This window comes from Notamacropus eugenii, chromosome 5 (genome assembly GCF_028372415.1).
Source record: "Notamacropus eugenii isolate mMacEug1 chromosome 5, mMacEug1.pri_v2, whole genome shotgun sequence".
NCBI classification, from domain to species: Eukaryota; Metazoa; Chordata; class Mammalia; order Diprotodontia; family Macropodidae; genus Notamacropus; species Notamacropus eugenii.
Window position 1 is genome coordinate 257,867,521 of NC_092876.1, and position 72,089 is coordinate 257,939,609.

Consider the following 72,089-nt stretch of genomic DNA (forward strand, 5'->3'; position numbering starts at 1 on the left):
CAATTGTCTCACAGAACAGTTTGGTGACATGTAAAATAGATTTTAAGAACGTTTAAAAAATGTTTCAGTGACATAATTGTTTAAACACAGCCACCTAAGCAACAGCCTACCCACACATTTTGTGTTAAACAGTCCAGTTCATTAACCACAATGAGCCTTTGTGAGGCATCTTGTGTAAGCAACATTACATTAGAAGGGTTTGGTTCTGCTGAATAATTGCATACCTCAGTGGTGGTGTAAGAAATGGGACCAAGAGCTTCAACCACCTGTGAAGGGTGGAGGTGGCGATCTTTATTTCAAAAGGTCATTTATGCCTTCCACTATTATCAGTAAGGTCCCTTATTAAGACTATTTATCCGTGGCTTTTTGTAGGGGTGTGGGGGTGATCCGTAAATGAGTCATAATGGAAGAATGAAAATAACGGCCCCCCACCTTCAGCCCAAGCAAACACATAATACATCAACACGCATATAAAATCACATGTTTTATTTTAATTATCCAACTTTTCATAGTAATCAAAGTAAATTTGTTCAAGTAAAGGTAACAATAAAAAATGCTCTCTGAAAGAATGTTAAAAATTTTTTTTGTTACTTCAGAGCTTCAAAAGCGTAAACCTTGTCATAATAGTTATCCATTTAACGAGCCCCCCAGAAACTAAAGGGCTTTCTCTCTACCCTCTCAAACCCATTCCTCTGTCCTTTCCCAAAGTCTCAGGTGATGTTATGGGAATAAATCGATTGAGGGAAGGTGAGATGAGGAGGGTCCTTATGTGGTACTATTCCAGATATTACCAATGACTATAATATAGTCCAATTATTTAGACTAGTCACAGTACCCTGAGTATTCTGAATTGCACCATGTACTCCCATCAAGGTGTTTGTTCATGATTGTTTCAAGCAAAGGAGACAATTACAACATCTTACCAGAAAATACATTTGTAAAAAAGATCATCTGGTCTTATCTTGTGTCTAAAACTAAGGCAATGACTCCAATGGTTCCGTGCCTATGCACACTGACAAATGGTCATTGAAACAGATTGTATTGATTATGTCAGAAGAAAAAAATACTTGCTTTGGTTTAAGTGGCTACCACAGAAAAGAGTGAATTGAGTGTGCTTGACATGAGCTAATTTACCTAATTACAAGTTATCTGATGACTTACATGAAATGATGCAAAATGAAACGAACCGAACCAGAAAAACATTTTACACAGTAACAGCAATACTGTATGATGATCTACTATGTATAACTTAGCTATTCTCAGAAATACAATGATCCAAGATAATTCTGAAGGATTCATGATGAAAAATGTTATCCACCTTCAAGGAAAGAACTGGTGAAGTCTGAATGCAGATCGAAGCATACTTTTTCTTTATTTTTCTGTCTTTTTTTTGGGGGGGGGGGGTCTGTTTTCTTTCACAACATGACTAACATGAAGATATGTTTTACATGATCGCACATGTATGACCTATATAAAATTGCTTGTCTTCTCAATAAGAGGAGAGGGGAAGGAGGGAGGGGGAAATTTTGGAACTCAACATTTTACAAAATAAACATTAAAAATTGTTTTTACATGTCATTGAAGGGAAAATAAAATATTAAATCATCAAAAAAATAACAAAAGTTTTGTAGAAAGCAATAATCAATTTTGCTGAAGAAATACCATTTAAAAATTCATTTCTGCATTAGTTCCCCATTCTGGGTCCTATGCCATTAACCACAAGAGTAAAATTCTACCCTGACTTGGCTCAGTGATGCAACACAGCTTTAATTTTCCCTACCACACTCCTGCTTTTTGTCCTTCCTTCCTGAGGAAATGATACCTTAAGAATGCTTAAGAAAGTAATTGTGAATTTTAGATCAGAAAGTCTAGGACAAATGCTGAAAGAGAATTAATGTATTTGAGTGCTATTGGACCATTACCCTGTGGACAATTTTTTTCAGTTACAGCATTCTTCTCCTTCCTATAAAAACATTGTCATTTATTTTCCTCCCCCTCTGATTTAATGTCATAAAATCAAAAACAAAGGTCTTTTCCCACAGATCCATGAGGTGCTACTACAAAAATAGGATGTGGCAAGGAACAGACAGACCTGTGACTTCATTGGCACAGGGAACTCCCACGTGAAGAAGCTTCCTCTATCGAGGCAGATTGGCACCTTCAGTCTCAGTGAGTTCCCTGGGGCCCTGAGGTTATGTCACATGGCAAGGGTCACACAGCCAGCATGTGCAAAAGGTGGGATTGACCTCGGACCTTCTTGAATTCCAGGCTACTTCTCTACCCACTCTACCACTCTTCTTCAAAAAAAAAAATCCTTAATAAATGATTTGAATATTGGAAGGTAAACATACTCAAACATTATTTAATCATTATCATTCAAGTAAAATATAAAAAGTAACCTTGATGTCATGAAATTATATTCCATGAAAATATCATCAAAATCTAAAAAATAAATAGGAAAATGTGTTTCCCTTTTTCAAAGTTATCGATGTTTATCCCACACAAACAAACAACCAAACAAACCAAAATATCAAATAAGGAATAGCGTATAAAGCTCATCTGTCACGTTATCAATGGTCCCTTCCTCTAGTTGAGACCTGAGAATCATTGGAAGAAGAAGACAGCCTCTTTCACTGTGAGGATCAAGAGGAAAATTTAATGCAACAATGAAAAGGCACCTCTTCATGCTGGCTGACCTCCTGAGGAACAGAAAGAAAGTCTCCCATTGTTCCCGGGAAGACTTTCCATTCTCGGAAACTCAGAAGGAATCTTTCAAAGAATCTTGGTTGTCACCTACAGCAGGAGAGGCAGCAGAACTTGCCAGCAAGGATGACTTCCAGGCACAAAAGATATTTATAATGTCTAATTTCCCTTTCTCTTGGGACCCATCTGTGGCCTCGGTTTCCCTATGATAGTTCCTCCTCCCTTTGATACACCCCTGGAATTTCAATTACTTCCTCTTCCTGAGGGGAATCATCTTGTACACTGGGCTCTTGGGAACCTCCAGAGCTAAAGAGCTGCTCTTCCAAGAACCAGCCTCCGATTCCATACTGTTCTTCATGGGCTCTGACTTCTTCAGGTGACAAGTGACTCGCTCCCAAAACAAACTCTGCAAACCTACCAAAAAAAAATTTTTTTAAACAAGGTTTAACATTTGCACAGCAAGTTTTACTCAGCAGACAATGTGTTTTTCTGAATATTCTGACAATCTTTTAATTGAATTTGCCTTTGTGTCAATCTAGAGTGGCAATTAAAGAGCATTCGTGGTGGGAGTAAAAAACTGTAGATGTTGATGTGACTGATGGACAAACGCATTCTGGGAAGCATCAGAAAACATTAATATGCAAGACGGTCAAATGTACTAGCTTCATTCTATTTTCTTTTTTCTTTTTTGAAAAATAAAAAGTAAATTAACAACACACAGTGGATAGAGAGATGGCCTTAAAGTGATAGCGACCTGACCTCTGACATACTGGACATGTGAACCGAGGCAAGTGATTTGATTTCAGGGACCTCAGGAAAATCTCCAAGAGCAGGTGCCAGTCTGCATTAGGACTTTTTCTATTGGGGAAGTTCCTAATGCCAATGAAATTTCAGTCCATATTTTTATTTAATTTTAATGTCTTGACATTCAGTGTGAACCAAAGAGGTAAAGGAAAGTTGGGGGAAGGGAGAGAAGGGGAAAGAATGATTCACTGTGAATTCAGAGATAATTTCCAATATTTCAGGAAGGTAGCAGTCTTTAAATCCCACAAACTTTACTTCTTCTCACTTGAAAGTTGTTTTTTAAAATCTTGCCTATAAAGCAGATCAAACCAATATTTAACCTGCCGGGGGCCATTCTGTCAAGTAAGTTAAGGAATGTAAGGAAGAATGAATCTGTTCTCTTCTCCTTTAAATGGAAAGCAAAATACTGGGCATGCTAATAATCTAGTCTACATCTTCTATCTGAAATGGCTATATTCCACAAACCATAATGTTCACAGAAGTCTAACCAATCCAATGAGAATCGTAGGCTCAAGAGTCAGAGGAGAACCTTGAGGGACCCTCGAAGGCAATCCTAGCAGTTATGCAACAAAGAAAACTATTAAGACGGAGAGAATTTTCTTTTACTTTTTCGGGGACTGGAGTCTGGATACAGTTAGCCACGATGGGAAGTCTTTGCTGTGGCAAAACTCACGCAACCTTTGCAACGCTCTGGCCGTCTCGATTTCTGCTTGTTCTCTGAATTCTTCTTCAGTAATGTGCTTAATCACAAGCTTTTTTGATTTAAAATATTCCTTGATTTTTCTAAAATGACAAAAACAAGCCATATATTTTAAATAGAAAGTGTAATTTATATATAATTTCTTCTACTATTTTTAATGACCCGTATGGATGGCATTTTGGGCATAATATAAAGTGCTGGAAATAGAATCAAAAAAACTTAGGTTTGACTCTTGACCCTACCTATGAGTTAGTTGATGAGTTGCCTCTGAGTTTCCTCATCTGTAAAATGAGAATATTGGCAGCTAGAGGGCGCCGTGGAGAGAGTGTTGACCTGGAGTCAAGAAGAGTCCTCTTCCTGAATTCAAATTTGACCTCAGACAGTTACTAGCTGTGTGATCCTGGGCAAGTCATTTAACTCTATTTGCCGCAGTTTTCTCATCTATAAAATGAGCTAGAGAGCGAAATGGCAAACCACTCCAGTATCTTTGCCAGAAAATCCCAAACAGGTGCAAGAAGAGTCAGACATGACTGAAAAAGATTGAAAAACTGAGAAAAATACCTGTCCTGCGTTCCTCACAGAGGCTCAAACACCATAGAAGACTTCGTCAGCTTTACAATGTTATATCAAGAAAAGTCAGCTCTTATTCCAAAGACTTGTTTGAATAGTTAGGATCAGTCTTCTGAAGTTCAAGAAAATGCATTTGTCAGTTCTGCCAACTCTGCCTTAACTACCTTTATATATTTGCAATCTTTTTTTGTGTATCATTGGCTCCTTTAGCTGTCCAGTGAAACCCATGGACCTTTTTCCATAAAGTTTCTAAATGCACAGGGAGTTCCAAAAGTCTTCATGCTTAAAATTTCAATGAGACTTTTGGGACACCCTGTCAAAAAAAAAAATACATAGCAGATTACAAAGAAAATCAATTATATTGAAATACAGTTGTCAAAATATTAAAATATTAAAAAAAAGTTCACAGACTCAAGGTTAAGAACCCCCGTTTTCCTCTATCTATAGTTTTCATTTTTTGTGTGTATGTATGAGTGTATCATCTTAAGATTTTCAGAGTCTCAGACCAGATAGAGAATTTGGATCCTACTTATATTTTTGTCTCTACCACCACCACCGTAGCCTAACCTATAAACAAATGAGGTCTTGAAGGTTTTCATTTTATTCTTTAAGCACAGATTCTGAAAATATAGAATTTCCTTCCTCTAGGATTTTTCTCATCATCATAAATTTAAAATAAGGGTTTTTCTACTATATACTATCTGATTCTTTCCTGTAGTATTAAAGAAATAGGCCAGCAGCACCAGAGAAATGGGACACTCAGGAAATCTTTATTCAGGAAACAAGTAGGTAGTAGGAAAAAATATTCCACCGTTAAGTTCTTCGGCACAGACCTAGAGAATGTTGTGGGGTAGAGCCTCCACCTAGTGGTAGTGAGCCTGTGTAATGCCAGCAGAGGGGAGAAGGGGATAGATGTTTGTGTGTCCTCCACATCCAACAGGCATAAGGCCACAATCTAGTTTGCTTGAAGGGGACACTGAAAATTAGCAATGATCGGGTTTAGAAGTTATCAATTACAAGAGTCAATAAGTTTTTTAAAATGTTCTTATTGTTTCCGTCAGGCTTGACAAAGACTAATTTATCTTTTCTTCCTTTTTGTAAGTACATGATAATCATTTGTTAAAAAAAAAAAATAGCCTATAGTTGGTAGGGGAAATGGGAAGGGGAAAAAGTTCCTTGATAATGCTTATAATAGATAGAACTTTAAAAAAAAACCCTCTATTTCAAAACAACCTTTAAATAGAACGTGGCAAGCCACAAGATTCATCCTATAGGTTCTCATGTTTTCACCTGGGCTTTCCAGAAGTTGTTGTTCAGTTGTTTCAGTCATGTCTAACTCTTCATGACCCCCATCTGAGATTTTCTTGGCAAAGATACTGGAGTGGTTTGCTATTTCCTTCTCCAGCTCATTTTACAGATGAGAAAACTCAGGCAAACAGGATTAAGTGACTTGCCCAGGGTCACACAGCTAGTAAGTATCTGAGACTGTATTTGAATTTGGGTCTTCCCAAATCCAGGACCAACACTATCCACTAAGCCACCTAGCGGCTCACATAAAATTAGTGAAATGAAAAACTGAATAAACATGATGATCAAAACCATACCTAAATAAGTAATGGGATGGTGAGGCAAACTACTGTAATGCCAAAAGCACTAACAGTCCTGTATTTTAATATTACACATTTCACAAATTGGAACAATCCTAGTGAGGAATAATTTGTCAGGTCAGCATTTTCATAGCTGTGTTTACATAAGATATTGCAACAATGTATTTACTCAGTTACATTTTTTTTTGGTGCTGACTGACTTGAAGTTCCTATGAAAGAGCTATATACAGACATATGTGTGCATGTTTATAGACTAGAGAATGGACCCTGTGATGTCACTGGTATAGGGAATTCTTACATGGAGGAAATGCTCTCCAACAATATAGCCGCTACCATCTCTACAACCTGCAGTCTTAGGGGAACTGCTCAGAGAAATGAGAAGTGACTTGTCAACACTGGTGTGTCTATGCAGTGTACGTGTGAAGAAACATGACTGGCATAGGATTGTTCTGGCTCTGAGGCTGTGTGTGTGTGTGTGTGTGTGTGTGTATGTGTGTGCGTGTGTTTTCACCAATCAGTAGCTATATCCATCCATTCATCATTTATTTGGCTATACATCTATCTGCCTACTTATCATATCTGTCTATCTATCAATTCTATCTATTTATCTACCTACCCACCTACCTGGAGGGAGAGAAATAAGAAAAAGGAGAGAAGCGAGAAAGCAGGAGAATCAGTGTGTTATCATGGCTAGAGATGGCTTTGGAACCCAGAAGACCTAGGAGTTCAGATCGTGCCTATGATACATAAAAGCAGTTTTCTTACTTGGAGTCCCCTATAGCAATGAAATCCGAAGTCAGGACACACACACACACACACACACACACACACACACACACACACACACACACACACCCCCACCCACACCCCCCCCCCCCCACACACACACCCCCTTTCAGTATCTCCCCGCCCACTGTGTCTATCTTTCCCCTACATGACCTAGCCCAGTGCTTCTTGGGTCTCAGGACCATGTTGCACTCTTAAAAATGATTGAAGGCCTCCCAAACAGCTTTTCTGTATGTATGTTATATCTATTACAAGACATCTCAGTGTAATTATGAAAATAGTTTGGACCTTGGATTTTGGGGACCCACCAGGGGCCCTTAATTCATACTTTGAGGACTGCTGCCCTAGATTAAGGATACAGCTGTTCGTGTTCTTTTGATCCCATGGGGATATGGAAGCTTTCAGCAGGGGATGCACTAGCCCCCTTGTCTTTCTTTGCCTGAATCACTGATTCATTTAATTTTAGAACTGAAACGGAGCATGGCTGTGTTATTCAGTTGTGTCTGATTCTTCATGCCCCCATTTGGAGTTTTCTAGGCAAAGATACTGGAGCGGTTTGCCATTTCCTTCTCCAGCTCATTTGACAGATGAGGAAACTGAAACAAACAGGGTAAAGTGACTTGTCTAGGGTCACACAGCTAGGAAGCGTATGAAGTCGAATTTCAAGTCAGGAACATGAATCTTCTTGATTCCAAACCCAGTGCTCTATCTACTATGTCACTTAGCTGCCATAAAGACCATCTAATCCAATTTCGTTTTATAAATGAGGAAATGGAGGGCCAGAGAAATCCCCAGATTTGTCCAAGGTCATGAGTCAGAATGGCAGAGTCAGCGCTGGAACCTAATTCTTCTCAGTGTACATTCTATGTTCTTTTAATCACAACCAAGTGATTAAAGGTCAAACCTAAAATTCAAAGGGAAGGAATTATTAAATGTTCAATTACTTGTAACATGAATCTCCCCCTATTAGTTTCTCCTTCAGAAGGACACATGTTGATCTCAAAGCACTCATCAGTTTTAAGCAAAAAGGAGCTGCTGAAGGAAAGATTTCAGATAACTTTGTCCCAGCATTCTGGATGAGACTAAATTCCTTAGTAAACAGAGAAACACACTGAATAAAAAGGTGAGCAGTGGACAGAACCAAATTCTGCATTTCCTCCCCTACTTCCTGCAGTTTTAGAGTGACAATATCAAGGTAAGAGAAGGGAGGGAGGATAATTATGCTGATGAATAGGTTCTTTGTCCCCTCCCCCCACATACGTGTGCAAATATGTCAGTGTGTATACGGTGGCAAAGTGGGGAGAACTCTGGGCCTGAGGTCAGGAAGACTCATCTTCCTGAGTTCAAATGCCTCAGACATTACCAGTGTGACCCTGGGCAAGTCACTTAAGCCTGTCTGCCTCAATTTCCTCATCCGTAAAATGAACAGAAGAAAACACCAAACCACTTCAGTCTCTTTGCCAAGAAAACCCCAAATGGGGTCATGAAGAGTCAGACGTGACTGAAAAACAAATATGTATGTATATATGTGTGTGCTTACACACATATATACATACATGACAAAGCAGTATAATATATCACATATATGCATATTTTCAAACTATTTATGGTTTACAATTATGGTTCACATTCACTGGAGTGATAAACTAACCTGCCCACACTGCAGAAAGCTCTGAATGGATATTGTAGACCCTGAGAGGAAATCAGGAGAACCATCACTGCATAGGCCACCTGGGCTGTGGTGACTCCAAAGTAAATCATGACCAAGGATAAAAACCGCAATGTCCACAGCAAGAGATTTATGCTCCTTTCTTTGACGAGAGGACCATGTCTATAACAGGTAGCAAAGCTGACAGATCCCATGATCAGAATGTAGCCTGGGAAAACATGAAAGGGTAGACAAATCAGCACAAGGATAGGAACCTGGAAAATGATGGGAAAAACTCAACCCCAGGTACTACATTTAAAGGACACATGTTTGAGATGGCACCATACACATGAGCATAACAGTAGGAAATCCGTGTTTTTACTTTCCTTTGTCACTGTCAGGTGAAACGAATCATGAAGGTAGAAAGTGCATTACTGGCTCTCTGTTCTGAGAGGCACAGCTAAATTTTAGCAATCATTTCAGAAGTTTTCTGGGCCAGAAGACATCTTAGTCTATTTCTCAGGCCAAGAAACTTGTTAATCTGAAGGTTCTGGGGAACAACCCCTTGTGATCCCCAAGTTTTTTTTTTTTCCATTAATATGAAGGTGAAATTGCTCTTCAGAGTTGTGGGTTAATAGTAAGAGAACCGGGTGTGTCAAGTGACATGAAAATATTATTAAATTTTACTTTGAAATAAAAATGTTTATCCTCTCTCTTATTTTCTGTGCTTTATGGATTAAAAAACAATTCACCACATCCATGGATGCAGCTTGGTCCTTCTGAAGTATTCTTAAATTCTCATATAAGAAGTTAAGTGCTTAAAGTATTCAAAAGTTTAAAAACTGAACCCAACAAATGAACCTTCTTTTTTGTGTGAATGCCCAAAACTATCCCCCCACCCCACCCCCATTCTGGACTGTGCTCGTTACTCATATCAGTACTTTGGATTTCATTAGTGTAGGAAAATTCTCCCACTCCCAGTGCAAACTGCAATCTATGCCTTGGGTGGAACTGTCTTCTTGAGTTGCTTTGGTCAAAAAAATGTCATTACTTGGTGACCAACCTCATGGTGACGAGCTTCTCTAAATAGTTAGGATGGTCCTTAGACAACAGATATACACTTGGGAGGCAGTGTAGTGTGATGGAAGGAACACTAGTCATAGAATCAGAGTATCTGGTCAAATCTCAGCTTTGCCACCATGGGCAAGTCATTTATTCCCTCTGATCTTTACTTTCCTCAACTGTAAAATGAGTGAGATGACCTCAAAGGTCTTCTTTCATTTCTATATCCATGATCCTGTGATATGGCCTATCCCATGGGTCATATCTGAAGTTTTTCTAGATTGATAAGAATTTCCAGAAGTTGTGTCAGCTGGCAAAGGCTGCCATCCTATTAGAATGTAAGTTCCTTGAGAACAGGAACTGTTTTTGTTTTTATTACTTTGTACTTCTTATACTCAATATACAGTAAGTGCTTAATAATTGCTTCCAGCCTGATAGTCTTCAAGAGCTCAGGGCTACCAACCCAAGAGATAAGGTACTTAACAGATTCCTTCAGGGAAGACTCTGAATGAGGTGTTTCACTTGGAACATTTCTCAGGGAGCCGGATAAGTGGCAAGCATCTAAGCAGCTTCTCATTTTTTTAAGAAGTAAAATTTAATTTAATTTTCATTATCAGAAGAGGATGTCAACAAAACTGCATAAGTGTGAGCTATGATTTCATACTAGGTCAACTGGAAAAAAGTCACACTACAAGGAGCATTTTGAACTACAACAAGGACTGAGGTTGGAGCTCAGCTCTAATATGGCAGGCAGAAAGTTTAGCGTTTTAGTTAATTGTACTCAAACGCTGAAAAAAACAAACAAACCTGCTTTCTGGTAGAAGATATGTATAGGAAAATAGCCTCTGACTTTGGGAACACATGCATACAAATCTGGCAGGACTCTTAAAGACCCTTCCACTCCAATGCATCAACATGGAATCAACACTGGCATAAAAGAAGGCCTAGATTCTCAAAGATTATGTCAAGTACTGGCAAGTCCTACCCACTTTGAAAAGGAAAAGCTTCTTGCATTGGCTTGTTAATAGACTCTGTGTGGGGGGTGTGGAGGGGTGTTGGGGGGTGTGTGGGTGTGGGTGTATGGTCTGAAGACCAGACTAAGTTCTAGGAGAGGTTCATCCCCAGGATGACTGCAGAGCCACAGCAACTCTTGCAGACAGCTTCCTAAATTTAAGGCTGTGGCTTGTGCTAGCAAAGGGAGTTCCTCCCCTCGGTTTCTCCCCTCTCCACGAGACTTTAGCTCCTTGAAGTATCAAAGGCTCTCAAAAACTCGCCTCCTTCTAATGTTCAGAACTGTCACTAGGATGACCCCTCTGCATGCTCTTCAGTCTCACAAATGTAAGGGTCTATATGTTTCTTTCAATTTACCTACCTAATATATACGTTATGTTTTCATACCACAGCCACTTTATTTCTTCCATTAACTGGCATACGAGGTAAAATGAAGCAAACCAGCAACCAATCATGAGGGCCCCAAAGGTGCTATACTGTGTGTGGAAGGAAAGAGATAACAAAGGTTCCAATTTACTCATCCTTAAATGACAACCACCGTCCATTAGACTGCATTACAACGGATGGGAAGACATATAAAGGTCACAATGTACCCATTGTTCATGGATGCTAAGAATGTATTTTGATGGAACAAAGCCATGAAGACTCTCTTCCCAAAAGATGTCCTCTAGGTCTACATCAGACTAATATGATATTCTACAAAGAATGTAGTTAAAGAGTTCTTTGGTGGACAACCCTCTAATAATTCATATTAAAAGGGGCATTAAGAAATAAAAACGTTTGCAAAAGGAATTGGTTATCACCATGAAAGATGTCCAAGATGGAGTCTAAATGGAAGAGGGGTTCCCTAGAGAGTAAGTTCCTCAAAGGGCTACTTTTGGATGATATTGTGCTTACTGTATCAAGCTCCACTGCAAAGCATCCTATATGATATTCATAATCACTAAACAGAATTTGTCCTTACTGTCCATAGTCTTCTATTGATGAGGAATATCTATTCTCCAGGCTACGCTACATAAAACTGGTTGAGGATGGTGAATCACCATTGCATAATGCTGATCCAATGACTAGCTCCATTTCTTTGACTTTGCATTGGCTACCTCCCAGGCCTGGAATGCTCTGTCCCCTCATCTCTTCCTCTTACGATTTCCCTTGTTTCCTTAAATTCCATTTTCTACAAGAAGCCTTTCCTGGTCTCCCCAGTTGCTAGGTTTTCTTCCTTTCAGATTTCTTTCAAGTAATCTGTAGCTATCTTGCATATACCTAGACAGTAACATGTCTCTACCATTAGAATGTGAGTTCCTTGAGGGATAGGAACTGATTTTTTTTTTTTTACTTTCCTCATGTCCCCAGCATTTAGCACAGTGCTGGCACATAGTTTAACAAATGTTTGTTGACTGAGTCACTGACTAGTCTAACAGTGATATCCTGGGGATATACCATAAATGGACAATGAAATGGGCCCAGACTGAAGAAGAAAAGAAGCATGGTCAATTACAAAGGGATTTTAATGACTTCAAGCTTCTTTTGTTTAACTTGTTCAAACAATATTCTTCAGGTTGTACTATATGGTTGTGAGTCATGGAATATTACAATCTCCAAAACCAAAGGGCAACAGATGGTACCCAGTGGGCACAAGCAGGCTACAAAACACATGAACCATGAAGAATTAAATGGCAGAAATTGCATAAAAGATGTCATCAGAGAAACGTATGTAATCATACAGGGACAACAAAGGATAACTGAAAGACAGCCCAGGTACGGCATTAGTATCTAGAGGAATACCACCAGCACGTTGGGAGGATGACCCATGTTGCAGAACTTATGGATGAGATTAGCCCTGGATGAGAAAGCAAAAATGGCTTGTGGTCTGCATTGCTGGAGGAATGCCTACAATAATGAGTTTACAGGATCCCCTGATGTCTCAATCTAAACTAGGACAGAGACAAAGTTTTATCAGCTTTAATGAGACAAATGCTGTCTCTTAGGGCCTTGACTGAACTAACTACAAAATGGCCACAGAAGCTCAGACTCAGACTGATCTCAGACCTTAGAAATTGCCTAATCCCTGGATACTTCACCTGGGGTCTGGAAACTTGTTTGGTTTTTTTTCTTTAAATATTTGGATAACTATATTTCAATATAATTGTGTTGCAATCAATATAATTGTCATCTTATGTAATTTATTTTATGCAATTAAAACATTATCCTGAAAAGGAATCATAGATTTCATCAGACTGCCAAAAGGATCCATGACACAGAAAAAGTTAACAACCCCTGATCTCATCCAACGCCAAATTTTACAGATGAGGACTGTACAGCCCAGACAAGTGGAGTGACTCATCCAATGTCAAACGGGATTAAGTGGAAGAACCTGGATTTGAACTCAGTTTCTTTGATATCAAATCCTTCCCCCTCCCCTCAAACAATGAAGACACGGTGACTGCTAAATAAACCCATACCAAGATGGTATGAAAATGTGCTGTGAGATGATACCAAGGAAAACACGGCCTGGTGTGGGAAATCTGTAATTGAAAACCTTAAAGTGACGATGCTGTGCTTTGCCCCGCACTTTTCAATATGGGGAAGAACTGTAATATATAATTTAATTTTTATCTGAAGAGAAAAGAAAAGGATTACCTGTAAGATAAGAGTATCAAAAAGGATACCAAAACTATAAACTTATTTCAGCTGCTAAAAAATAATGAGATTTTCTACCATATATGTTGAAAATCCACACACATTTTAAAGAGTTTCTAGAATGAGGCAACACAGTACAAAATTACAAACTGATAAGATCAAATAAATGAAATAACCTTTCCCCATATAGGTCCTGATGCTCAGCACATCAAGATTTCCATTTTTAGTTTTATAAATAGCACACCTACCTTGGGAATGTATTTTCTCATGAACAGCAGGAAAAAGACGAAGGTCATAAGAATGCCCAGCATGGTTCCAGCAGAATAATAGAAAATAGTACTCCTGTCAAGGACGAACAGTCAGATACTATTTACTTGATAACTGTTATTTTCAAGCATAAAACACAGACATTTGAACCATATTCAGGTAGTCAAAAAGAAAATGCTAAAAAAAGAAAAAGCTACACCCTTGGGTGGTGGATCGTACTAAATATGTCTCTCTTTGTTTAATAGGAATATGACCAGTGACTGAAATTTATTATTTGCTTGCCTCTGCATAAGCCCTGTGATTTTATATGTTAAATAGAAATATATTATTGATGCATAATACAGCACATATTTAAAATGAAATATGAGACAGAGTTAAAGTTCATAATTGATTAACATATTAACGAGGATGGGCATCTAAGAACTAAAATATTAGCACGGCAAGTTCTCTCACTAGAAGAAGTGGCTGAGGATTGAGATCATAATGTAACTACATCCAATTATTCAGAGCTCAGGTTTCAGGCAAACTCAGTCATCTATTACATACACCCCAAACCCAAAAGCAAAAAGATCTTTTAGTAGTGACGGGGAAAAGAATGGTAGTTATCACACAGTTTATATTCTTATTCCATAGGATAGATGGGCATAGAATCCACCTCAACTCTACTGATTCAAGACTTAAGAACTCTATATGAAATAGGCATCAGATAGAAGCCATAAGGATATGCTGACAGGAAGTGATACCCAACTATGGAGGGAGAAGACAGAAGAATTATAAAAAATACACAAAATAATTATAAAAGCATAGCACCATGGAACCATTTTGATAGGGTCCAAAAACTCTAAAAGAATGAATAGATTGTGAAAATATACTATGAAATAATTGATTCCCTTGACAGTTTGGTAAAACAGGAAAATAAGCAATCATTTGACAAAGACTTACCTCCAAAATGGTTAAATTTTTGAAAACTGGTCTTTTAAGACCAATTATTTATACAATATATTTAAGTGGAACAGCTCATTTCCTGATAGGCAAGATAAAGAGTAAAGGAATAGGAGTGGTGAAGAAATTTTCATCCTTTACCCAAATAAGTGTTGGCTCATTGTTAACACACACACACACACACACACACACACACACACACACACACACACACACACGTTTTGAACTTGGATTCAAAAAGAATTGAGTTCAAGACACCATTCTGACAATATCCTTATGATCATGGGCAAGAAAATTTACCTCTCTGGAAGTGAATGAATGAGTACTAAGGAAGATTTGCAAATGAGGAAAAATAGGCAACACAGCTCCCTAAAGCACACAGAAGCAATCGCAAAGTCACTGTGAGGCTCTGGATGTGACAAAATATATCCACACCTAGTACAGTGATACCACCGTATACAGTTGGCACTTAAAAGTCTGCTGAATTTAAATGAATTTTGGAAAATGTGAAATTGATGAAATAAAGACTACTGATATTTTTTAAAGTTCCAAATTAAGCTCATTGACAAAGATAGTCAAGAAACTTGACTTACCTACTCAGGGTCTTTGCTTTAAAGAACAGGAATATTCCTGTCACAAACACAAGAAAGAGTTTTGTATCCACCACTAAAAAAACAAAACAAAACAAGAACACATTTAGATTTGGGGCAAAATGTATTCAAATATTACCTCCTAAGTGTTTAATATAGACAATTAATTATGATAAAATGATGGAATAAATATTACCATTATCATGTATGTTAGTTTTTAAAAAATTCAACTTACTATTTCGATTCACCCTCAATGTATAGACAAATACGTTTTTGGCAGACTTCACATAGAAACACATGGACTTCTCATATGGATTAATATTAATGGTTATATCATTAGATTCCGTTGGTTTCCAAAAGGTATATATTGTACACTTGATAAAAGCAAGGATAGTTTCTGGATATTGACAATCATGTTCTTCCACGGGAAAGACAATGCTGAGCATGTCTGAGCTGGTAATTTTCACCTATCAAAAAAGAGAGAGAGAGAAAGAGAAAGAAAAAGAGAAAGAGAGAGAGAGAGAGAGCGCTGTCAGTTTCTTTAAAACAGAAGCCAATAACGCTGAAGCTAATGGAACATTACAAAGAGAATCCAGGATCAAATGATTAGGAAGAAAATAAATATGGTAACATAACACTGAAATTCTGGGAATTTTTCAAGGGCATATGCTTAATAAGAGGACATACACTGCAGGCAAGAATTCCCTTTTATGATAATTTAGCTAATCAATATAGCACCAGGTAATAAAAGATGGGAGGCACTGTTAGGTCTGTAAAAGAGCAGGATTGATGGTTTTTATAATGTAAAAAGTAGAAATTGCATCATTTTTTAAGTGAAGAAAAAAATACCAGTTCTCCCTTCCTTCCCATGCCTACTAGAAAGGGACCAGTATCAAAATCTCAGATTCTTCCTGACTCATCTGTTATAGAGCAAGGCAGATGGTGATGGACAGCTCCGTAAGAATGAACTCATGATAATTCTGCTGCTACCAATGTATGCTGTATTCTCTGTTTGCTACTCTTTAGCACTGGGAGTAAGGCAGACCCAGTATGAGAAAAGTGTCAGCAGCAAAATACTAAAGTTTGTTCGCAAACTTGGCAATACATCTTCAACACCAAAAAGTGGTCCTTTTACAAAATTCATTTCCTGGTTTTTGGGGGTTTTTTTTGGTATTTCATCTCTCTGCATTTATGATGTAAAGGTAGAGCCTTACCTGGATGGTTGACCAAATGTACTTCCACTTCCATTCCATTTCGGCAAGTCGGTTGTAGCAGTAACAGACTGATCGAGAACTCTTAATTATATCCATTTCCTTCAGAACTTTACATGGTGCTGGGGAGGAGGAAGAGAGATAAACCAGGAACTGAAACAAAATCAAATTCAAATGTTTAAGAAATGTTCCATTTTATTCCCTTGACTTTGGGAACCACACCATTTCACAGACCTTTTAACCGACCTGGTCCACCTCACTCTTCACTCTCTCCTCTATGGGTTTCATGACAATGCTCTCTTGTTCTCCTTCCACCTTGCCTAACTGCTCCTCCTCAGGCTCCTTTGTTGGTTCATCACCCAAGCCATGCTCTCAAACTGTGTGTATTATCCAAAGCTTTTTCTTCTCTAGGCTCTCAGTGACTTCATTAGCTCCCATAGGTAAAACGATCATTTCTATGCTGATGACTCCCAGTTTTTTTTAATATATGCAGACCTAGTCTCTCTCCTTACCTTCAATTCTTCATCCTATTTCTTGCACAAAGCACTCCATCTGTCCTCCATACCTGGAATGTACTTCCCTTCTCATCTCAAACTCAAAAAAGTCTTCTTTTCATTAAAAATGCAAGTCAGGTATCATCTTCTACATGAAACTTTTCCTCAATCTCTGAACTCAAGTTACCTTGTATTTAATTATGTTAATTTGCTTTGTATTTGTTCTATTTATATACTTCCTAATATCTTTCCCCATTCAAATGTAAGATTCTTGACATTAAGGATGGTCTCACTTATTGTATCTGAATCCTCAACAAGTAGCCAGGGTTTAAAAAAAACTTGTTAACTGACTGACCACAAATCCCTGTGCTTGTAAAATACATCAATCTTTCCTAAGCATACCACGTTGTCCCTATTTTGTTGTGAAAAATGATGGTTAAGATTAATGACAGGAAAAAAATCTTTTTTGGTTCATAGGGGTTGTCCAGACGCATTTGTCTACCATCACTATTCATTCATGTTAATAAAGCCTTATTATTCACATTACTCAATTTATTGTCATAATAACAACACCATGTTTTTCAAATATGAAATATGTCACAAGCACAGCTAATTATGAAAATTGCTACCATAATGATTAGCCAACTATATCTACTTTCCATTTCTTCTTTCTAGAAGCCTGTGGTAACACAACATATTTTTAATCTATACTTATATCTTATTTTTGAAAATGTACCAAAATTGATGTTTCCTTTCTAAATCAAGGGATTTCCTTAACTGGTCAGTACTATTCAGAAGTATGTGACTACTATTTCTTATAAGATATCTGCATGATTGAAATATGGTGAGTAGACTATCTATAGAGGCTTATGGAAAGCCACCAACAAAAACGGTACAAGGGAGGAGGTCTGTGGATGTGCTGTAGACTATACTCACAAAAACAGTGTCTAAATTCATGAGATCAAACCAATACCTTCCTAACAGGAAGGCAGTCTCCATGGAAATGATAATAGTTCCACAGAAAGCTTGGTGGAACTCAAAGGAGCCACATCATCACTAAAACATTTGTAGGTGAAACTCCTGGTCAAAGGACAACAAACAGAAAATGGAACTAATTTATTTTCATTTCGACATCAATTTATTTCCATCACTGTAACAGGATTTGCCAAATTTGGACTCAAATCGGACCCTGAAGTGCTATTTGAAGAATCAGAAGGGGCTGGAAGACAGTTCGTCAATAAACACCTATTACGTGCCATGCGGGCTAAGTAGATGGGATAAAAAAGGAGGCAAAAGACTGCCAATATCCTCAAAGAACTCAATCTAACGGGGGAAGTAACAAGCAAACAAATATATACAAATAAGCTATATGCAGGAAAAATAAAAAATAACTGACAGAGGGAAGACAATTGAATTAAAGGTGCTGGGAAAGGCTTCCTGTAAAAGATTTTATTTGGGACTTAAATGAAACCAGTAGACACAGATGAGGAAGGAGAACATTCTAGGCAGGGGTAACAGTCAAAGAAGATACTCAGAGCCAAGAGATGGAATATTTTGTTCCTAGAACAGCAAGGCGATCCAGTGTCACTGAATCAAAGAGTACACGGTGGGGAGTAAGGTGTAAAATGCCTGGAATGGTCGAAGGGGACTAGGTTATGAAAGGCTTTGAATGCCAAACTCCCCAGCACTATGTATTTAATCTTGGAAGAAATCAAGCTTATTAAGTAGAGGAGTGACACAGTCAGACGGATACTTTAGGAAATCACTTTGATGGCTGATGACGGTTGGATGTGGGAGACACTTCAGGCAGACCCACCAGCAGCCCACTGCATTGAGGTGATGAGAGTCTGCACCAGAGTAGACAGAGGAGTCAGAGAAGAAAAAAGGCTTATTGGAGAGATGGTTTAAAAGTGAAACTGACAGATCTCGGCAACAGATTGGATAGGAAGGATGGTAGATAAGGGGGAGTCAAGGATGACACCTATGTTTTGAGCCTAAGAGATTGGGATGATGGTTTTGCCCTCAACAATAATGAGGGGGGAGAGGAGAAAGGGTTTTGGGGAAAAGCTATGAGTTCTGTTTTGGACCTGTTTAATTTAAGATGTCTGCTGAACATCCCATTCGAGACTACTGAAAGGCAATTGTAAATGGGAAATTGGAGGTCAGCAGAGAGCTTGGGGCAGGATAGCAGACTTGAGAATCTTCAGAACAGAGAAGGTAATTAAGGCCATGGGAACTAAAGAGATCACCAAGTGAAGGAGTATAGAGGAAAAGAAGAGGGCCCAGGACAGAGCCCTGTAGAACACTTAAAGCTACAGGGGATGAGCTGGAAGAAGATACAGCAAAGTAAATTGAGGAGGGGTCTGATAGGTGGGAGAACAGACTGAAAAAAAGAAGGAAATATCAAGGAGCAAAGAGTGATCAAGAGTGTCAAAGACTGTAGAGAGGTCAAGGAGAATGAAGAATGACATAAGGCCACAGGATTTGGCAATTTAACTTTGGAGACCACAATTTAGGTGGAATGATGAGATCAGAAGCCAGACTGTAAGAGAGTGAGAGGAGAGAAAGTGGAGACACCTATATTAAGTCAGGCTTTTTTTCAGAATTGGGGAGACATGGGTTTGCAGGCAGGGGAGAAAGAGCCAGTAGACAGGAAGAGATTGAAAGTAAGTGACAGAGTGGGATAACAGAGAGGGTAATCTGTTGGAGGTGAGGGGATGGAACAGGATCACTTGAGCAGGTAAAGGGGTTAGCCTTGGTAAGGAATCAGGCTGTGTTATCTTGTGAGACAAGGACAAAGGAGAAGACAGGCATGTGAGTCACAGGAAATGAAGAAGAAAGTAAAAGAGGGGAGCTTACAGTGAAGAGCCTCCTTTTTTCTGTAAAATATGAAGCAAGGTTCTCAGCTAAGAGCCATTACATGGGGAAGTGAAGGAAGAGAGGAAAATAATTGTGAAGACAAGGATGCTAGGTCCTAGGGAATGCAGAGCAGAGTGGCTTATGGGCTCTAGTGGCATAGGTTAGAGGTCAGGGTAACAAAAGCAGGAGAATCCTACTGGGTTTATTATTTGTTAATTCCTCCTGATCTCCTAAAAGGTATTGATTCACAGAGCAATATACAGCCGTAAAGGTTTTGCCTCTCTCCTAAGGAGTCTTTCATGCATGTCATACAACATTCTTTATTATGTGAAACCAGAGATAACTGCTCAATTACCCTCTGATTACTATCAAGTGAGATAGTGTAATGTATATAGCATTTTTCTGACACTGTTGATGGAAGGCCTTCATAGCCTTCAAAGCCACAAATGAAAGAGGGATTCCCTATAGATGAAAAAGACTTAAAGATGCTCCTATTTGCAGAAGACATTGAGCTAATTACATCAAGCCTCAGAATATTACAGCATCTCCTCAACGAGGTCCATGATTATTCAAGAGACTGACCTAAAATTCATACAGGAATCAAATGGATGAAAAATGTCTACTGTCCAGATTGCAATATGCAGTTGAATGGTCAGTCTGCTGAATTAATGTACCAGTATACACACACACACACACACAAATATAGATGCCAATACATATAGTAGTAAACCAATACATACATATTTTCTAAAGAGAGATGATAGGGAACTTGGAATTGTGATATAAGAAAGAGGATAGGATGGACGGTATTTGGGAAATCACGCAGTGCTTTTAACTATCCAAAGTTGTTCTCTCAAGCAAAGATTCTCACTTTTTAATACCAATGTTTTCCCAATAATAGTCTATGATTCTAAGTCTTAGAACATCAGTCTTAGAGAAAATAGTAAGTCCTACTCTTGAGAGGTGACCTATAGGTGTAATAGGTGTCCTACTGCTTGCCTTCTCAATGAATGGAGGACGGGCTGGAGGGAAGCAGAGGACTTGGAACTGAAATATAAAAATGAAAGAAAAAAAAGAAGTGTCTGATTAGACAAGGAATTGGGCCAGTTGTTTGTACAAGTGAGGGATAACAGATAAGACAGTCTAGTTGCTCCCTTAGTATTCACAAAATGTCCAAGGATCTATAGGAAGGCCAACAGTATACTGGGTGGATTCTTTGTAGAAAAATGTAGAAGAATTACAAAAGTGAGAAAATTAAATTAATTCTGTATCATTTTGTAATTGATTCTATTGTATAATTAATCCTATTCTGTAATGCTGTACCATTTTGTGTGATTTTTCAAAGCCACATTTCTTTGTCTCTTTGCCTAACAGCTAAGTTTAGAGGTTCAGTTCTCTGGATAATCACTGTTCTAGTCTTGCCTCAAGGAAATCTTCTGTCCTTAAGGGATGCAAGTGGACATTAGGGAGTCTGGTTCCCTATCTGTAACCTTGCAAGTGCACTTAAACAGGGAGCATTTCTTAGTAAAAGGAATTTAGCCACTTCTCTGTGTTAGTTAAAAGAAAACTTGCTATTCCTCAAAACTTCACCATGACATGTGTTTGCTATCTTTGAAGGCCTACAAGCTAACCTGGTACATCCTTGCCTATCCTTCCCCAATTAAAGAGAGCCTTATCTCCTGCCATCTTTGGTCCACTATCGATGGCCTCAGGATGCAGATGGGTCCCATGAATAAATAAAGCATTCCTCTAAGAAAGAGCAGGGATTGCAAGCCCCACATAAGTGTTGGTCCACTCTTCTTATGTAACCAATCATGTTGTATTCAACCCCTTGATGCTTCCAACCCTATAAACAACTGTATTATTTTCCTCAACTACCCTATTCTGTTCTTTGTTCTGTGTTTATAACAAGAATCCTTCTCTGGATCTTTTGGCCTGGGGTAGCTATTTGATCCACTTTATTAACAGGTTTGTGTCCTGCTAATAAATTGGTAAAAGTTGGAACTCTGTATCTCAATTTACCTTTATTAATTTTATTGAAGCAACTGGTAGCAGCAGTGGGATCAAAGGAAAGAGGCTAATGCCCCGTAAGTCCTCTGGGGAGCCCTCTCCTCAACCTTTTATTTTAGCACTCCTTGGGTGTGTTCAGTGTGCTAATGTGGAAGTAACTGGCCATATAAAGACCTGAAAAAACCCTTTAGGTACTTCCTTGGAGAAGTTTTTTTTTGGTTCTTCATGGAGATCCCCTAGGTCTAACTACAGGAAGATCTAAGACCTTGGTTTTTCAAGGCTTAAAATTCAGAGTTTTGTTTTAAAGTTTTGGAGAAGTTTTTTTGTTCCTCAAAGAAGCCTTGAGGAAGGACTAAAGTTTTGAAGAATTCAATCCTGGGAGAATTTTCATTCTCCTAGGAGAGCCCCTGGATACCGAGGGGAAGGTTCTCTTTCTTCAAAGGAGAGCCCTCAGCTTACATCACGGGAAACTGGGGGAAAAGGGTAAATACAATACACAGAGAAAAATCCCAGAATCATCCTCACAAGGGATCTTCTACACACATTAATTTCTTAGGAGCCCCATGTCTTTGCATCTGTGTGTCTCTCTGTATCTACAGCATGATATTTTGGAGACATCTAGTAAACCAACTGAGAACAGGAACCTGTTTGATGTTAGCCCTCTTTTTAGTATGTACTTCTGGGTGGCTTTCAAATATGGGCTTTGAGCCAGAAGGACAGTGTTTTAAAACAGCTTGACCAGAAGATTAACCTTCATAAATCTCTAGTGAAGGATAGACTGTGACAGTAAGCACTTCTGTGTCTCTTTTGAAATATTATCTATGTTTAAAAGTCAAACTAGCTTTTTTCCTGAAGAGCAAGAGTAAAGTGAAAAAAATAAAGAGTAAAGTGAAACTTTTCCTTGGGGAAAAAAAATTCTCCATCTCTTAACTCTGGCCACGTTAGAAGGGAGACAAGAAACACAGAAAAGAAAAGTAGGATCTTTCTCCCAATTTATAGGAATGACAGCATAAATTTGTAAGAAACTGAGTTTGTAACTAAAATGTAAGTTCTCTATTGTGAATTTCCAAAATGTGGTTTGAATGTTTTTTATAAATGCTAAACTTTTCTAGCAAGTTTCGAGTTAACATTTTGTTTTAAGGAAATTTAAGAACATAATTGTGAAAGTTAAATGGACATTTTAATCACTCTTCCCCTGAAGATTTATTGTCTTTATTTTTTTGTCAGAGTTATTGTCTTACAGCTAAGAGAGGACAGTCATTTCGCTAATTAGAAAGAAGGAGGTTTGGAAACAGTATCATTGAAGTTTAAAAGTGAAAAAATAGGTTGCAGCTTACATTTTAAATAGATATGGCACTCAGGAACTACCTATTTACTCTTTCCTGGTTCTGCCCTAGGTGGTACAAGAAGGGTGGATGAATTTAGGAGGATCACCATAGATGTATATGAGAGTTAGTCAACATCATATGGCTGGAGGTCAAAGAAGGGGAAGTCAGTTTGGCCTAAATGTCAAACCAAGTTTTTGAATTTTTAAGAACTATCTTGTTTCTTGCCCACAAAAAAAGAGAAGCTTATTTAAGGGGACAACTTGGATGAAAATGAAATTTAATTTAGGAAAAAACTTAGTGTTACTTCTGTGGATAATATAACAGAACCTAATTGTTATTTGGAAAGATCAGGCTTTTGCAAGCTATTAAAGGTTTTAATTGCTAAAAACATCTCCCCCCCCCCCTTTTTTTTTTTGCTAAGAACATCTTAATGAAAATTTGCAGCCAGGATTAGGACTAGGATTGTGCAGTACATTCCTCTTTTCCCTTCTGGGACACTGAAAAAAACATGAGGTGCCTTCACCTCCTATAGACTAACAGAATTGCCACTAATTAGCAATAATTCAACAGAGTTTAATTGTTATAGGTAAACCAATGGTAAAGCTGCCTAAGTTGAAATAAACCATGCAACTTAGGGAATAAAAGTTTTAGTAAATCACTGGTTTTGTTTAACAATGTGTGCTAAAATTATAAAAGGGAAATTCAGTGGCATAGAGATTAATCTATAGATAGTCTGAGACAATATTAAAATATACAGAGTTTAGGAGTTGAGCAAGTAAAAGACAGTTTAGGAGAAAAATGTGAAGGAAATAAGAAAGATTTGGTTTTCAAAACCACTGGAGAGGTATGTAAGAAAAAGAAGGAAGAAAGTTTAAGCATGTTGGAAAGAAAAGCTTGAGAGAGGTTTCTGGTTTCTTTGAAATAAGATGAGAAACTTAATGTATTTATTCTTTATGAAATGAAACCACAGAAATATATTTGCAACTTGAATTATTTGAAGATAGCATATCAAAATCCTGTCCTTGAAAGAACATTAGAAGGGTATAGTTCAGTTGTTATGAGAAGAATATAAAATCCTCATGGACCTGAAAACAGGGAGGTTAGAATACAAGACTGCCACTTTTAAATCTTTGGCCTACCTGAAAGTAGCAGACTTTATAATGCTCAATACTTAGAGCACTATAGAGCCACTAGTGGTATTGCTGGATTAAAGGATACACACAGTTTGGTTGCCCTTGGGGCATAGTTCCAAATTGCTTTCCAGAATGGCTGGATCAGTTCACAACGCCACTAATCAGTGTCTCAATTTTCCCATATCCTCTCCAACATTTATCATTTTCCTTTTCTGTCATATTGGCCAATCTGATAAATGTGAGGTGGTACCTCAGAGTTGTTTTAATTTGCATTTTTTTAATCAAAAGTGATTTAAAACTCTTCTTCTTATGCCTATAGATAGCTTTGATTCCTTCATCTGAAAACTGCCTGTTCATATCCTTTGACCATTTATCAATTGGGGAATAGCTCATAAATTTGACTCAGTTCTCTATATATTTGTGAAATGAGGCCTTTACCAGAGATAACTTGCTGTAAAGATTGTTTCCCAGCTTTCTGTTTTAATTTGAATCTTGGTTGCACTGGTTTTATTTGTGCATAAGCTTTTAAATTTAATCAAAATTATCTATTTTACCTGTAATGTTCTCTAATTCTTGTTTGGTCATGAATCTATAACTACTTAACTTCTTTAAGAATCTGGATGCCATACCACTTGGTGCATATGTGTTTAATATTGATATTACTTCATTGTCTATTCTACCTTTTAGCAAGATGTAATATCTGTCAGTTTTATCTTTGATATTTATATCTGTTTTAATTAGGTCTATTTTTGCTTTTACTTTGTCTGAGATCAAGATTGCTACCTCTTTTTTTTTACTTCAGCTGAAGCATAATAGATTCTGCTCCAGACCCTACCTTTACTGTGTATGTGCTTCAAGTGTGTTTGTTGTAATCAAGATACTGTAGGATTCTGGTTTTTGATCCACTCTGCTATCTGCTTCCATTTTATGGGTGAGTTCATCCCATTCACATTCACAGTTATGATTACTAACTCTGTATTTCCCTCCATCCTGTTTTACCTCCTTTTTGTCCTCTCTCTCCTTTCACCCTTTTCCTCCTCAACAATTTGCTTCTGTCTACTGCCCCGGTCTGCTCTCTCTTCTGTCAGTTCCCCCCACCCCTTTATTTAATCTTCTCCCCCGTCAGGTAAGATAGACTTCTATATTCAACTAATTGTGTATATTATTATCTTTGATATTATTACCAATACTGATGAGAATTTCAAGCAATGTCCATCACCCATCCTCCCATCTTCCCCTCCACTATAATAGGTTTTTCATGATTCTTCATGTGAAATAATTTACTCCATTCTACCTTTCCCTTCTTTCTATACTCAGTATACTCCTTCTTTCTCATTTCTTAATTATTTTTATGTTATTCCCTCAAATTCACTTCATACCTATACCTTCTACGTATACTCCTTCTCGCTATACTAAGAGTGGTACAATTTTTAAGAATTAAAAGTATCATTTTCCCATCTAGGGATGTAAACAGTTCAGCTCCATTGAATCTCTTATGTTTTCTTTTCCCTTTTTAGGCTTCTCCTGAGTTTTGATATTAGAGATCAAATTTTTTGTTCAGTTCAGGTCTTCTCCTTACGAAAGTTTGAAATCCTATTTCATTGAATGATCACTTTTTCCCTTGAAGTATTATGTTTAATTTTGCTGGGTAGATGATTCTTGGTTGTAGTCCTAGCTCCTTTGCCTTCTGGAATATCATGTTCCATTACCTTCAGTCCTTTAATGTTGCATCTGCCAAGTCATATGTAATCCTGATTGTGGCTCCCTGTATTTGAACTGTTTCTTTCTGGCCACCTGCAGTACTTTTTTCCTTGACCTGACAGTTCTTCAATTTGGCTATAATGTTCCTTGGATTTTTTATTCTGGGATCCCTTTCCTGAGGTGATCATTGCATTCTTTCAATGCCTATTTTGCTCTCTGATTCCAAGATAACAGGGCAGTTTTCCTTGACAATTTCTTGAAAGATGCTGTCCAGGTTCTCCTTTTGATTACAGTTTTCCAGTAGTCCAACAGTTCTGACACCGTCTCTCTTAGATCTATTTTCCAGGTCAGCTGTTTTTTCAATAAGGCATTTTACATTTTCTTCTACTTTTTCATTCTTCTGAATTCGTTTGATTGATTCTTGATGTCTCACAGTCATTTTCTTCCACTTGCCCAATTCTAACTTTTAAGGAGCTGCTCTTCTCAGTTAGCTTTTGCTACCTCCTTTTCCATTTGGCCAATTGTACTTTTTAAGAAGTTTTCTTCAGTGGATTTTTGTATCTCCTTTCCCATTTGGTCAATTTTACTTTTTAAGCAGTTTTCTTCCGAGCTGCTGACTGTTTTTTTCATAATGCTCTTCCATCACTCTCATTTCTTTTCCCAATTTTTCTCCTACCTTTTTTATTTGATGTTTCAGCTCCTTTATGAGCTCTTCCATGAGTTCTTTCTGGGCTTGAGATCACTTTCTATTTTTCTTTGTGGTTTTGCCCATAGGTGTTTTGACACTGTTGTCCTCTTCTGAGTTTGTGTCTTGATCTTCTGTGTCACTATAATAACTTTCTATGGTCAGATTCTTTTTTGCTTATCTTTTTTTGGCCTTTTTCCTTTCTTTTAAATTTGAATTATACTCCTGGGGTGGAAGGGGCACTGTCTCAGGCTTCTCGTACCAGGGGCTGCAAGCCTTGGCTGTTTACCTGGTACTGCACTGATGTTACTCTGAGGCCCATGGGGGAACCCTCATGTCTGGTGCTGCACTGAAGGGCGAGGGTGGGGGTAGCTGGCACTGCTGGGAGAAGTAGGGAATCTGGGTTCTAAGCTTGGGTCCTAGTGCTAGTGTCTGGTATGTACTGAGGTGGGTGGTGTGTTTCTGCATTTCCCTAGAGCTACACTGAAGCACGTGGAGGTCTGGCTGCTGAAGGCCGCCTGTTTGCCTAGGGTTATGCCGAAGTACATGGTGATGCTCAAGTTGGTATCTATCTATGCTGAGGCATGTGAGACTCCCCACATGGTGTTGGTGCTTGCCTGCTGCACCACACTGGGGTTCAGGATCTCCCACTGGTTTACTGAGGTGGAGCTTGTTGCTAGCTTCCCGGGACACTTCTGGTTCTGGACAATTCCCATTTTACCTGAGACCTTTCCTGCTAATTTTCCAAGTTTCTTGAGCTCAAAGATTGTTTCACTCCATCTTTCTGCTAAATTTGCTGTTCCAGGATTTGTTTGGGGGTACTATTTTATGGTTGTTTAGAGGTAAACATAGGAAAGTTATAGCAATTCACTGCTTACTTTGCCCTCTTAGCTTCCAGAAGTCTCTATAAGATTTTATAAATAAATTTACATTTATTTATTTGGCTAGCATTTATACAGCACTTTAAAGTTTGCAAAGCATTTTATAAGTATTACCTATGTCAGGCCTACATAACATTGGGCCTGTGTGCCGCCTGCAGCCCACTAAAGGATTTCATGTGGTCCATGAAAAATGTAGAGAATGTAAAGCAGGCCTCCACAACATACTGCCTAGCCTGACCTATGTTAATATTTGTAATATTTATTGTTCGGTTGTGTTTGACTCTTCATGACTCTATCTGAAATTTTCTTGGCAAAGACACTTTAGTGGTTTGCCATTTCCCTCTCCAGCTCATTTGACAGATGGGGAAACTGAGGCAAACATGGTTAAGCAACTGGCCCAGGGTCACACACAGGTAGTAAGTGTCTGAGATTGAATTTAAATTCAGGAAGATGAGTCTTCCTAATTCTAGACCTGGTATTCTATCTACTGCGCTAATTAGATGCCCAGTTTTAACATTATCAACATCACAAATTACTTGTAATATTATTACAAAGTATTATAAATATTTTATCCTCATAACAACCCTGGGTGGTAGGTGCTCTTATTATATCCATTTTACAGATGAAAAAATTGAAGCCAACAGAGAATGAGGGATTTCTTCAGTCACACAGTTAAATAAGAGTGTTTATCATGAAGCTGGATTTGAACTCAGATCTTCCTGACTCTAGCAGTATACTCACTTGTACCATTTAGCAGCATCTAAGGGTGAGTCTCACCCACAAGTGCATATATTTCTTCAAAAGTATATCTTCTTAGCATGTAATACTATGCCACTGCTTCTTTTATGTATTCAGTTCCCCTTCTGGAGTGTGAGTGTACGTGACTGTGTGTGTGTTTTATAAGCTTTTATAGCCTTTGCCTACCCAATCCATTTACCTAAGAGAGAACTCAGATGTTTGCCTACTGAAGGACTTTCTTGGTTCTTTTCCAAGGAAAGGAAAAACAAAATATGCACTCAGTAGGTCTGCATTCTCTGTTACCTATTATCATCCCATCTACCTCTTCTTACACCTAATATGGCTTTAAAAAAAAAGCCCTTGATATTGTCTGTAACATTTATAGTCTCAGTACTCCTGAATGCTCTGAAAAGATGCTGCTACTTGATGGTATCAATCCTCCATTGCCTGTTTTTGTTTCTACCTTCTACACACATTTTTTAAAAATTGAAGTTGGTCAATAAATTTCCTATGTATGCTTATTAATGTTGAGATATCGCTCCACTTCCTTCTTAACTGGAATAATTTGTGTCATCAGAAGTTCATTCTAAATGGCTTCCATTCCTTTCAGATAATTTAGTAGTAATTTTAAGCTATATTCTTCTTTGAAATCTTTTAATCTATTCTCTCAAAATACAGAAAGCTTTTCAGCCTGGGGCCAGACTGTCTTTGCTCCTCAACCACAAACTCTAAGATGGAAGAGCTGTTCCTTCCAAGGTTCCCACCATTTGGATATTATCATTTCTTCACTAACCTTCAGTTAACAAAATCTTTGGGATGATTTATCCCTCTAATTCTTGAACTCCTCAAAAGCATATCTTCCTATATAATACTAAGCCAATGCTTCTTTTATCAGTTTTACTTCTTCGGAATAATCTTTTCTATAGTGATATTTCAGTCATGAGTCTCATACTAGAGACAGCAGCAGAGTGAATAGAGCTAGAATTGGAATCATGAAACCTTGGATTCAAAAACTGCTTCTTCTGGCACTTACCAGCTATGTGACTCTGGCATGTTATTTAAATTAAGCCTCAGTTTCCTCAACTGTAAAATGAGAGGATGGGAGAGGGGAGACAGGACTAGATAGCCTTTATGGTTCCAGCTCTAAATCTATGATCCTATCAAGTATCTAACCATGATGTAAAATTTGCCTCCTTTCATTAAGATCTCTGGTTCATTTCTCTTGTAATTACTGATCCTCTCTATCCATTTTCTCTTGTACTATAATATTTATTCTCTGATAAGTAGATATACACACACATACATACAAACATTTAGAACAGTTTTCTCCCTCTTCCTCCCCTTTACAATTTAAATGTCTCTTGATTAATTTGCCATATTTTCCCATTCAAACATTTGTATTTTGTCCTCATTAGACAGACTCCATCCTTTCATAAGAGCCAATCATTTCTTCTATCCAAAAATCCCATTCTCTGGTTCCATTTTTTTACTGTGCTACTGATATGTCAAATGTACCCTTTGTTTCTAAAGCCTGGTCTTTTAATAAGATGCAGTGATGACAATGACGTCTGTACTCCTAAGGTCTGCAGCTACTTGCTTAGGACTTCACAATTCCTAGCACTGATTTTGAGATCACTTCTAGTGATACCATTTGTTCCTGCAGGAATCATCAGAAGGGGGTACTAATTGTAATATCTACCCAAACCTGGGGAGTTTTCCCTCAAAAGCTCTCTGAGTCCCAGTTTCTTCATCTGTACAATGATTTAAAGTACATGGCCTCTAAAGTCTCTTTTAGTTCTAAACCTATGATTCTATATTCCAAATAAATGTTTTGGCAAGATCGCATGCCTGCCTATCATTTAGGTCAGTTCAATGTTACGGCTGTTTTAATAGCCCTCGGCAGAAAGTTGCCAATCACAACACCTTGTCTCTCTTTCTTCTGACTAGTATTAGATACTTTTCTCCTCTCTTCAAAGCATCTGAACCTACATCATTAGAGAAGAAGATGCTGCTGCCTCTTCAAATAGTCCATCTCTAACCTCGATGAGAAGAACCTTATACTTATAACGCTTCAAAGGAACTCCTTCCATCATATTCTCCTCCCTAACCTGCTCCAAATAGAGATGAAGATTCCCTTTTACCTCTTCAGCTGTTTTACCTTTGAAATCATTTTTCCATTATTTTAAGGAGTTGGACCACCTTTAACCTAAATTCCTCACACTTACTCAATAACGTCTTTTATACTATTTTTCCCAAAAAGTCATTGTTAGTAACATGCTGCAGCCTTCTCACTCCCACTACGTGTATTTCTATTGACCTTTGGGTTAATTATAATTTCAATTCTTCTGAGAATTTACTGTTCCATGATTTGGAGCTATATGTTACCACTGGGGCAGACTGGTGCTAACGAGATGAGCTTTTGCAGCCGCCAGCAGTCTGAAATCACTGACAGTATCACACAAATTCTCAAATGAGTTTTAAACTGATCTCTTTTTCCTACTCGTTTCTGGGCCCAGCGTACTGCTTATTTCAAGCACCAAGCCAAGATATACATTTTTTGCCCATTATTAACTTTCATTTATCTCCCTTTAAAAAAATAATAAAATTATTTCTTGATAGGCTTCCCCATGAACATGGGCAAAGCATTTAACTTCCTTGGGCCTGTTTCCTTATCTACAAAATGAGATTGCTGGACTAGATGGTCTCTAAGGTCTCTGCCAGCTCTAGATCTAAGATCCTATGATAAATTTAAAAACAAAAAGAAAATCAAATACTTCACTGCAAGGAAAACTTACAAGAAAACCACTCAGAACTTCTGAACATAAATAACAAAGCATGGAATGAGAGAATCTATAGTGAGCTGCCAGGAAAGACAAAAACCAAAAAAATCACACTTTAAACTCCTTGATATTTAGTGGTTAAAAATTTCAATGATAAACAAATTTTGCAAGTGGCCAGGAGAAAGATCTTCAATTACAACGGGAAAAAAAATCTCAAATAACACAAGATTATTCTGCCTTCATCTTGGAAAGGAATGGAATCGTATAGACTGAAAGGCAAAGAAACCTAAGACACAATCTAAAATGATGTTCCCTGTAAACTTGAACCTAATAAATAATGAAAAAAGATGGAAATTCAACAAAAGGAATTCAACAAAATACATCTGACGTATTCCTATAAATAAATAAAATAAGCAAACAGATGTAACCAAAGTATTTGATTTACAAACAGTCTAAACAAGAACACAAGAAAGGTAAACAAGTACAACTATCATGAGAAGAATTAGTAATGAAATGAATAATTTCATGATTAGAGGTCATTGTTTTAAAAAGCACTCTATAGTAAAAGAACAAGAAAGGAGTGATCACAAGAAAGAACATAAGAATTAGAAGAAATGCAGATGGAAGGACTGATGCATCATGGAATAAAACCCTTGAAAGATATTAAATAAATTCAAGAACAGAAATTACTTGAAGAAGCATTCTCTATTTAAAAAGAATTTATGAAACTGGAAAGCAGTTTGGCAGAAACCAGGTTTAGACCAGCATCTGACACTATACATATATATGAATGTGTTAATCACAATGAGCTCAAAATAGATACGTGACCAGGACATTAAATATCAGATGATAAAAAGAAGCAGATCAGATGGCTTACATAGCTATGGCTAGAGAGAAAACTTTTAACTAAATGTGGGTAGAAGTCATGACTAAAAATGAAATCAGTAATTTTATTTGCACAAAATTGAAAAGCTTTTGCACAAACAAAATTCATGCAACTAGGATGAGAAGAGAAGGGGACAACAGGGAAAATATCTTAGCATCAAATATATCTTATGGGGGTCTAACACCCAAGAAATACAGGGAATTAAAACAAATATATAAGGCCAAAAACTATTCCCAAGTCAATGCATGGTGAAAAGATCTGAATAAACAGGTCTCCAAAGAACTGCAAAACAAAACTACTCTAAGGTTTCACTTCACCCGTAGCAAACTGGCAAAGACAACAATATCTGGGAATAATCACGGTTGGAAGAGTGGTACAAAGACAGGCCCGATAACAGACACCCTATATGAATTAGACTAATCTTTCTGGAAAACAATATGGAACTATGTTAAGAATGTTCATACCTCTTGGCTCAGAGATACTACTTTTCAACATATATCTCAAGGAAATCAATAAAAAAAAAAAAGGTTCCACATACAACTAAAGAGTTACAGAAGCAATTTTTGTCATATCAAAGAAATGGAAACAAAGTCGATGCTTATAAGATCTGAGGAATAACTAAACAAATTGGGGAATAACTAAATAATTGTGGCATATGGAGGTAATGGGATATTATTTTGCAGATATATAGAGATGTATGAGAGGGCGGTTAGGTAGCATAATGAATAGAGTGCTGGGCCTGGAGTCAGGAAGACTCATTTTCCTGAGTTCAACTCCAGCCTCAGATACTTACTAGTTGTGTGACCCCGGGCAAATCACTTCACCCAGTTTACTTTGGTTTTTTCATCTGCAAAATGAGCTGGAGCAGGAAATAACAAACCACTCCAGCATCTTTGTCAAGAAAACCCCTCAAATGGGAGCATGATGAGTTAGACACAAGTGAACAACAGTTAACATGGGAAGGCTTATATGAATGAATGCAAAGGGAAGTAAGCAGAACAGGAAAATAATACTTGCCATAATTACAACAAAGTAAATGGAAAATACAACAAAATAATTGAAACTGAATATTGGGACATTTTAATAAGATTGGCTCCAAAGGAGAAATATGAAAATGTATCTTTCTTTTTGGTGAGAACTACTAATATGGAACCCAGCGTATAATGTCAGACTTGATGTGTTAGCTTTTTTGAAATTATTTTTTAATTTCCTCTTCTTAAAATACTCTTTAATAGAGGATAGCTCTCTGGGAAGAGAAAGAAGGAGAAATATATTGGAGAATGTAGGTAATATAAAACCAAGATATATCAATTAAAAATTTAAAAAGAAAAGGAAAAAACTAAGGAATATTTTTATTTAGCCTTCAGGTTGGACATTTTCCATGCCAGTGGTAGACTCCTTAGGCGAATATATAATGTCCTTATCACCTCACTTGATGTCAGTACTGAAGGGATCACTGAACAAGGTTATCTCCATAGGTACATCTGTCATAATCTCATGATTTTAATGTGTGAATGGAAGTCATGTCTCAAGTCAGTTTTTAAAACTGCTTTGTATTCTAACGAGTCCAATACTTCTATGCTATGAAATGACCACTCAGAGATGAAAAAGCATCTCTCGTTTCTCTCCAGAGAGCTGGGGGACTCTAGAAAGCATGAAAAGGGAACAAGCATTCATTAAACATCTACTATTGTGCCAAGATTTGTGCTAAACGCTTTGAAAATATTATCTCACTTGCTCCTCACAATAGCTCTGGGGAGGCTATAATGCTACTAAGGTGCTATTAAAATCCCTGTTTTACATTTGAGGAAACTGAGGCTAAGAGAGGTCAAATGAGTTGCCTAGGATCGCACAGCTATTAAATATCGTCAGCCACATTTGAATTTGAGTCTTCCTGACTCTAGGCCTAGCATACTATCCATTGCACCACCCAACTGCCTCTGTAGGTTTGGAATGTTGCAAACACAATCAGTAACTGTTTTTCTTGGTTAAATGGGAAAGCTCATTTGGTATGTTTGAGGAGCAAAGCATAAATAACACAAATTTCAAAAATAAAATAGAAAGGAAAAACAACTTCCAAAAGAAAATGATCATCCAATTAGGAGCATGTCAGGTCTGATAAGAATCAGCACAACTTCCCTTTGATATTGAGACTAGCGACCCATTCCCTTTATTTTCTACCCAACTAAGATCTTTATCTGTGTGGCTCTTCCAATCAGATCCTTTCAAAAGATCTGGGGAAATCGTGTCTCGGCCTTATCTTGCAGAATCCAGGAATGGAATTTTTCACCTCAAAGTGGTTACAATATTCCTACATGGAACAGCCCTAGCTGCTATCCTTATGAGGTTTTGTCCGAGCAAGTCCACATCAGAGATCAGACAATTTAGACATGGCAAGGAGCTGAGGAAACTGAGACACAAGCTTGTCAGAGGCTACACAGGTTGTAGGAGTAAGTAGCAGAGATGAGATTTCAACCCAAGGTCCTCCATGCCTAAATCCAATGTTCTTTCTACACAGAGCATGGATGTCTGATCAGCCACAGAATAGCTCACATCTCATCCTCTTAGTTCTTTGGCTACCCTTTCATAAAGTCTTACTTAAGATTTACATTAAGTCTTACTTAAGAGCTGATTTTTTATTTGTATAGATGTACCTCAGTTTAAAAACATCTCATAAAAATTGATATAATTAATTTCATATTAAATTATTTATTTCAGTACTTCTTCAAACTGTAAGGTATTCCCTAAATCATTTTTGTATGATTCATGTAATTTTTCAGAAACAGATCTCACCAGCTAATTAATATGTGATAATTTCTCCCCCATAAGCACTTTCTTCATTTATAAGGCAGTAATAACACTAAAACTGTAGTCAGAAAAGCCTGGGTTCAAGCTGTGTGACCCTTAGAAGTCACTTAACCTAATCACTCAGGCTCAAAACAACTCTTCACCCTCTCTCTCATCACCCAATCTTATCAGTAGTCAAATCCTGCTGCTTTTATCTTCCCATCTCTTGTACATACCCCCTTCTTTCCATGGATACTCCCAACATCCTGGTGTAGGCCCCCATTACTTCAAGCCTAGAGTATTGCAATACCCTTCTACTCTGCCCCAAGTCTCTCCCATTCTAGTCTATCCTCCACTCAGCTGCCAAATTCATCTTCCTAAAGCAAAGGTCAAGTATAGTGACTCCAGGATCAAATATAAAATCCTCTCTTTGGTTTTTAAAGCCCTTTATAACCTGTTCCCTTCCTACATTTCCAGGCTTCTTATACCTTACTACCCTCTACATACTCAGAGATCCAGCAACGCTGGCCTTCTGGCTTACTGGTCCTCCCATATTCCACTCTACCTCAGGATTCCTTGTCTTTTCAGGGGCTGTACTCTATACCTAGAAGACGCTACCTCTTTATCTCCATCTCCTGGCTTCTCTACAGTCTCAGCTAAAATCCAATTTTTTATAAAAAGTCTTTCCTGATCTACCTTAATGCTAGTACTGTTCCACTGAGATTATCCCCAATAATAATCTCTCTTTATCCTGTCTATATTGTATATACGTATGCATGTCTCCCCTATTAGACTGTGAGCTCCTTGGGAGGTAGGACTGGTTTCTGTCTTTCTTTGTATCCCTACCTCTTAGCACAGTGCCTGACTCACAGTAGGAGCTCACAGGAGTATGTTTACAAACATAAATACCTGTAGATTTAACCTTGACTTAACCTCCCTGTGCCTCAGTTTCCTCATCCATAAAATGAGGAAAGTTGGTTTGAATGGACTCTAAGGTCCCTTCCAGCTCTATATTTCTTATATTCAAAACAACAAAGCTTCAGTCAAAACTCCAGAAGTAATATGTAGCTTTGGTTTATCTTTTTTTAAAAAGATAATACCTTCCAAGTCTTAGACAACCTTAAAACTACTTCCCAAAAATTTTCAGACAGTTTTTTGGTGCAGAAATCATGATTTTATGGGTGTAGAGAACTCCAGTTGGAAACTCACTCCACTGAATCAGCAACTCAGCAGCACCTCATACGGAATTTGCTCTTGTTCATCCTTTGTTCTCAAAGAGGACCAATGATGTCACAAAGGTGATGTCTTGACTTGTACATGAACTGGACATGAGTGGGGCAGGGCGTTGAAAAGTCCTCAGCCTCACTCTTCCAGAGTGGCTGTCTAAACCAAGAGGTTAAATGATATTAGTCCATGATCCTATAGCTAATGTGTCAAAGACAGGTGTTGAATTCAGCTCTTTGTGACTCCAAGATCAGTCCTGAAGCTTGCCTCTTCAGATGATTCAGTAAAGTACTTCCATAAAATGTAAGTTTCTTTTATGTGTGAAATAGATATTTCAAAATATGATCAAGTCAAAAACATGAATCTAACAGTTAATATTTTGGTTTCTTCACTGGTGGGGAGGGGGGCAGAGAGAGTTTCACTGTGGAACAAGAATTTACTGGTCTTTTGTCCCAATTAAGAAGAGATGGAATGGGTTCAAACAGCAAGAGGGCAAATGGGATCAATTCACACTAAATTATATTTCACAATCTCTATGACTTCTCTCTGACCTGCTTAAACAGATGTCTTTAAATATTTCTATTTCTCCAGAGGACCTATTATGGGAAGTATGAAACTGGGACTGTAATTATCATATGTACTGATGTGCCCAGAGACCTGCTTTTATCAAGAACAGACTTCCTCAGTTCAGAGATGTCAATGAAAAAAGTTTGCATGATTTAAGAAATGGAAACTGACAGCGTCAATTTCACTGACTGGATGTTCAGGACATCTCAACTATGTACTTCAGAGTTCTAGGGGCTCCATCTATTGGCCGAAAATCGTGGGTGGTTCTCCACCTGAAGTTTCTGTTCTCTAATGCCAGGCAATCACTTGCTCTTCCCTTTAGCTGACAGCATATAAGGTAGCTTTGTGGAGGCCTCCATGCTCCCCATTTCTTGGGATGGGGGTTTCTGGGGAAATAGGTGAGTAGAATAAATCACCAAGAAAAAAGTTTAAGAGCTGAAAATGGTAATAATTATTTAATTCTGCTCCCATATTGTAGAGATGAAGAAAGAGGGGCCCAAGAAGACTTAGGTGAGTTGCTAAAGATCACAAGATTAATTTAGTGGCACTGCCTGAACTGTGAACCTGGTGATCAAAAGCGATACTGCTGCAGCACAATGAAAAAACTGATTCTCAGGAATGATAAGAAAATGAATCTGGTGAACACAGCCCCCACTCAAAAGTGAAGAAGAAAAAATGAGGTTTCCGGGACTTGGGTGGGAACGAAAACTAACCGGGCTAGAAGCCTGCAAGGCCCCACTACTACAGAACTACAGGTCTAGGGTCCGGAACACGAATATTTATTCGGTCCTGGACTCCCTGGCCACAGGGCAGAGAAAGCTCTTGGGACACCTAAGAGGGAACCAGGAGTCTTCATTCCACGCTGCACCGAGGTCGCTGGAAGCCAGGCCTCCAAGATTCAGATACATACATACGGTGAAACTGTTAATAAAGGTGACACCACATTTGGCAAGATGAGCCCAGCCTTTCTGAGACTGAAGGGAAACAAACAAAAAACTGGCTCGGGAGAAACACAGGAGAAGGGCTGAGGGGCCGTGCAAGGGCTGGATGGCGTGTGGGTGGAGCGTGTGACTGCAGGAGGGAGAGGAGAGAAAAAAAGAGGGGGCTGCACCCCGCCTTCTAGCCGTGTCAGGTGTTCCAGCACATCTGGCGGGGGTCACCGCCAGAAGGGAAATGGACGAGGTAGGGGAGGAGGGGCAGAACTAGACCAGACCGGCCCGCCTCCAGAAGTCCTGGTACCGGGGGCTGGGCTTCCCCTGGGAGAGAAAATTCCCCTCCCACGGCCGGGGCAGGCGCACAACTGCCAAAACCTCCTGGCGCGGAAGGGAGAAAGGGGGGAAGAAGGCCAGAAAAGAGCGGGGGGACGAGCAAGGTTGCACGGTTACCTGATAACGCCGCCGCCTTCTCCCCTTGCGCCAGGCCCGCGGGGAGGAAGGCCAGGGGCTGCAGCCAGAGCAGCCGCAGCCAGCGCCCGAGGGACGGCTGCATCTGCGGCCTGGAGCGCCGGCGCATCGTGCGCCCGGGCGCAGCGCGGAGGGCCTCGGCCTGCTCCTGCTCCTCCTCCTCCTCTCCTCAGCCCCCGGCTCGCATCTTCCTTCCGTCCTCGCAGAGCCACCACCCGGGTCTGGTGCAGCGGAAGTGGAGAGAGAAGGGGGGAAGGGACTGGCTGGGGAGGGGGCTCCCGGGTGAGCCCCAGGGAGAGACTGCGGCGCCGGGTCCGCCCCGCCCCGGCCGCGCCCATCCGCCGCCGCCGCTGCCGTGGCGCCCTTTTTACCTCCCCAGGCGGGCATCTGCCCGGCTTCCCCCGGCCCCGGGCTCTGCTGGCCGCTCTGGCCCCCAGGAGCTCCGCCCCACCCCACCTGCTTACCCCGGCCCAGGCCGGACTGGGCTGGTCCCTGCGCTCGCCGAGGTCCTGGCCTCAGACTGCTAGCCCTCCTGGGTCCTGGCCGCGGAGAGCCCCAGCCTCCTGTGCTGCGAGCCCCGCGTGGCTCCCCCGGCGGCCACCCTCCGAGGTGGTGCCGGGAGCAGCCTGGCACCTTGTCGTGCCCACTTCCACCTGTTAGGATTGTCTTGTTCTTTCCTTATTCCTCAATAAAACCCCCGCACCTTCCTTTTACTGCTGCACCTCCACCTAGGGTCATATATTTAGAATTCCACAGGAACTTACGCTCCCCGATCAATCCACGAGCGCCGGAGCTCACTAGACAAACGTGACTGATTACTGGAGTACTATTATTTTTTAATATAATTTGTATGTAATATATATTCATAATATGAATAAATTATATAATATAAACTTATGTAACAATTTTATATAATTACTATAATAAACAATGATCCATTACCATGTGCCGGGCACCGTCCTCAACGTGGAAGGTAAAGAGGCCAAAGACAAGCCCTGTCCTCCAGGAGCTGATGTCTGATGGGGAAGATAACATTCAAACTTCTGCACAAAGCCAACCAGAGGGGGAGATCCGTAGAGAGTGTGCTAGGCATGGGGGGCAGCCAGAGAGAATGCAAAGGCGGGGCTGGTATCAGCGGATCCAAGAGGATGTGATGGGCAGTAAGGGGTAAGAAGGCTGCTCTTTGGGGATTAGTGGTGAAGTGACTTGCCCAGGGTCACACCTGTCAGGGTTTCAGCCTAGGGCCTCTGATTGCATGTTCTGTGCTCTTTCTGTTGTAACATAACAAGCTAGCTTCAGAGCAGTAGAATTTTCTTATACAATGGCTAGTCTCCTGTGTTTATAACATGTTGGGGTGGGTAACTTTTTAGTCTAGCCATATTTACTTACATAATTTTTAGAATTAGGATATCACAGTGGAGAATGACAAAAAAGAAACAGGTGATAGATTGAAAAACAAAATCATTTTCATGGAGGTGTGCCTAGAATGGCAGTAGAGTGGGAGGCAGCAAGGCAGTGTACCAAAAAATAAGGAAAGGATATTTAAAGTGCTTGATAGTGTGCCATCCCCATAGTGGATGCTTGCCTAGTAAATATTTGTCAAAGATTATGAATAGAGTAGAATCATCCCACTTCACCATAGGCTGCTAATTAAAAAAAAAAAACACATGTATTTCAGAGAGTGTTGAAGTTACAATATTTATTATTGCATCATCTTGGATAAAGACTAAATGCCAAAAGTTTAAAAACTAATTTTTGAGCAGTGAACCTGTTTCTATAACATAGATAAGCTTTTAGAAGTAGTTAGGTAGTGTGGATTTTTCTTTTCTGTCTCAGAACAGATTTATTCAACAAGCATTTACTGAGTATTTATAGTATTTAAGCATCATGGGTAATACAAAGAGAAGTAAGATCTGGTCCCCCTCCTCCAAGCACTTAAAATCTAGTGTGGTGCTTCTCAGTTGGAAATCTTGGGCTTTTTTTTTTCAGTTGTTTTTCAGTTTTTAGTTGTTTTTCACTCTTCATGACCTTCTTTGAAGTTTTCTTGGCAAAGATACTGGAGTGGTTTGCCATTTCCTTCTCTAGCTCATTTTACAATTAAGGATACAGGGTTAAGTGACTTGTCCAGGGTCACACATCTAGTAATCGTCTGAGGTCTGAGTTGAACTCAGGACTTCTTGACTCTAGGCCCAGCACTCCATCCACTTAGCCACCTAAGTGCTAGACACTGGTCAGCAAAACTTCCAGTGTCAAAGGTCCTTTTTTTTGAAAACTCAGTTACTTAAAAAATAATTTTTTTAATTTGCTGTTTGTTCGTTGAAAACATTTAACTTTGCCCAGCTTCCTTATACATCATCCTTCTTCCTGTAAACTACAGTCCTGCCCAACTGTCCTCTCTGTTCTTCAGACTTAAGCCTCCATTTCCTGTCTTAATGTTTTTGTACTAGCTGTTTCTGGTATCAGGAATGCCCTTCCTCCTTCCTCTTGCCTCATAGAATCCCTCCTCACTTCAACACTCAGCTCAAGCATCATTCTAACAAATCTTTTCCTGATGCATGACTAGAAATACTGCCCATCATCCAGCCAGCCCCAGCTAGTGCCCTGCCTAACTACCTTGTATTTATATTCATATACGTGTTGTCTCCCTTAACAGGATGTACACTACTTGAGGTCAGAATCTTTCAGGTTTCCCAGTGCCTAGTACATGGCAGGTGCATAATAACTTGTTGATTGCTTAATTGTGCCTCTCACCCCTGAATCCTCTTTCCCTCAAGTTCCTAGGCAAGAGCAATGTAGTCTACTAAAGACAATATGTTTATCCATGTTCTGTGAATTCAGAGACAAAATTGGTAGCTAGGTGGTACAGTAGATAAGTGCTGGTCTGACTTCAAAAGGAACTGAGTTCAAATGCAGCCTCAGATACTAGACAGCTAGTTAGCTGTATGAAACTTAGCTTAAATCATAAGCCCCCTGAGGGCAGGGATCGCCTTTTGCCTCTTTTTGTATCCTTTGCACTTAGCACAGTTCTTGGCATATAGTCGGCGCTGGATAAATGTTGAGTGATTGATACTGGGTAATCACTTCATCTCTCTTTGCCTTGGTTTCCTACAAAGTGGAGATAATAATAGCAACTACCTCCCAGGGTGATTGTGAAAATCAAATGTGTTTATGGAAGCAGCTAGTTGGTACAGTGGATGGACAGCTGGGCCTGCAGTCATGAAGTCTCATCTTCCGGAGTTCAAATTTGGTCTCAGATACTTATTAGCTGTGTAACTCTGGGCAAATCACTTCACCCTGTTTGCCTCAGTTGCCTCATCTGTAAAATGAGCTGAAGGAGGAAATGGCAAACCACTCCAGTATCTTTGCCAAGAAAACCTCAAATGGGGTCATGAAGAGTCAGATATAACTGAAAAATGACAACAAAAAAAGCTCTTAGCACAATACCTAGCACATAGTAACTATATAAATGCTAGCTATTATTATTGAATTAAATAGTCCCTGCCCTCAAGAAGTTCACAAAATCTAGACATTTTACTTGTCCAAAAACACTGCTCTAGTAGATACATTTCTTTATAATATCCAAGTAATCCCCAACCTACCATAACCCTGACCTGCCTTTTCTCTAGCTTTGCCTAAATGTCACTCCCTTCCACTCCTTCTAGCATATACACTGTGCTCTCACACTTCTGTCTTTGTTGGGTTGTTTGTTAAATACCTTCTCTGAACCTCTCTGATTGTTGAATTCCTTCCAACCCTTTAAAGGCCAATTAAAATGTTACATCTTCAAGGAAGCCTTCCCTGATCTCCATTCCCAGTGGTAATGATGTGTTCCTTAAAGCCCACATAGAATTTTGTTTGGTGACTCTCTAATGAGGTTATTATGTAATGTGTATTCTAAACCTTTATGTTTGTGCCTTAACCTACCTACTGCCTGTAGGGACTGGGTACTATCTAAACTTTGAATCTTCCTTAGGGTATAGCATAGCACTCTGCAGGTAGTCAGTGCCTGAGAAATAATTGTTGTCATATTTATAATTTTGTGAAAAAAATTTGATGAGTAAAAGGAAATAAATTGATCCTTTAACTTAATAGTCTCAAATTATATGTATAATTATATTGTGTAATAATCAGGTCTCCCATTTATGTTTGGGTCCCCTAGCATCTGCTTGAGGTTTGAGGTACTTTGTGATAGGAAGGAAATGAGTAAAACCTATGTTGTGATTTTGGGAGAAATATCTCCCTGGAAAAACGAGACTTAGAAGTCAAAGAAAGAGCTACAGACCCCCAGTATGCATTTTATTCAATAACAGGATTGACCATCTGCTTCTAACTTGAAGGAGGCCTCCACTATCTTGGAGACCTCCAGTCTCACCTTGACATTCTGCTGAAATTAACTAAAGATTTTGATGATAGTCTGTTGGTTTTTAACCACAGAGAATCATCCCTAGTAAAATAAATTTGATCTTTGTTGACTCCTAGGACATCAAGGTTAACAATTTACAACCCCAAGGTTAAGATATTCTCCCCTCAAATCACTTAATATCCTGTACCTATAACTCAACATAATACTAATTAAACTTTTTATCTTATGAAGATAAGCTTGTATCTTATTTTTATCTTGCTTCTTGATTTATTGACTTCTAGTCACATGGACCAGAGTAGGAGAAATTACTTTCCAAGAGGATCTTAGGATTTCTAGGTTCAGGAGCTCCCCAATAGCAGGTTAGCATCCAGTCAAATGAGGTGCCATTGACCTCTACTCATTGACTGGGCTTCTTCACTAAGCTGTTACTGCTATTGCTATCTGCCAACATTAGCTGATTTTTACCTGTGGTTCTAATAGTTAGGAATTTGCCAGTTTGATATCAAAATCTGCTCTTTTGCCACACCTGCCCCAGCCAGCTGTACCCAGCCAGCCAGATAGTTGGAGAAGTCCTTAGGTATTTTAAAGCCTGACTTTAAAGCCCCCTTTCTCCTGCTGCTTCTCAGTACCTCTCAATCCAAAATATTAGATCATCCCAGGGACTCCACTTAGCAAAACAAAAAGGAGCTATGGTAAGGAGTTTCCTTTCAACATTCCCCCTTCACCCTGCCATGAGACCATTGCCAGTCATCCTGACCTGTATCTTACCACTGGACTCTGATGACTCTAGAGACAAGAGTAAAGTTGATGACTTTTCACAGCCTTCCTTCACTTAAATCCAATTCACTTGCAAGTCAAGACATCACCCTCCTTGGTCCTCTTTCAGAACTAAGGACCAACCCTATAACACTGGTTTTCAGTTTCTATCACTGATCTTTGTACATTAGTAGTCTGTCAATCCTAGTTTCTCTCCACAAAGGCAAACTCAAGTAGTCAAGTTAACAAACACTTACTAAGAGCTTATGTGTTAGATATATAAATATAGGCAGAAAGTCCTTGCCCTGAAAGGGATTACTTTCTAGTAGGGGAAAATAACATAAAATGAAAGTATAAAAGGATAAGGGTGTGGGGTCATGATAAAGAAACCCTGTGAAGATGAGTCAGGAATGTAATCTGGACAGGAATGAAGACTTGGTTGAACTGGGCCTCTTCCTTAAATTAGAGGTTTGGGGAGGAGCCAACTAATCAGGCAGAGAGGCCACAATGTGTGTGTGCTTCCAGGGTGAAAAGATTTTTCTGTGGTATGGTAGAGAAAGTCCTAACATGAGTCAGCAGGTAGCTTAGAAAGAAGTACATATTTATCAGGACAAGTAAGCAGTCCATAGCCAAGCTTGCAATCTTTTGCCAAATCCATTGATGTGTTGTGTTATTTTTCTCCAAGACCAGACCATATTTTCAGTATAAATTTACCTCTGTGATATGAATAGAAATCAAGTTTGTAAACTCAACAAAGATAAAGATTGTGTCTGAATCTCCCCCAGAGTTTTGTACAGTGCTCTGTATACAGCAGGCTCTTAGTAAATGCTGAATTGAGTTAACCATTTGTGCAGATCTGGGTTACCTTACACAAGACTTGATTTGATTGAAAATGTGTACCACTCCAAGAGCTAGGCTAGACCAAATCAAGCCTGAAGTTGTCAAGACATTCCCAGTGGATAGGGTACCTATAGTGAATACCTGCTAAATCTCAGAGGCCACCGGTAACAATTGGCTTTTGCATTCATTGAGGGTAGATTATAGACCAGGGAAGAAAAGGACAGGATGAACTATAGTCTAGAACAGGACTTCTCAAACTTTTTTCCACTTGGACCCCATTCCTTGGCATTGTGTGGCCTGAGGGCATGCACAGTGCAAAGTGCACATGCTTTGTGTTTAGAACCAAGGATGCAGTGAAGTTGCCCCATGAAGCACAGAGAAGTGCTGCCTCAAACACCTCAGCTTCATTATACATTTGACTTTTCTTTAATTTTCGATTTTTGCACATTCCGAAACCTTTCACTATTGCCAAATTTTTCATGGGTTGCAGCCCACAGATTAAGAAGAGCTGGTCTAGAGCAGTAGAATGAATGAATAAATGAATGAATGAAATAGCACATATTAAGTGCTTGCTTTGTACCAGGCACTATACTACATACTAGGGATAAGGCAACATGTATAAGGGAGTGATTGCCAGGAAAGGAAGATTTGGCCTGGGAAGACACAGGAGTAGTTGGTTGATTCATAGAGCAGTCAACTGACACCACTCCGGTAGAAAATAGAGTACTGACTTGATTACTGCTCCTGGAATAAGAAGGTGAAGTTCTTGGGGTAAGTCTGAATGCAGTAGTATATGGTAAGATGGTTTGAATGAATGGTCAGATTTGAAGTATGGTCTTTTCTAAATATAGTGCTCTAGATTATCTGTACTAATTTACCAATCGAGACAATTCAACGCCAGGATGGGAGTTTCAAAGTTGAAAGGATTGACTTCTCTGTTAAGAAGCTAGGCTCATAGAGAGCAGTGGTGGTAATTTTTATGGTAACTGGGCAGAGGAATTGTCATCCTCAAGGTATTAATGAAGTTGTCATTTCAAAAAGAGGAATGTGGAAGGTGGCATGGGAAGCTGGTGATGGCAAATGAGCAGTAGGGGTTTAGACTAGGTTTCTGAGTATCCCAGGGGTGGTGAACCTGCGGCCTGAAGGCCACATGTGACCCTCTAGGTCCTTAAGTGCAATCCTTAACTGTAAAGTTTGGAATCAGTCAAAGGGTCACACTTGAGAATCTAGAGGGCCACATGCGGCCTTGAGGCTGCAGGTTCTCCATCCCTGCCTTAGATCATATTTTTGAACCACTCCCATCACAACCTTCAAGAAAGCCAGGCCTTCTCAAGGATAGTTCTAGTCTGTCACTGTCATGGTATTCAAGCAGAGGGTTCTAAGTTTTCCCTGTCAGTCAAATGTGGGAGTGCCTACAATTCATCTTTTTTTGGGTTCCCCTACAGAACAGAACTTCTATGCCCTCAAAACAATATAAGTTATTATTCATACTATTTATTTTATTAATCATTTTTTTATTTCTTTTACAATAACTCTTTGATTTTAAGAAGTCACCTTCAGGTATGATTTTTTTTTTTTCTTAGAGATCACTAAGACTTTGTACTGTTAGGAGAACTAGCTTGGTCTGGCAGAAGAAAAAAAAGAAGAAACAAAACCTGCCCACAATTGAACTGGGAATCAGGAGATCTAATATATACATATGTATTCCTGGCTCTGTCACTAACTAGCTATGAGCCTGGGCAACTTATATAATCTCTCTGGGCCTCATTTTCCTGAGACATAAAATGAGAGGCTTGGACTAGACATTTTCTACAGTCCCTTATAGTACTATGTCTGGAATAACCAGGACTATTTCTTTGGAACACTGTTTTGCTGTCTCCTCTTTTTCTTAGGGATATTTTCACTTCCAGATCTTTGTTAGTTTCATATTTGTATAGTAGGTGTCAGTTTTGACAAATCTCTAAACAAAATGAAAATATTGTATTGTTTACAAAATTATTAAGTAATTTATATTGATACCATATGACAATATGTTTATTAACAGAAATGTTTTTATGTGTCTGTCTGTGTGTGTAAAGCAACCTTTTCAGAGTTATTTTGACTGAATGTTTTAGTTCCTTCGTTCAGCTTTTTTACTTTTAGTGAAAGAAGTCACAATCTGACTTCCAGCCTCTGCTTTCTTATTCCTAGAGCTCTTTGCACTTCAGAGCTAATTAATTTTCATTAACTGTCACAGCGTTACAATCAGACAAGATGAATCAGATATAAAGTGTAACTCCCAGGTGCTACAGTATGTATCAAACATCCGTCTACTACTGTATGCTCTTTGATAAAAGACTGAGCCTGTTATTTTGGTACAACTTGCAAGTGCTATTAAGATAACAGAGATTATATGTCATTATTTCCCCCTCTTTAGCTATCTATTTTCAGAACTTATGCATCAAATTAAAAGTCAAGGACTAAACTTGGATGCATTCTCTCATCTCTACCCCTCCTGGCATCCTTCAAGTCATGCCAAAAATCTTACTTTTTACAGAAAGCCTTTCATGATCTCCCATAATTCCAGTGCCTTTTCTCCACTGATTTTTTCCAATTTGTCCTGTACATAGCTTGTTTGTACGTAGTTGTTTGCATGCTGTCTCCTCTGTTAGACCGTGGATCCCTCAAGATCAAGGACTGCTTTTGTCTTTTTTGTATCCTTAGAACTTAGTGTGGAGCCTGACACTGGTAGGTGCTTAATCGATGTTCATTGACTGACTAGATATTTCCGTAAGGGGATAAGACACAAAAACACAAGTGGACTGGGGAGGGAGAGGGAATAAATATGTATCACCTACTTTGCGTTAGACACTATGCTGAGCACTTCACAAATATTGTCTCATTTGATCTACACAACAAACCTGGGGAAGTAGGCACTGTTATTACTTTACAATTGAGATTACCAAGACAGAGGTTAAATGACTTGCCCAAAATCATACATCTCCATTTGGGGTTAAGTGACTTGGCCAGGATTCCACAGCTAGTAAGTGTTTGAGACAGGATTTGAACTTGAATCCTCCTGACTCCATGGCCAGTGGTTCATCCACTGCGCTGCCTAACTGTCCTCAAATGTTCAGATTTGAATTCAAGTCTCCTTGACTGGAGGCCCAACTCTGTGCACTATGGTGCCACCTAGCTACAAGAAGAATTTAGACACTACACATAAAAAAAAACTTTTAAAATGGGTCCTGGGGCTCTGATGAACTCATCCTAACTATTGCACCGTATGAGTTCCGTCACTCATTTTCATTTTCTTTTTAACCTTTCCTGTGTAGATAGCTTCCGTAGATATCGTTTCTACCACCATTCACTTAGAGAACTGTGTAATCTGCTACTTTGTACATTGAAGCTTTCCAATAGAATTTTCTGCTATTATGGTCTTGGGTGTTGCTGTGTGAAACCAGTCTAAGACTTCTTTCTTTCAGAGAAAAACCAGGTTCCACTAGACTCCAGTCTTCCCCCCCTTCCCCCCCACTTCCCTGCCCTTTATCGTAGGATTTAGAGATGAAAGAGCCTCGGAGACCATGCAGTCCACTCCCTCCCCTCCCCTTTATCCAAGGTCACATAAAATAAGCATTTGGGCTGGGAATTACTTTTAACTGTTGCCATGACTCTTTAATTGGTAATAACAAAAAAAGTTTAGAACTAAAAAGTGCCTCAAAGAACGTCAAGTCCAACCCCCCATTCCCCATTTTACAGATGAAAAAACTAAGACTGAAAGAAAGGTTAGCTGACTTTTCCAAGGACACACACACACACACACACACACACACAGTTAAGTGGCATGGCTAGGATCTGGACCCTCTTTGATTCCAATCCTTTCCCTCTTTTAATCACTTCCTATTTATCCTGTCTACTGGCAGCTAGGTGGTGCAGTGGATAGAGCACCAGTGCAAGAGTCAGGAGGACCTGAGTTCAAACTCAGACACTCACTAGCTGTGTGACCTTGGGCAAGTCACTTAACCCCAATTGCCTCATTCTGGGTCATCTCCAGTCACTGGATTCAGATGGCTCTGGAGGAGAAGTGAGGCTGGTGACCTGCATAGCCTTCCCTCACTCAAAACAAAGTCAAGTGCAAGTCAAGTCATCACTTCTGTGATGGCATGGTGTTCTTTGGCAACGAAGGACAAAGACATTTATCCTGTCTAAACCTTGCTTTGTATATATCCGTTTGCATGTTGTCCCCCTCATTAGATTATAAATTCCTTGAGGGCAGGAACTGTCTTTTGCCTCTTTCCTGTATCTCCAATGCTTAACCCTGTGCCTGGCGCAAAATAGGTGCTTAATAAATGTTTATTGAACATTGAATTGATTCTAAGTTAGGTCCTTTTCCAATCTGCCTTTTTCAGGAGAATTTTAATTAATTTCAAACAGGGGATTTCTCCTTTAGCATCCATTCACAGTTCCTAGGATGAATTACTTAAACTCTCATTATCTCAATACTTCTTGAGTTTTAGAATGATACAATTTTAGAGATTGAAAGGGACTTTTCTTTAGCTAATTCTCCTCTTTTCATTTCTCTAAAAATAAATCATGATCAATTAAAAAGGTTCAGCTAGAAAAGGGAGAGCTCAAGGAAGAGCAATTCTGTATAGTCTCAAAGATTGTTGCTTTGTTCTAGTTTGTCTGGGTGTCCTCTCTTCATGTTCCCCATTGTTCAGTTGTGTCCAACTCTTCATGAAAGATACTGGAGTGGTTTGCCATTTCCTCCTCCAGCTCATTTCACAGATGAGGAAACTGAGGCAAACAGGGTTAAGTGACTTGCCCAGGTTCACACAGCTAGGAAGTGTCTGAGGCCAGATTTGAACTCAGGAAGATGAGTCTTCCTGACTCCAGGCCTGGCACTCTATCCATTGATCCACCTAGCTTCTTCCCTCTGTCTAGATGAATTACCTAGTTAGATGCAATATTATATATTTCGGCTGGGCATCATGAATGTTGAATTTGGGGGTCATTTGTGGGAGAGAAATGGCAGAGGAAGTGGGAGTAGCTACTAGGAGATTTGCAACCAAGTATCCATTATTTTATGAAGGAAAAATGATAAAAATTCTACCAGTTTTATTTTTTTGGTCATCTTGCTTCCTTAGCAAAACCAGATTAATTTTGTGGATGAGTTAAACTATTCCATTTATAACACTGTGGGTTCTTTATTGGCTAGTGAATGAACAGTTAAGTGGAATAAAAGAATCTATCTAGCTGGTCTAGAACAAGCTTCATTCACACTGGACATCTCAGGACATCTTGCTTTGTACTTCGTAGACACGTTTCCCCCAACCTTTCTACCTTTTGCTTTAGGAACAGTATTAGCATTGCTTCTGGCAGGGACGTGACAATGAGCTGACATTGCTTAATTCATCATTCTTGTGACTCACCAAGCAAAACTTCACTCCCCCGCTACCATGTCTTGTCTCCTTCTATTATACAGCACAAGCTCCTTGAGGGCAGGGATTGTCTCATTTCTGCTTTTTAATCTCCTGTCCGCACAGTGCCAAGAACTTAGTAAGCAACTAATGCATTTTCATTTATTCATTCATCTCTACATTAGCTAAGTATTGTTAGAAGAGTATTTTGAGGATGAAGAAATATAAATACTTTAGCCCACTGCATTTGTCAATTTTGAGTAATGCTGTTGAGTTAGCTTACCTGAAATTACTTGTATTTTCACATGTGATTCATGCAGGGTCTTTGTGATTAAGGGAAGAAAAAGTAGATTTGAAGGGAATAAGCATTTATCTACCATGTGCCAGGCACTGTGCTAAGCATTTTGCAAATATTATCTCATTAGATCCTCACAATAACCTATGGAGAAAGATGCTATTATGATCTTAGTTTTACAATTGAGAAAACTGAGGCAAACAGGGGTGAAGTGACTTACCCAGGGTCACATAGCTAGTATCTAAGGCTTGATCTGAATTCAGGTCTTTCTGGTTCCAGTCCTAGAACTCTATTGACTGAGCCACCCAACTGCTTACACAGTCTGAAATACTCCATGATTTTTTGACTAATACATAGATTTTTTTTTTAGATTCTAACTTTATGAAAGAGACTAAGCAAGTTGCCAAGAAGATAATCAACATAGTAATTTTATGGTTATCATATTTAAAATAGAATATTTGGAGCTGGAAGAAACCTTTGCAGTCATCTTGTTCAACCTACTCTTTTTATATATGAGAATTCTGTCTTTCTTAATACTGATCTCTTTGTCACCTACCAAAACCTTTACTGAGTATAAAGCTAGAAATGAAAAATAGCAACCGGAAATATCTTTATAAATGAATTTTCTTCTCTGCAGAGCTATGATAAATCTATTTATTCTCTCTGGTATTTCCATATTGAATCAGAAGGCCAAACACTCCTACCTTAATTATTTGCTTTTTCTCCCTTCTATTTCCTTAAGGTTATATAGGATTTAGAGCTGAAGTGAATGGATGGATAAACAAAGCACATATTAGATACTTACAGTGTGGAAGGAATCTTAGAAGTCTTATAATCCAACCTCCTCACTTTACAGGTGAAGAAACTGAGTCAGAAGGAGTGAAAGTGATTGGCTCAAGGCTACACAGGTCCTTAGTAAAAGAACCAGGATCCAACTGCCCCACCCCCAGTATTTCTGTTCCCTGAGATGGCTTCTCTTGTTTAGGAGACTTTTTAGTAACATCTTTCATCAAAATACTTCAAAGGACATTTTAATCAACCAACTTTCATAAATAACAAACATTTCATATGACATAGGGTTAGAAAGAAAATGTAGTTGAGGGGCCCCACCCTGCGAAGTGATTAAGAGAAGTAAAAAAGTGGAAGAAAGAACAGAAAAAAAGAAAGGTGGAGCTGAATGAGTCATGACAGCTCTCCATGGCCATAAGCTATCAGAGTTAAATGGGCTTACACCCTTCTAATCTCCTCAGGGTGCCTGCCTCCTGAAATGATGAGACAGGGTAGGTTATCCCACTTCCAAGAAGCAGCAAAAAGGAAAGGCGGAAGCAGAGTCCTATTTCTGGCCTCAGAGCTGCAGGTTAGAATTTGCCCACTTTTACCACAGGGCAGGTGTGTCACTGGAAACACCCATGTCTAGTGTTCTGCTGACTTTCCTTTTTTTTCCTGCTTAGTGATAATTAACCAAGTTAGTTAAAATTCTTCTAAATCTTGGATCCTTTTCTTTCCTCCCTTTTCCCTCCCTTCCTTTCTCTCTTCTTTTTTCTTTCCTTCTTCTTTACATCCTTTCTTTTTCTTTCTTTCCCTCCCTCCCTCCTTCTTTCCTTCCTTCCTTTCTTCCTTCCTTCCTACCTTCCTACCTTCCTTCAAGGTAAAAATGACTGCCTAAAACAGAGTTGATGTATAGAACAGTGAAAAGAAAGAGGGTTTTGGAATCAGCCAACTTGGGTTCAAATTTTGTATGTTGCATTTACTAGCTTGGAATCATAGAATTGGAGAGTTTGGAGGGAACCCAGGCAATCACCTAGCACAACCTACACATGAAGGCTCTCTGCTGTAACATACCTGACAAACCTCTGCTTGAAGAGCTGCAAGTACAGAGAACTCATCCCCTCTCTAGGAAGCCCGTTCCACTTTCTGGAGAACTCTAATTGATTTAGAATGTTTATCCTGACATTAAGATTAAATTTCTTTCTTTGCTACTTCCACACTTTGCTCCTGCTCCTGCCGTCTGGGTCCAAACAGAAGTCTAATCCCTTTTGTTGTGACAGCCTTTCAAATACTTGAATATGATTAAAGTGTGACCTCCTCCCTTTTTCCCATCCCTAGCCTCTCCAGGTTAAACTGTCAAGTTTCTTGAACCTGTTCTTCTAAGTCAGAAACTTGAAACCCCCTTTCATCCTGGTTGTCTCCTTTTGGATTACTTAAGATTTCTTGGCACATAGTAGGGCAATCAATAAATGTTTATTGACTTTTTGGTTTGATTAGGGTAATTATTTCATATTTTGAAGGTATTTTGTCATTTCTTTTGTGTTCGTATACAGTTGTGCATAATAATTCATTTTCTATCTTCTGGTTTTGTCATGATATCTTTGTGTTCATTTACTCTTATTGATTTGATTTTCTGCCTCCTTTTTTAAAGGTTGGCTAAAGGTTTATCAATTTTGTTAGAGTTTTTTCAAAGAATTCACTTTATCATTTGCATAGTTTTTTATTTCCAGTTTATTTCTCTTCTAATTTTTAATACATCCTCCCTTGGGCTTATTGTAGGTTCATTGTTACTCATTGTTACTTAATGCTCTCCATTTCTATTTTGTTAATGCATATTTATAGGGGTATAATTTTCCCCATGAAGACTGCTTTAACTTCATTCTAGAAATGTTGTTATGTTGTTTCATCATTATCATTTTCTTTCACATAATTACTGATTGCTTGTATTATTTATTCTTTCACCCAATCATTATTTGGGATTTCATTGTTAAAGCCTCCATTTGGCTCGGTTCCCCACTGTCACCACCACCCCATCCCTTTGGAAGCTCCCCAGCTTATGAATTCCCTTCTTAACCCATGGCTCACTGAACATGATTATAACCAATGAAGTTCAACAAAAGCAGAGAGCAGTGGAATTATCACCTCCCTCATCCTGGAAACTCAGATGCAGCCCACCATGCATTAACTTTTTGGCTTCCATATATGCTATTCAGTCATTATTCAGTTTTTTTGTTGTTTTTCAGTCATGTCCAACTCTTTGTGCTCCTGTTTGGGGTCTCCTGAGAAAAGCTTCTAGGTGTCCCCTAGGGGGCATCCAATGGTTGTTCTAGGTTTACTGAAACTGTACTAGGTATCTGTAACACATCTGTTAGGAAAGAGAATGTGTATTAATGATATACGTCATCCCCCTTCTCCCCCCACAGACATTTAATAGCCAGATAAAGAAATAACATAGGAGGCATAGGAATATATCACAGAACATCAGATTTAATACCATTGAAAGTAACACCAAATTCCCCACAAAATTCATAGGATACAAGAGAACACCTGCTATGTATTGGTCTGACCAAAGAGCACCATCGAAGTGATGGGTGAAATAGTGATGGGACTGTTGAGAAGTGACTGCCCAGAGCTGGTGGTCATGTAGGAGATGTGGAATGAGCCTTACTGTGCAACTGGCAGAGAAACTCAAGGATTTCTCCAGGAGGAATCACACTCCCCTGGGTGTTAGGCACCCTGAAGAGAAGCCCTAGCCACCTCACCCTGGCTACATCCTGGGACTTCTTAGGCTATTGAAATAATTTCATTCTGTATACTTGGGGAGATGTTGTATTTTCCTCTCTCTGAACTATATATGTATATGTCACTAGTTTGTCCATTTCCGGGGGGGAGGAGTAGCGTGAAAGAAGGAAAGAAAGGAAGGAAGAAAGGAAGGAAAGAAGGAAAGAAAAAATGGTCCTCACATTACTTAAGTACTATCTAGTTTTAGCTGAAATTCAAGAAAAAAATCTAACCCTCTCTCTTCTACAAAATTTGGGCCTCTGCCTAATTCTGTTTTCTAGTTTCCACCCTAGATTTTCAGTTATGCCTCCATTGGCCTTGGCATCTTTTTAGTTACATCTCATTCCTGGGTTAGCTTCTATCCCTAAGCTACCTCAAATCAGGACCAAGAGCCTCTGAATGACGACTCGTGTGCAGAATAAACAATGCCTGTAGTGATAGGCTCAGGCCTTATGCTACCTGGCACCATGTTTTTTTCAGTTCTGCTGTCCTGTGTTTCATCTTGGAATATCTGACTAGAGACACTGAAAGAACACTGACTGAAGATGTGATTTAAAAAAAAAATGTTTTAAAATTGCATTTGGCATAATTTCCCAAATGTAATAGAAATTAGAATAAATATAATGATTGTTTTACATATCTGTTAGATTTCTTTCTTTTTTGGTTTCAGGAAGCTTGATTGAATTTTAAAATTTTGGTTCTCGGCAAGTATCCCCTTTGATTTTAAGTGAAATCTGAATGTTAAAAAGAAAAATAAAAGCGAAGACTTATCTCTTTGTAAAATGTTAACACTAGCAGCAGCAGCAAACATTTCTTAAGCTCCTATACTGAGAACTGTACTAGGGACTGGGGGGAGCACAAAATTTAGAAGGGATGAAATGATCTGACCTCTAGGAGGTCACACTTTAGGGTACTTGAGATATCACATGAATAATAACATGATAAATGCATTAGAAAGGTATAAAACAATGTGATGGGGGGTGAGGGAGTTGTTACCACCTGGAAGGTGGGTGGTTCCAGGCAGGATTCCTGAAAGAGGTGGAATTGGAGTTAGGCTTTAAAGGGTGAGTAGGAAGAAATTCAATAGACAAAGAGAAATGAGAGTTGATACATTTGATTTCTGTGTAGATTGATTCAGTCCATATGCTGGTTGGTTGTTATCCTTTGTGCTCAGAGGACCAAAACAACATCACTATGTTGGAGTCAAAGTACAGCGTGTGCTCTTGTGGCTCTACCATAGGTCAGGTACAACTAGTCCGTAAGAACATCTGCAGTGGATATGTCTCTCAGTTTACATATCTCATGTTTCTTTTGAACTACTGCAAGTCTTCTTTGCTGATAGAGAACAGCACCTCCTTTGACTTGGGCATGCCATGCTGGACAGTCCTGTGCCAGTGTCTCCCATGTCTCACAATCAATTCCAAAGTTCTTCACTCCTTATGTATACTTTCCAAGGTAGGCAGGAAGTTAAATAACTACAATGCCTTACATTTGCATGTATTTTACAGACTACAATGTGCTTGGTTTTTTAAAAAATGCTATCTCATTTGATCTTCAATATAATCCTATAAGGTAGGAGGGAAACTGAGGCTCAGAGAGTTTAAAAGACTTGCCTAAAAACTTTTCTTTTAGGCTAATATGTACCACACACACGCACATGCACACACAAACACACACACACACACACACGGCAGAGAGATAAGGTTCCAATCCAAATCTTCTGACTCAAATTCCACTTATCTCCCACTATACCGTGTTTGCTGCATTGACAAAAAAAAACCACCTACAATATTTTAAAGGATTATATTTGGAATAGAATACAAAGTCCAATCTATAATATAAGGAGTTCAAATACTATATGACCTTGGGGCAAGCAGATTTCACATTTTATTGTCTCCTGAAAGAAACCGCAAAATCTCCATATTTTAATGCAACATTTGGTGGAAAGAAAGAATCTCTTAAGAGCTTCAAATTACTTTGAGAAAGGTAGCCTTTGTTCGGGTTTACTTTCTTTCTCCCACTCACCCACCTACTCACTCATCACCCTCTCCCAAGCTCTCCCACACCTGGTCTTAAGTACCTGCCAGGCCCTCTCCTCAGGCCTGGCTCTCCCCAGCTCACCATCCCACACACCCACTTTCCCATTTATTCTCCCACCTGTCCACCTACTCACTTGTTATCTCATTCACTTGCTAGGACCTGTTCTCACTCCCACACTTACTGGGACAAGCAGAAGAATGGCCCAGAGAAAGAGAGAGAGAAAAAAACTGTAATGTGCGTGATGACCATTGTGTTCTTTCTTGAGAAGCTTCATCTACAAATAAATTGTTTGGTAAAGAAATGTCCCCCCCACTATCAACACCCAAACTCATGTACAATAATTAGGTGTTCCTTTCCTCCTGAAATAGGATAGGAGTTTGGGGGAGAATTTTTCATAATAAGAAGAGTCTTTCTCTCCCTCTACCACCTTACTCCTTGCCTCAACATCTCCCCACATTTCAAATGGAAGTGGTGCACTGATAAGATGGTGGGACTCTGGTTGTCTTTATTGATAACCCTTATTTCAATGTGAATGATAAATGCTGCAATGACCAGGGTGATAAGATATCTAACTAAGGATATCAGAACCCTTCTAGGGCCCATGACTCAAACAGGATCAGGAGCTCAAAGGTGCTCATCTCTTCTGGGAAGCAATGCCAGCTGCTGCACTACCATTTAGGAGACTCCCAATGAGAAGTTTAGGTGTGATTTGAAAAGCCCTAGGATGGGACTGAGCTTTAAAAATAAAATATTCTCAATCCTATTGTGATAGTGCTTGAAATTCTTTCCTTAGAGATTTATCAACTTGAAACAATGGCTTATATCCTAATAAGGGTGAGCCTAATTCGGGGTCCAGATGTCCCTTTCCCAGACTAGAACTCTTCTCTTCCTTCTTGCATTACAATTTAAGGCTGGCTTTGAACGAATGAATGAGGAATCTTCATTAAATGCCCACTATGCTTCAGGCATTCATCTAGGAGCTGGAAAATAAAATACAAAAGTGAGGTTGTACCCTCCAGGAGCTTCTGTAATAGGGAAGACTGCATACTTAGGGGAATAGTGGCCTGGTAAGTGAGTTTTTATTTGGAGAGTCATAAGAATTGTGATAGAAGAAAAAGGTATTAGCATTTATATAGTTCTACTCTGTGCCAGGCACAGTGCTGAATGCTCATTTGATCCTCACAACATCCCTGTGTGGTAAGTGATGTTATCCCTATTTTACAGATAAGGAAACTGAGGCAAACAAGGTGACTTGCCCAGGATCACACAGCTAGTAAGTGTCTAAGACTGGATTTGAATGCAGATCTTCCTGACTCAAGGTCCAGTGCTCTAACTACTGGGCTGCCCAGAGAGTAAAGTCATAATCAATCAATCAACTTTATTTTGTTGTTTTCAGTCATGTCTAACTCTTCTTGACCCTATTTGGGATTTTCTTAGCAAAGACTGAAATGGCTTGCCATTTCCTTCTTCAGCTCATTTTATGTATGAGGTCACTGAGGCAAGCAGGGGTAAGTGACTAACCCAGGGTCACACAGATAGGAAATGTCTGAGGCCAGATTTGAACTCAGGAAGATATATATGTATACATGGATTCTTTAGGATAACATGAATACCTATATGTGTATATGATATACATAGGAATTCTTGGATGGGATATACATATACATGTGTATAATACATCTATGTATGTAGACTCATTGGGCAGTAGAATACACCTTTGTATGTACAGGCACACATAAAAATCACATGTGTTTACGCATAACTCTATTTACGTGTGTGGGCACATGTATATGCATGCATTTGTAGCAGAAGAGATCTTCCCACTGCCAGCTTCACAAAGTTAAAACAAGATACATATGTACCAAAACATGGAAAATTGGGAGCTTTTATCAAGTTGTGGTGCTATTCTGTTTCAATAGTTTCACATTCTATGATCTCATTGAGTTGGTTATTTCTTCCAGTGGTCAAGATCTCATCCAATCTCAGTCCTCTTATCTTGTGGATCCATTGTCTATGTATTCCTATCACTCTATGGGGCATCCACCCAACATACCGGCAGCCTTGCTCCAGCTCTTTTAACATTATGGGGCTGTCAGTTCATCACTCAGGATGTCCATCTGTTATCCTTCCTTCTCACAGTAACCAGTCCACTTCCTTTTTGATCATACATAAATTAATGCCATTTCTTGCATGCAAATGTTCATTGGTAATGCACTATAACCTACTTAACATCCACCATATGTCTGTCAATTTCCTTTTGGGTCAACAGCAATTTTGATTCTTTGGAAATCATGGTATCCCAGTGCTTGCTTATTCTTTTTAAGTTTTAATGCTCACATCACCCTTGTGTTCAAATAAGATTTTTTTTCCATTCATTGCTAGATTTATTAAATTTGAGCAATCCTTTCCCTCATTTTGAGATAATCATACCATGAATTCGAAATAGCATGAATTTAATTGTGTCTTCAGTGATTATTCTCTCCACAGTATTGGGCAAATCTAATGGTCTTTTGGATTCAATTTCTACCTAGAAATATAACTTAGGGGAAGAGGGAAAGGACAATTCCTCTAAAGGACAAAGTGAGAACTAGCCAATAATGTATGCACCTGAGGCACCATCTTCTCACATGTGGGGTGCCCTGATTGTCTACCCCAGATACAAGGAATTCTATGATTTTCCTTCCAGTCAAAAACATAGACCACAAGCACCATAAGTTTGTTTATTTTTTTCCCTCATAATGCAGAAGGTGCGGTAGTTCAAAGCAAAGGCACTTAATGAAATGGGGCAGCTAGGTGGTGCAGTGGATAGAGCACCAGTGCAGGAGTCTGGAGGACCTGAGTTCAAATCTTATCTCAGACACTTGACACTCACTAGCTGTGTGACCTTGGGCAAGTCACTTAACCTCAATTGCCTCATCTTGGGTCATTTCCAGTCATCCTGATGAATATCTGGTCACTGGATTCAGATGGCTCTGGAGGAGAAGTGAGGCTGGTGACCTGCACAGTCCTCCCTCACTCAAAACAAAGTCAGATACAAGTCATGTCATTATTTCTCTGATGGTATGGTGTTCTTCAGCAAAGAAGGATGAACACACTTAATGAAATAACAATAAGAAAAATCTCAATAGAATATTTTCTGCCCCAGACCTAGGGTTCTCTAGCCAACAAATATGCATATCATAGTGGCTATGTATAAAAAACACAGATAGAAGGAACATTTGTGGCCAGAGCACAAACATGGCAGAACAACATACTTTTGATAGTCAAGAATGCTGATGTCTTCTGGTAGTATCACTGCTCTGCTCTCAGTGGGTTTGCTCTCTCCTTTGATGTCCACTGGTCATGTTGCACTACCAATCCCCTTGGCTCTCCTGGTAACTGCTGGACATGTAGTCTTGGTTGAACACTGTTCTGCGAATCTCACTGTGGTTCCTGGGTATGCAGTATCAAATAGGCATTGCTCTCTGCTATCAGCATCTAGGATTCATCTCTTCAGGGCCACCTGAAAGCCATTTTGGATCTAGTTAGCCAGGGAAAAATGTCTAGAGTTTCTTCATGATAAGGGAAATCAGATAGTCCTCTAGTCATAGCTTTGACAGCTAAGGAAAGTCAAGTGAAATGCCCTTAAGCTCTGATTAACTCTATTCTGCTATCTTTTATGGCTGGGCAGAGATCATCACCCTGGGTCCAGACATCTATCTTACCTAAGATTAGACATTCTCGAGCAAATGAAATTGATTCTCCCCTGCTAAAAAAAAAAATGTGAGATAAGTATGAAAGGTCATTGTGCTCTGCCTACCTAACTAGCATCCTTGCCTTTGTTATGTATATGGTCAGTAGCAAAATCCAATGGGTGTTCCATTTTGGGGGAGAGGAGAAGAAGGGAAGAAGGAAAATGGCAAACTGCTCCAGTCCAGTATCTTTGGCAAGTAAACTACATGGACAGCATGGTTCAAGGGATCTCAAAGAGTCAGACATGAATGAATGACTGAGCGGCAACAATGAAGAGGGAGAATCATGCTGTCTCATTACAAATGTTAATGAGGTGTTTAGAAATGACAAAATTTTATAATGCTAAAGTTATATGTATGGAGGCATCTAGGTGGCTCAGTCAGTTGATGGAGCACTGAGCCTGGAGTCAGGTCACATTTAGTCACTTTCACAGGAAGTACTCAACATACTATGGCTACATAGTTTATTGATCAAAGCAATCACCTGTCCTCAGCTGTCTCTCCAAAACCTCCTTCCATTTGTCATTGGAGAAAATTCCCAAACTAACTGCAATTACTGATGGAATAATAAGGAGATGTATGCCTAGGAACTCCAGGTCTTGGACTATACCAAGAGAAATCAAGAAAAGAGAGGTAAGATAAAAATATTCCTTTCTGCATTGATTAGTGATGAAAGAAATCTTCAGTAACTCTGAGCTTTTTGACTGAGGATCCTCTCTCCTCTTTGATCTGGGTTGCGCTTGTAGACTGATCCAACAGTGTCAGATGGCAGCACCTCCTTTCTCTGCTTCTCACATGGCAGCACAGAAGTCCAACTTTAATAATCAGCTGTTCCTCAGTCACATGGTGATCACAAGCCTATCTCCAATCAGGCCACTGTTGACTGCATTTCTTTCCATGGCGAGGAGGAAATTTGAATCCAGAGTCATGCACAGAGCTTGGGTTGGATTTAATAGTACACCTTGGGGGATTGTTCCTTCCCCTGAAGAAGGGCTGTACTATGTGCATGCTTATTTCAGTTTCACAAGGGCAACCAAGAAGTTTCCAGACCCACATGCCAACATACAGATCTTGTGCCTTACCTATCTGTATCCTAGCATGTAGCTTCCTGCTCCATTGTGAGAGCACACACCCAAGACTCCTGGTAAGAGGATGTAACCGAATTTAGCACTCTCTTTTCCTCCAAATTATCATCACCTTTGAGTACTGTGGCAAATAATAATTCCTAAGGAAGAGAGCTAGTCAAGGGCACAGGTTACAAAGGGTTTGGGGTACAAAACCTCCTTAGACTTCTTTGTCCTTTAAAAGGAGAAGGAACTCTTTCTGTTTCCAGGGACAAAACTTGAAATCATAGATCTTCCTTGGAAACTTGTGAGATTTTTCTGTATTTTTCTTTTTTGTTTCATTTTGTAAAGTTTGTTCATGTCACTTTATAGACTTCATGTTTACCTCTTCCATGTTCAGGAACTTATCCTCATTACAGGAAACTGAATTAAATTTAGTTTGAGGCATAGTAATAGACAAGAGTGTTTGCCATTCAACCTGCCTTGTATTTTTCCCAGGGGGTAAAAAGTTTCTGAACCCAATTATCCTTTTTTTAAAAGCTGGAGTTGATAAGCACATTTTTAAGCACATTTGAGAGTAATTCAGACAGATGTGCTTATGAAAGGAAAATTGGGTTGAATTGGGTTGGAAGGAGCATTAGTACTAGAATTCAGACCACAAAGTGTCAATGTGAGATTTGTATACACACACACACACACACACACACACACACACACACACACACACACACACACACACACACACACACACCCTATACCTATTTAACTCAAAGATTTTTCCAGCTGTTTATCACTCAAAGCTTATGCATAAGACACAAAGATCCTGGCATGATAAATTATATCCATCTTCTCCCCACCATTTTTTCTCCTATTTTACTAAGCTTGAGATTTCCTTTTAATATGATGCATTTTGCATTTCTTCTGCTATCTCTCTAATATACCATTTTATTTTTCATTATGACCTTTCCACAGAGGAAGGCACAAAGGATAGGACACGAGGTTAAACTCAAACCATTACTAGTGAGTAACAAAAAGGTGTGGAGGGGTTTGTAGGATGAAATCAACATTTTAAATGAGGCTAAAGCATCTCCTGAGCAGGTAGGTGGCACAGTAGGTAGCATGCCAAGCCTAGAGGCAGAAAGACTCATCTTCCCGAGTTCAAATCTGGCCTCAGATACTTATTAGCTGTGTGACCCTGGGCAAGTCACTTAACCCTGTTTGCCTCAGTTTCCTCATCTGTCAAATGAGCTGGAGAAGGAAATGGCAAACCCCTGCAGTATCTTTGCCAAGAAAACCCCAGAATGAGGTCATGAAGAGTCAGACACAACTGAACAACAACATCAGGGCATCTTCTGTGGATTTCAAATTATCTACAATTCCAGTTAACATGAATTATTCTTCACTCCCATTGCCAGAGAAAATGATGGATGAGGAATTGGGAGCTGGCTATATATTAATAATAGCTAACATTTATATGGTGCTTGTTATGTGCTAGCACTGTGCTAAGTGCTTGACAATTATTATCTCATTTGGTCATCGCAACTATCCCCATTTTATAGATAAGGAAACTAAACAGATGTTAAGTGATTTGCCCAGGGTCACACAGCTAAGAAGTGCCTGAGGCCAGATTTAAACTCAGATCTTCTGGGCTTCAGACCTGGCACTCTATCCACTGGGCTACCTCATTGATACAGTAGAAAACTACCATATTAACATTTTATTACAATTAATCAAGTTTCATATACAGTCCCTAAAGATCGTCTTCAGATGAGACAGTTTAATGGTGAAAAGGACAGAAAAAAAACTTTTGTGTAAAAGAAAAGAGTTGAATCAATTAATAAAGAATATAAGACATTGCCATGGTCATAGAAGAACTTTTTGATGTCTGGAAAAAGAACTTTTGTTTAATAACTTCCAAAATCTGTTTATAAAGAAAAATAGCTTTCATATGGAATTTGAGAAGTTTGGGACAGAAAATGGACTGTGAAATGTACATAAAAATTGAAATCATCTTATAAAAGATGTAGGAGATCACCTCAGTTACAGATGAACTGTTTCATGGTTTGAAGGGACTTAAAGAATTTGATAATTTGTTAAAAAGTAGAAAAATAGTATAAAGAAACAGTTTCAGAGACACAAAATAGAACATGGGAAATTAATAGGTAGAGGGCATCATGGTTTTTCAGCATTTGTATATAGCTGGGTCAAAACTTAAGGGTGTAAAATGAGAGAGAGAGAGAGAGAGAGAGAGAGAGAGAGAGAGAGAGAGAGAGAGAGAGAGAGAGAGAGAGAGAGAGAGAGAGAGAACAGGTATGTTAAAAAGGATTGTTGATATCAATAAGGGGAAATTTGGTGAGTTGTTAACTTTTTAAATGAAAGGTGACTCAGTGGCAGGAAGCTTTAATTGAAGCCACTGAAGGACATAAGAGGTCTAAGAGATAGGAGGCTGACATGAAAGCAAGTAAAGATTGAAGAAACAACAGGGAATGGGAAAAACAGTTTAGACTGCTTTGAGAACTGAATCAAGATTGGGATACCCCTGGGTTGCCCTTTAGTGCCACCTAGAGTTTAAGAAAGGTACTCTCTAGTTACTGTCTTCATTTACTGCCCCTTCTGGTTTGAGAGGGGAAAGCAGAAAGCAGAAAGGGGTCTTACAGCCTCTTTGCTGTGTAGAAAGAGCTGGCAAGGCTGGTTTGTCTTGCCTAGAGAGACAATCTCTTCAAGCTGTTTGTGGTGAGCTCTGCAACATTTTGGTAAATGAATAGTTGAGTAGTCTGGTCTTTATAGCCCAATGACAGCCACTGAGCTTTGCAGTTCTTTGACTTAAGGGAACTGCTATCCCAAGGAAGAGGTAATTCGTTCTAAACACCCTGTAAATACTGCTTGGTTTGATTTGTACAGAAAGGCAGCTGCCTCGCTGGAGAGAAGTAAGGATGAGCAGGTAAGTTGTTGGCAGCAAAATGACTTCATGTGGTGCAGGAAGTCCTCACTGGACCGATCACATCAAAGTCTGTGGTCCAGAGTTATGAATTAACCCTGAGCACTTAAGTTTTTGTCTGCTATACTCTCCCCTTCCAGATTCATGATAGTGTATATCCACTTTTCCCCACAGCTTCTGAGTACATTGGCAGAGGAGTGACATCCAAATTTACATATGGTTTGCGATGTACTTGATGATTTAGGCATTGATTAGTATGTATCATCTGTGATTTTTTTTTTTGCTTTATTGCTAACTAAATATGGTATGCTAAGTAAATGTGTTATGTTTAAGCTCTAAAAGTATCATAGTGAATAGCTGGTTTGTGTAAATAGAAGTGCATTGGTAGGGGCTTAAGAGCTAAGGTTTTGAGTAAAAGGAGTATATTTTCCTCCAAACTTAGTTACCCCTAAAGCTTTGAGAAAAATTGAATATAACTATATGACGGTAAATCTAGAATTACCAGTATGAGATCAGGTTTGCATGAGTAAACCAGCCCAAAGAGTTGTATCCACATAGCCAAGTAAGAGCTATAAGGCACTATAATGGAGGGAGAGACACTTTACCACTTTGTTTGTGTTACAGTAGAAAGTTCTTGGTATAGATGTGTATATTTGTATTTCAGAATGTTTTAAGTATAGGAGAGGTCAGTTGTTTTACAGAGAGGAGGAAATTGAGACAGGAATATCAAATAGGCATTTCTATAATGCTTTGAGTTGAAGATGAAGTAGCTAAATTACTGGGGGGGTCTGGTGTGTTGACTTGATTTTTGTTTGTTTTGAATATTCTTGGTGATAGCAACCTATTGGCCTCTTGACAAAGTCTAATTCATAGATGATTGTTTTGAAAAAGAATAGTGCTGAATTTTGTTGAGAGATATACCTGAGAGAAGAGTTGCGCTAAGACAAGTTAAGGATCCCAATAAGAAATTAAACCTATTATCTGAGGAGCAAATACTGTGTGATGTCAACATGGCAGTAAACTAAAAGTCTATGGATTGATGGTACTATCCTATCTATTACCGATGTGTAATTTTTAGTCTTGCTTTAACAATACAAATTTAGGATCTAGATTAGGGCATCTTAATTTAAGTTCTATCAACTTTTTCTTTTAATATTTTTATAAATATATTTCAATATATTTGGCTTCCTTTATAATTTTATATATTTAAATTATTCAAAGACATTACTCAGAGGAATCCATAGGTTTTACTGGAATACCAAAGGGATCCATGACACTATCTAGGCCAACTTTTCCCATAACCTCTTCATGTTCTTTTCCTTCAAATGGTAAAACAAACTCACCAAGAATGTTCTAGTGCATCAATCAACAAGTATTTCCTATTGATACCTACTACATTTCAGGCATTGACAGAAGAAGAAGAAGAAGCAATAGCAGCGATATGAGAGCTTACATTCTATAGGGGAGATGTACCTATATAAACACATACAAAATAGGTTGCATGGGGTATTCAAGGAGGATTGGCACCTCTGGCATGAGGGCTTGCTGAACCCGTTTCAGGGCTGCTCATCTACCTTTGGGTGCCCACCTCTCATCCAACTCTCACCTGTGGCTCCAAGAAGCTATAGCATGTACAGCAACCATACTCCAGTAAACCATCTTGGGCAGATGGACTAAACCATGTTGAGGGTAACCATGGGGCCACAAACCTGTCAGTGAGTGGGTGGGCGGTATCTCCCCTGATGGAATGAATGGATGGGAACAATTTGTTCCAATGTGAAAGTAGCTGAAGCAGACCCTGTGAGTATTTGGAGCTTGGTCATGCATCACAGATACCAAAATTATCCACTGCTTTCTGGGCCATTGAAAGATGTCCTAAATTTTGTCTTGCCATTGGACCTTGATGACTTTGGAGGAAAGAGTAAGGCTAATGACTTTGTTCAACTCTGTCACACAAATCCAATTCACCCAAGAGTCAGGAGATCATCCTCTGATGCCATTGGTCCACTTCAAAAATGAAGGACAAATAAAAATATACAAAATAAATATGAATGTAACAGAGCCCTTGAGAGGAGCTGGCTCTTCTGTAGATAGAAGGGAAGGTGTTCCAGGGCTAGCTAGGAATCTAGGGATTTGTGAATCAGAAGAGAACAACATTCTCTCCTCCCCTGAGAGAGGCTAGAGATCCAGGTGGAGTTTCTGTTACAGCAGGAGATTTTAAAACTCTCTAGATAATGATATTATTGATCTTAATTGTTCCTGATTCATGTGTGTCTTTTATTACGGAGAGTGCAAATGGAGGGATGCCAATGTCTAGATTTAATAGATATGATTTAAGCAGTTTGGAAATCTATATTTTTGCTCAAACTAGTGTTTCCCAAACTGGGAACTTGAGTGACATGAGTGAAAAAGAATCTCCTGGTGATAATTTTTATTAATAATATATACCTTTAAGTTTCCATATATAGCAGTAAAAGGGATTAACATAGCCTCATGACATCCCCACTGGGCTGAAAGTATGTGTGTTCTTTGTAATGAGGACCAGATTGGTTCAAACAGAAGAGCCTCTGACAAAACTTCAGCTTCTGAAGAGAGGAGGAGAGAAAAGAGAGCAAAGATAAAGGGGAAGGTTATGCCAGGAGCCATCTCATTGGAAGAAAAGGCATAGATTCTAGAAGAGACTCACTTTTCCTTTTTAAAAAAAGAAAGAAAAAGAGCATATGTGCCCAGCACTTTGCTCCACTACAACGTCGGTTGTCTATACATAGATACGAGATTGCTGGGAGCAAGGGAGTGAGGGTGGAGAGGCTCTAGCAGTTGGGAGGATCAAGAAAGGATTCCAGTAGAAGGTAATGCTTAGAGGCTAAAAGAAAATGAGGGCTGCTAAGAGGTACAAGTGAGGAGATAGTACGCATAGACACCACAGATATAGTGTTATTTATGAGGAACAGAAAGAAAACCTATTGATCGCTAATCAGCTAAAACCACAAGGGAATGAATAAGCACCACCTCGAGCCCTCAGACATATTGATTGATTGCTGGCCGGTGACTACTACCATCACCACAAAAATTTAATGAGCAAGATTCCGAGAGGGTATTGCTATTTAAGCAAAAGCACTGGACAGTTCACAAGATAAGGAGACAAGGCTGTTCATTCAAACATCCTTTAAAAGCTCATCTCACCCTGAGATTTTCCCCGAGTTAATATTTATTCTCCAGCTAGTCTCCTTATCCCTCGACTCTCCTCCTTTTTATCCCTTGACACCTACCACAAAATGAAATATTTCTATCTTTGCTATTTCATTAATAAGCCTTTCTACCTGAAGTACGTTACCAATGGCAGTTTGTGTGTAGTTCATTATTGAGGTTGTGTTGTTGTGTTTGTCCTTTGTTCTCAAAGAGGACCATGACATCAAGATGATGACATGACTTGCAGCTGACTTTGATTTGAGTGAGGATAAGCTGAGGCTGGATGATCCCTTTCCAGGGACATTGTAGGTATTCCAATTTATATCTGCTGCCCTGCCTGGTTTCAACTCCAAGGTGTTCCTCCCAAGTTAAGCTCATTACTGGGGGGGGAGGGGGGGGAGGGGGAGGAGGTGAGGCAGTCAGGGTTAAGTGACTTGCCCAAGGTCACACAGCTAGTAAATGTCAAATGTCTAAGGATGGATTTGAACTCAGTTCCTCCTGACTCCAGGGCTGGTACTCTATTCACTTCACCACCTAGCTAACCTGTTCATTAGTTCTTAACTCACCACCATGCTGCTGGCTCAAGCCTTGATTGATAACACCTCCCTCATTCTCTTCTCCTCTCTGATTGGAGGGCTGCAGGGCAGAGTACTAAACTCCTCCCAATGCCTTCTTTTAGAGAAGGCAGAAACTGGGCTCAGCTCAATCCACTTTGAATCTGTTGCCTTGCCTGTTTCAACTACATGAAACAAGACTCCCTCTGGTGTCCCATTTTCTCCCCCCTTTCCTGCCTCTTTTTTGTGTATTGTCCCCCCCCGTAGATGAATTGTAAGCTTCTTGAGGGAAAGGACTATCTTCCTTTTTATTAATTTGTATTCTCAGTACTTAGTGCAATGCTTGACACATAGTAGGTGCTTAATTTATGGTATTTGGATTATTGGGGTACTAGTCAAGTACTAGTTAGAACAGATGACCTCTGAGATCACCTCCAACTATGAGATTCTTTGATTTTGTGGTATGCACCACCAGAAAAAGAGGTGAGTTGGTTATATATCGAGGTTAAAGGACAAGAGATGGACAGCCCAAGTAATATACTGATATATTCGTCCTTCATTGCTGAAGAAGAAGACCATGCCATCAGAGAAATAATGACATGACTTGCACACTTGACTTTGTTTTGAGTGAAGGAGGGCTGTGAAGGTCACCAGCCTCACTTCTCCTCCAGAGCTATCTAAATCCAGTGACCAGATATTCATCAGGATGACTGGAGATGACCCAGGATGAGGCAATTGGGGTTAAGTGACTTGCCCAAAGTCACACAGCTAGTGAATGTCAAGTGTCTGAGATAACATTTGAACTCAGGTCCTCCTGACTCCTGCACTGGTGCTCTATCCACTGTACCACCTAGCTGCCCCAACATACTGGTACCTTCAAGATAGGAAGAGAAAAAGTTCCTTGGAAGATTTCTAAGAAAACATGAACAAAAAGGGGAAGGATGATTTTCATCTGCGTTACTGGAGGGAAGACCCTCATTGATAAAGCTGCAAATCCACCAAAGTCTATTATCTTCACTATAGTGCTGCAGATTGTGTTTAGTATTTAGCTTGAAAAACATTACTTAATGAAAATAATAATTGTCCTTTTAAAAGTTGGACCATACACTCAACAGAAGTGAATGTCCTTCAGCAAAATTACAAACGACCTTAGTATGAAAGGAAGAGGGGAGACACATTTGTCTTTATAATTACGCTGTCCTATGCCTTTAATTATATTCCCAGCAGTCTCAACAAGGAAAAAAAGAAAAACAATATAGATGGTGGTGGGAAATTATGTGGCCAAAGAGATTAAAGTCTTAGTGGGTCACTCAGCTACTATGGCAGATGAAGAGCTGGCAAACAATGGTGTTTTGTCTACTTTGTGTGGCTTGTCCACTTTTAGACCTTAATAGGCTTCACCATGTTGACCAATAAGTGTTATGAGAATAACTCCTTTGAAGATTTGTTTTTGTGAATTGTAAATTGAATCTAATCACATTCCAACCTTTAGTGTCCCCTTTTGCTTCCTCTGCTATACAGTTCAAAATTGAGCGACATCATGGTCATTTGGAAAGGCTAAAGCGCCTTTCTTTAGACAGTTGTTCTTGCAGACCTTATACTGCATAGAGTTTGAGAAATATCCAGGAGAATTATCAGCAGGGCTGGAAAAGGGGACTGAGGTTGGCTGCTGCCACTGTAGATCCTGGCATGGTTCCTACAGGAAGTTAGAGAGGGAGAAAAGGAGGAGGTTTTCTAGTTCACAAAAATATGGCTGAATGCCAACTTCTTTCCAGGCTACCTCCTAATCTAGCAGAAGGAGAGAAGCAGGCAGGCACATGCATGTTGGCTTTTTTCCTGCTTGTGACAGCTCCAGATTTGGGATATTCAGGGTATGAATCCTTAAATCAGCATCACAGCCTCAGGAGTCCCAGACCTACGGAGGAAATTAAAGGGGGTATCAGTCTGGTGGGATAAAGAGGAGATAGTGAGGCTCTGGGTAAGATCAAGGGTTATGGGAAAGTTGAGAGATGGAAAGAATGAGAGCATGAGAAAGATAACTGTATGTGTGATATCTGGGTGCATGGGGTGAAGGAGAAAGGGATTAAGTATTTGAGAAAGAGAGTATGTGGGTGTGTGCAGAGGTGGAGGAGGGGTGGGGGCTGTGTGTAAAATATAAGGGAGGGGTGAGTGTAGTTGTGTTTGTGCAGAAGTGGGAGGGTGGGTGCAGTAGGGCGTGGAGTGTGAGGGAGGAGAGAGGAAAAAAAATACAGTGGGAGGGAAGACTTTTATGAGGAGTTAGAACACCCACTTTACAAAAGAAAATTGGCAGCTGCCAAAATCTCATGGTAGCTTTTGTGAGAACTGATGAGCTCCATGCAGTGGATCCTGGCTTGAGAACCTATTTGTAGGATGTTGCCAGATGCTTGACCCACAAAGGGAGGGACACAATTTTGGGATTTTTACCACACCCTGATCTGTGATCTTTCCCAGGGACTGCTGTTTCTACTTATGTATTATCACAGCAATGCTCACAGAGTAGCATTTCTTGGTCTGGTGAATAAAATATCAAACCAGGACTAAAGAAATGACATGCTCTACAGTAAGTGTTTAATAAATGCTTATTGATTGATCTCTCCTTTTATTAGCCTGATGCTTGGCCTGTGGAAACTCGTTATATGAAGCTGTGCCCTAGTACCTCAATAATATAAGGGGTATTGCTTGACATAGTGGCTAGGGCCCTGGATTTGAAGTCAGGGAGATCTGGGTTCAAATTCTGCTCCAGATGCTTTCTACCTGTGTGACCCTGGGCAAGACATTTGAATTCTTTTGTACCTTAGTTTCCTCATCTATAAAAATGAGTGGATTCTAAGGTCCTTTCTAGCTTGAAATCCATGGCCCTATAATTGCCTAAGAAAGAACACGGTGCAGTAAGATAGAGTAATTATAAAATTATATAAAATTATTCAAGTGCATTAAAAGACCAAAAAAGCCTTAAAATTTTTAAAAGAATCAGTTTACTGTCAATGTGCCTTACATATGACTGTATCAACATACAACTATTTACTTACTATTGACTATGTGCTCCACACTTTGCTAAGACAGGGTCAGGGTTGGCGGACATCCTCAATGATTAAATACAAATTTCTTTAATGCTCACTGAAAACCTTTTCACAATCTGAGTCCAATCTACATCTCTAGATTTAAACATGACTTCCCTTCATGTACTCTGTAGTCCAACCAGATTGGCCTTCTCATTGCTACTCACAGACACTATTCCATCTCCCATTTCCATGCGTTTTGTGGCTAGCATTAATTCCCTCCTTGCTTCTGCCTCTAAGAAGTCTTAGTTTCATTCAAAGCAAAACTCGAGTCACATGACCATCCCCCAATTGCTAATGTCTCCCTTGTAAATTACATTGACTTTATTTTGTGTATAGTATTTATTATATAGAGATGAGATGGAGTCTCTCCCTATAGGAAGTCAGCTCCTTGAGGACAGGGGTCGTTTAAGTTTTCTCTTAGCATCTCTAGCACCTAGCACAGTACCTGGCACATATTATCCCATTCATTTTATCTTACTGTTATCATTATTTTGGCTTACCTGGATTCCTTCAAATCCTAGATAAAATCTTCCTTTCTACAAAAATCCTTGCCTTATCTAGTGCTTTCTTTCTGTTTATTTTCTCCAAATTATTCTCTCTATTGTTGTACATGCCTGTTTGCGTTAGACGGTGAGCTCCTTGAGACCTGGTTTTTGCCTTTCTTTGTATTTCCTGACCTTAACACAATCCTTGACACATAGTAAGTAGCTACTTAAGAAACACTTGACTTGCCTGACATTTTTATAACACATTATATAGTTGAAGGCTTTATTCACAACAGCCCTCTAAGTTTGATATTGTATTTTTCCTAGCACATAGTAGGCACTTGATAAATGTTTGTTGACTTTTTTTTTAACCAGTCCTGTAATTCCAATGACATAGGATGCTTCCTGTGAGGAAATTTTCTCTACAAATATAGATCAGCACTTGTCCTACTGATTTCTAATCCTAAGAGTTGTTTGGGAGCACTGAGAGATCCAGTGACTTTTCTAAGGTCATATAGTTAGTACATGTCAGTGGTGGTTGGCTCCCAATCCACTAGGCTACTTCTCACACTGCTCATGCACTACCTCTCACATTAGAGCTCCCATTTTATAGATAAGAGAGGTAAAGGTTATCAGTGATGTGACATGAAATGCTCACCTTTACTATCTATGAAACTGCAAAACTGGCAGCTGAAATCTGGTTTTCTGATTCCAAGTTCAAGGATCTTTCTATTAGACAAGCCTAAATCAATAACCACTAGATATCTTAGTCTTAGTTCACTTTAGTTCAGCATATTATGACAAAGGGAAAACACCAATAATAAATCTACATAGTTAGAAATATTTTTCATTCGTTGGTTGCCTACTCCAATCAGTGATATAATAGAGAAGTCTGAAAATACAGGAGCTCTTAGCTTTTTAAGTAGAAGAAAATACTTGGGAAGTTCACGGGGATTGAAGACTTAGGCTACTAGGTAAAGCAGTGGGTAGAGCTTAGGACTTGGCGTGACCTTGGGCAAGTCACTTTACCCTTGTTTGCTTCAGTTTTTCATCTGTAAAATGGAAATAACAATAACCTATCTCCCAGGGTTGTTGTAAGGATCAAATGAGACAATACTTACACTTAACACAGTGACTACACGCAGTAAGCTATAAATTATAGCTATTATCATTGTTCTTATTATCACGTAGCTATTTGCGTGTGGAGATACACATGTAAGGGAGGACTGTTCTACGAGGGCCTGGAGAGCATGTGTAGGGAACCCATGTGGATATTTGGTGAATCTGATCCTGAAAGTACGTGATTACAAGAAATGGAGGTACCTGGCTCTCCCCTGTAGAACATGCTCAGCTGTTCTGGGACTGTGTTCTGTCCACTTACTGAGGTGAAGAAAAGACCTTTTGGTTGACTACCTAGTTAAAACTGAAGGGTACATGCAAAAGGCCCCAATAGAGAAAATCCCTCTTTCCTGGTGGTGATAGAGGCCCAGACTCCTTTAAATCTCCAGGCGGGGAGAGAGAGGTGGTGCCAGCAATCTACTCTCCTCTCCCAGGATGAGACGTGGCTCATGAACACATTACCAGGCCGTTGCTTCAGCCCCTGTGGTGTTTATTCTTTTCTGTTTTTAGGTGAAGGATTAGAGAGTGAATGACCTTGTGAGCTTCTAAAGGTCAGAAAAGCTAATATAGTTTGACAATGCTCATAGCTCCCTCAGCCCTGAGGGATCAGCCAGCCAGATCCAGTCCAGCCCCACCCCAACCGACCTAGCAGCTGAGGCACTGTGAC

General features: G+C 39.3%; 1 protein-coding gene across 2 annotated transcripts; it reads right to left on the bottom strand.

Annotated features, from left to right (window-relative positions):
- Window positions 1-471: 471 nt before the first annotated feature.
- Window positions 472-38,429, bottom strand: NEMP2 (nuclear envelope integral membrane protein 2). 2 transcript variants are annotated; one of them, XM_072612685.1, is made up of 9 exons: window positions 38,000-38,429; window positions 16,545-16,694; window positions 15,566-15,797; window positions 15,334-15,406; window positions 13,780-13,873; window positions 11,253-11,367; window positions 8,822-9,047; window positions 4,114-4,290; window positions 472-3,117 (listed from the first exon to the last, which is right to left on the bottom strand). In XM_072612685.1, the coding sequence occupies exons 1-9, from the start codon at window positions 38,402-38,404 to the stop codon at window positions 2,907-2,909; spliced, it is 1,683 nt and encodes a 560-aa protein (XP_072468786.1). In that variant the 5' UTR covers window positions 38,405-38,429; the 3' UTR covers window positions 472-2,906. The 2 variants fall into 2 exon arrangements, with proteins under 2 accessions (XP_072468786.1, XP_072468787.1); XM_072612686.1 differs by having other exon boundaries at window positions 16,545-16,663; window positions 38,000-38,319.
- Between the last annotated feature and the right edge of the window lie 33,660 nt (window positions 38,430-72,089).

Excerpts from the sequence above, each read along its gene's own strand:
- NEMP2 (XM_072612685.1), bottom strand. The coding sequence starts at position 38,404 with ATGCCCGCCTGGGGAGGTAAAAAGGGCGCCACGGCAGCGGCGGCGGCG. Across the intron at positions 9,048-11,252 it reads AAACATAACGTATATATTAG|GCTACATTCTGATCATGGGA; the intron begins GTAGGTAAATTG and ends ATGTTTTCCCAG. Across the intron at positions 4,291-8,821 it reads GCTTTCTGCAGTGTGGGCAG|AAAAATCAAGGAATATTTTA; the intron begins GTTAGTTTATCA and ends TTGTCATTTTAG.